The 71,191-nt window shown below is 46.0% G+C and overlaps 4 protein-coding genes across 7 annotated transcripts; 1 reads left to right on the top strand and 3 right to left on the bottom strand.

Annotated features, from left to right (window-relative positions):
* The first annotated feature begins 16,070 nt into the window (after positions 1–16,070).
* Positions 16,071–22,356, top strand: TCTN3 (tectonic family member 3). The gene is made up of 14 exons (XM_075285942.1): positions 16,071–16,179; positions 16,532–16,655; positions 17,922–18,037; positions 18,130–18,260; positions 18,345–18,450; positions 18,878–18,996; positions 19,077–19,112; positions 19,194–19,265; positions 19,819–19,941; positions 20,731–20,823; positions 21,031–21,119; positions 21,200–21,353; positions 21,920–22,054; positions 22,130–22,356. Exons 1-14 carry the CDS (start codon positions 16,092–16,094, stop codon positions 22,328–22,330), a joined length of 1,587 nt encoding a protein of 528 aa, XP_075142043.1. The 5' UTR covers positions 16,071–16,091; the 3' UTR covers positions 22,331–22,356.
* Positions 22,357–24,832: 2,476 nt separating this feature from the next.
* On the bottom strand, positions 24,833–37,567 carry LOC142217321 (serine/threonine-protein phosphatase PP1-gamma catalytic subunit B-like). The gene is made up of 7 exons (XM_075285523.1): positions 37,303–37,567; positions 29,477–29,608; positions 28,457–28,687; positions 28,098–28,202; positions 27,295–27,518; positions 27,082–27,216; positions 24,833–26,941 (listed from the first exon to the last, which is right to left on the bottom strand). The coding sequence occupies exons 1-7, from the start codon at positions 37,355–37,357 to the stop codon at positions 26,837–26,839; spliced, it is 987 nt and encodes a 328-aa protein (XP_075141624.1). The 5' UTR covers positions 37,358–37,567; the 3' UTR covers positions 24,833–26,836.
* Positions 37,568–39,589: 2,022 nt separating this feature from the next.
* MTO1 (mitochondrial tRNA translation optimization 1) lies at positions 39,590–49,135 on the bottom strand. The gene is made up of 13 exons (XM_075285511.1): positions 49,079–49,135; positions 47,177–47,375; positions 46,842–47,041; positions 46,478–46,595; positions 45,856–46,145; positions 44,641–44,753; positions 44,368–44,558; positions 44,136–44,266; positions 43,757–43,961; positions 43,289–43,460; positions 43,027–43,145; positions 42,571–42,728; positions 39,590–40,650 (listed from the first exon to the last, which is right to left on the bottom strand). The coding sequence occupies exons 1-13, from the start codon at positions 49,133–49,135 to the stop codon at positions 40,474–40,476; spliced, it is 2,130 nt and encodes a 709-aa protein (XP_075141612.1). The 3' UTR covers positions 39,590–40,473.
* A 4,604-nt stretch (positions 49,136–53,739) lies between these two features.
* SH2B1 (SH2B adaptor protein 1) lies at positions 53,740–65,449 on the bottom strand. Of its 4 annotated transcripts, XM_075285517.1 has the most exons (10): positions 64,720–65,449; positions 62,307–63,142; positions 61,646–61,747; positions 61,241–61,332; positions 60,157–60,266; positions 59,702–59,890; positions 59,388–59,599; positions 59,133–59,304; positions 57,565–57,664; positions 56,707–56,857 (listed from the first exon to the last, which is right to left on the bottom strand). In XM_075285517.1, the coding sequence occupies exons 2-10, from the start codon at positions 63,117–63,119 to the stop codon at positions 56,839–56,841; spliced, it is 1,809 nt and encodes a 602-aa protein (XP_075141618.1). In that variant the 5' UTR covers positions 63,120–63,142; positions 64,720–65,449; the 3' UTR covers positions 56,707–56,838. The 4 variants fall into 4 exon arrangements, with proteins under 4 accessions (XP_075141616.1, XP_075141619.1, XP_075141618.1 ...); XM_075285515.1 differs by lacking the exon at positions 57,565–57,664 and having other exon boundaries at positions 53,740–56,857; positions 60,157–60,263; XM_075285518.1 differs by lacking the exon at positions 57,565–57,664 and having other exon boundaries at positions 53,740–56,857; positions 64,720–64,873.
* Between the last annotated feature and the right edge of the window lie 5,742 nt (positions 65,450–71,191).

Below are 71,191 nucleotides of genomic sequence, written 5' to 3'. Positions count from 1 at the left end.
GGTACTCTCCATTGTGTTGGAACTACAACCAGTAGGACCAAATTTTATTGAAAACTTTGGTAGAGTTGTGCAGGAAAGATGTGAGGTTCTCCATGCACATGAGCTCACTGGCTTTTAAAATTTAGTGTAAGAAAGTAGGCGACTCCAATCGCTTCCAAAATTGTAGAATATAAGACCAAAGATCAAAGCAAGGAACGCTTGTATGTGCGCACCAGAGATTCACAGTGATGAAGAAGGAACAGAGCAGGTCCCAAATGATGGGAAGTATCAGTAACCTGGAAGATCATTCTCTTCAAGCTATCCCAAAATGTAAAGAGAGCACTGCAAGACCAGAAAACATGCAGCAAAGAACCTTCCCCAACTCCACATCTCCAACACACCGGAGCAACTTGAGAAAACAGAGCATGCAATTTTGTTGGAACATGATAACAACGGGATAGGATTTTTAAGCTTAGCGTCTTGGTAGCGGGAGCTAAGTGAGGTTTTGTTGGTGGGGCGGTATATATGTTCCCTCTGTGCTTATATGAGAGATAAGTTAAGGTCTATCTCGCATTTCAGAATGAATGGCGGGACAGCCACATCATGAGGCTCAATCAGTACTCTGTAGATAGCAGCAAGAGAATGGCGTAGGAGGCCCTCACCAACACTCAACTATTCCAGGAACGTGTAGTCACTTCTGAGATCCGCAGGGGTTGGGGAGGTGTACAAAATGATTTAGCTGCAGTTCACGCCAACACTAGAGAAGGTTCATCCAAGGAACAATCAGTAAAGGCAACGGAGAGAAAATCTGTTCAATGTGAACCCAAGGCTTCAGAGAGCCATATCTACACCAGTCCACTCTCAAAGTCAAACAGGCGGCTTAATAGTACAGTTTTATATCGGGTAGAGCTAGTCCGCCCCTATATTTCGGAGCTCTGCTGACTCTTGGCAGTTTACCTGATCAGATAAATGCTATTTCAATGATAGATAGGGCCCGAAAGAAGGAGGATGGGATGTGAATATGCAGGATCTGTAGAAGGCAGAGGAGACAAGGCAGGATATTCATTTTGAAGATAGTACATCAGCCAAACTACATGAACCTGTCGCTTGTCCAACTGACACAGTCCATACGGATAGACACAAGCATAGGTGGGAAGTTGGTTTGGAAGAGGTCAGAGGTGAGATAAACTCCCAGATATTTCAAGAGATGGCTCACCCAACATAAGGGGAAGGTTGGAAATATATTGCAGTTCTTGAATTTACAGCTGGAACATGATACATAAATGTGTTTCAGGCTGGATTCACACCAGCTTTAGCTCTCCATTCGGGAATTCTGATCCACTCTCCACTTGAAACCCATCTGCAGGCAACCACTTTTTAAAGTTGATTAGGTTTCCATTTGGAGGGGTCCCCAAGCGGACCCCCCCCCCCCCCCCCCCCCGAATGGAAACTCAAACACAGGTGTGAACCTAGCATCACATGGAAAATTAGATAAATTCACGAAAACACGTCAAAGCTTCCTTCCTTTTTATGCAGGTTTTTTTTTTTTACAACTGTAATTTGTATTAGAAATATTTTTGATATGATATAATAACAAGAAACGCATAAACAACACAAAGGAAAGGGGCTGACTACCCCAATCCCAGATAAATCTTAGATCAGCATATACTGTAGTTAAACAACATCCACAAGACAAGGGGAAGAACAAGAAGGAGAGAGGGGGATGGAGAATCAAGAGTAGGCAGGAGGGGTGGGGAGGTTGAATACAGAATCAGAAACCCTGTAGTGGACAGAACATGTCCCAAGAGGTCCAAATAGGCTGAAAAGCGTCTAGAGTATTATTGAGACTGGCAGTCAAAAAATCAAGGCTACATACATCTTTAATTCTAGCCAATAACTCAGGGCCTGTAGGGGGGATTCACATAAATAATAGTCTTTACCGCTGTGCAGAGGTATAGAAAAAAAACTGGACATCTTCTTACCTAGGCGTCTAGGAGGGAGGTTCAAAAGGTATGTAAGGCCTGGGGGCCCGGGATGGGGTGCCGGCTTCTTTATTTGGAAAAGCCCGTTTCCCACCGGGGTCTCCACGCTTTCTGTTTGCGTGGTCTTTGGCAACTCTTTTCTTTGCCGTCTCCCCACCTTCTTGTGTGGAGTTCTTCCCTCCACCCCACTTAGTTGGTCTTGTTTGTCTATTTCTCGTTTATTTTCCTTCTCCTTTTTCTTTTCTCATTTGTTTCCCTTGCTTGTTCTTCGTTTGTCCCTTTGTGGTCTCGTTCTTTTTGTTCCTCTTCTTTTTTTTTCCTTGGCCATGTCCTCTGTTAACTTTTGTACCCTCAATGCTAGGGGTCTCAATGTCCCCCAAAAGCGTAATCAGATTTTGTATCAGTTGCATAAACAGCGCTCACATGTCCTTGTTTTGCAGGAAACCCATTTTAAGAAGGACCACGTCCCGGATATCCGCAGCCGTTACTTCCCTAAGTGGTTCCACAGTGTCAACCCAGTTGCTAAGTCCAAGGGTGTCTCGATTGCTATCCACCGTTCGCTGCAGCATGAGGTTCTGGACACCTGTATCGACCCCGAGGGTAGGTTCCTCTTCCTGAAATTGCGCACCGGTGGTACGATTCTCACCGTGGCGGGTTGCTACCTTCCAAATCAGGGTCAGTTGGCGTATTGTAGGTCCCTTATCCGCAGATTGGCAGACTTTAGTGAGGGGGTCGTGGTCTTGGGTGGTGATTTTAATTTTGTCCTGGACCCTCAGGTTGACTCCTCCCCCCGCGCCCCTCCCACGCTCCCTCGCAATTGCGCCGCTTGTTGTCGGCTCTTCATAACTCCCAATTGGTCGATGTTTGGCGCATTCTAAATCCTCAGGGTCGAGATTATACTTATTTCTCCCCGGCTCATAACTCGCATAGTCGCATTGACTTTTTCCTGACTAGTCATCATGCCCTTTCATGGTCCCCGGTAGTTCGTATTGATTCGGTTCTTTGGTCGGACCATGCTCCGGTCCATTTGTCCCTGGACATTCCTGGCCTGTCACGGCGCCCCTTTAACTGGCGCTTGAATGAGGGCCTCTTGAAAGACATCCCCTGTAAGGAGGCTGTCGGGGAGACCATTCGGAATTTTTGGCTAGACCATGCTCTTGATCCCACTTCTCTCCCTATGCAATGGGAGGCTATGAAGTGCGTGGTGAGGGGGGTTCTTATCCAACACGGCGCTCGTCTTAAGAGAGAGCGAGCCGCTGGGGTTACCGCCCTTTTAGACCGTATTCATGGCCTGGAGCTGTCTCACAAACTGTCTGGCTCCCGTTCAACCTTTACGGAGCTTCTTAATGCGAGGGAGGAACTTCGCGCCCTCTTGGACGGGAAATATCTGCGCTTTAGGGACCGCGTTAAGAAACACTACTATGAGTTTGCTGATAAATGTGGTCGCTCGCTGGCTCGTCGTCTTCATCCGCGAGATTCCCCTGCGTATGTTCCGCGCTTGCGTACTGGGTCGGGTGGTCTTGTTCATAACCCCACTGATATTGCCACGGAGTTCCGCTCGTTTTACTCAAACTTGTATGATATTCACGGTCATTACGCGGATTTGGACCCGTCGGTGCTTAGAGACAAGATCCGACAGTATGTAGCCGACACTGCTCTTCCCTCTCTTTCTAGCTCTGACGCGGAAGCCCTTGAGTCGCCATTTACGTTAGAAGAAGTCGCCGCGGTAATCCAGTCTACACCCGCGGGTAAAGCGCCGGGACCGGACGGGTTCTCTGCTCGCTTTTATAAATGTTTCAGTTCCCTCCTTTCCCCGGATCTGGCGCGGGTGTTTAATAGTGTGGAGGATTCGTCTCCGTTCTCTGTGCAATCCTTGTCTGCCCTGATCACTGTGCTTCCTAAGCCTGGTAAGGACCCTGTATGCCCGGGGAGTTACCGGCCTATTTCCTTAATCAATATTGATGTGAAATTATATGCGAAATTGTTGGCGAATCGCCTCTCTTCCTTCATGCCTGCTTTGGTTCATAGTGATCAGGTCGGCTTTATCCCGGGTCGGGAAGCGCGTGATAACGATTGCAAAACTGTTCTGGCCATCTCTATAGCCCGCTCCTCTAAGGTTCCTCTTTGTTTGCTCTCAATCGATGCCGAGAAGGCGTTTGATCGCATTCATTGGGGTTTTCTTCGGGAGACCCTTGCACAGATCGGGGTTGGCTCCGGTTTCCTGGGCAAGATTTTAGCTCTTTACGGGAATGCGTCGGCGCGTGTCCGGGTGAACGGAGTGATCTCGGATTTTTTTCCGGTCCGCAATGGTACCCGCCAAGGTTGCCCCCTCTCGCCTTTGCTCTTTGCCTTGGTGATGGAGCATCTGGCGGTGGCGTTGCGTCGTTGCCCCGATGTCCACGGTATACAATTGGGTTCCCGTATGGTCAAGGCGGCGCTATATGCGGATGATCTTCTGCTGTATGTCTCTGAACCACGGGTTTCGTTTCCGGCTGTCTTACGTGAATTCTCCCGCTTTGGTGCCCTTAGCAATTTTAAGGTCAATTTATCTAAGAGCGAGGCTCTTAATGTCTCACTTCCCCCTTCTGAGGCTGAGTTCCTGTCTCGGTCTTTTCCGTTTCGGTGGCAACCCTCTTCCTTCAAATACTTGGGGATCCGTATTTCTCCTGATCCTGCTTCCCTGTTCCAACTTAATTATCTCCCGCTTTTGGATACTATTACCTCTGATCTACGTTCCTATGGAGCTCGTCTCCCCTCTTGGTTTAGTCGCATTCATGCCCTTAAGATGGATGTCCTCCCTCGGTTCTTGTACCTATTCCAGGCCTTGCCCATCCCTCTTCCCCGCGCCTTTTTAGCCAGGGTACAGTCGTTGTTCGGGAAGTTTGTGTGGGGTTCCTCTCGGAGCAGACTGGGGTTTAGTACTCTTGTCCGGCGTAAATATAGGGGTGGCGTTGGTCTCCCGGATGTGCGCCTTTACTATCGTGCCTCGGTTTTGCTTCGTCTGTTCGATTGGCAGTTCCGTCGCCATGATAAGCAGTGGGTTTCCATCGAATTTGATCTGATTTCGTCTTCGCTTTCCTCTTGGCCATGGATCCCTCCGCACTTTCGTCCTAAATCCCCTGGCCTCTACGTTCTCCCTTCGCATTTTCTGAAAGTATGGGATCTGGTCTGTTCTTCTGGCCGCTTGGCCCGTGTCCCGGGCCCTTTGACTCCCCTCTTCGACTACCCTATGTTCCCTCCTGGTTGCTCGGTTGACCGGTTCCTCTGCTGGGACCGAGCGGATTCTACTTGTCTTCAGGAGGTGGTGGGTGATTCTCCGCTCCTTCCGTTCGCCCTGCTGTGTAGTTCTCACCCTGACCTGCGCCTCTCGTGGTTGGAGTACGCCCAACTCCAGTCCTTTCTGAAGCAGTTTTCACTCACTCCTCGCCTCTCTTCTCCTCCATTAGCCCTTGAATCCTATGTCGGGCGTCAGACCTCCCCCTCTCGTGCCCTTTCGCTTCTGTATGATGTTCTCCTCTCGGATGTCACTGCGGAACTCCCTCCCTACGTCGCCGCTTGGAACGCCGACCTTCCTGTGGGTTTGTCATCTGCGGATTGGGACCGGTCCTTTTTGCTCTCTCACAAGTTGGCCCTCCCTTGTAGTGCTCAGGAGAGGAATTATAAGATTCTGTCCCGGTGGTATAGGTGTCCAGTGCTTCTCCATAGGATTTTTTCCGCTGTTCCGGACTTGTGTTGGCGCTGTGGCTCCGCTAGGGGTACTATGTTGCACATATGGTGGGAATGTGACGTTCTGCGCCCCTTTTGGGACGCGGTGTTTTCTTTGTATTCCAGGGTCAGTGGGCGCTCGGTGACTGTCTCTCCCCAGCTGGCACTTCTGTCGGTTATCCCTGGTAAGCTGTCGGAGATTAAGAGGGACCTCCTGGGGCACTTTCTCGTGGCCGCCAGGACCGTCATCCCCAGACACTGGCGCAGCCCTACCCCTCCCTCCTTGATTGAGTTCCTTCAGGAGTTCCTTCTTATTCAGCGGATGGAGACCTTGGTGGTGGAAGATTCCCCTGACTATTCCAAGTTTGAACTTCGTTGGCGTCCCTGGGTTATGTTCCAGGAGTCGTCTGCCTTCTCTTCTGCCTTTGCTTGAGTGTGACATGGCCGTCTGTTTTCTTCTCCTTTTCTTCTTTTGCTTCCGTTGTGGTTCTTTTAGTCTTCGTCTTGTGTTTGTTTGTTTGTTTCTTGTCTATTCCTTTTCCCTTTTTCCCTTTCTCGTTGGGCTATATTTGATTTATGCGGAGGGGGGTCTTTTTTGGCCTCCCTGTCCGCGGACTGTGATGTTTTTTCATTATTGCTCGACTTCATGTTTGTTGTTTGTTCTGTATTATTTTGAAAAATCTTTAATAAAACCGTTTAAGTACAAAAGGTATGTAAGTGGGTTCATGAAGACACTCTAAAGGAAGAACTCATCCGTCAACGCCACACTTAATAATATTCCCCAGTGGCCATTAGACTCTTTATAATGCTCCTCAACGACCCCAGACACTTTGTAATGCTCCCCAGTAGCCCCCACTTTCTCCAGAGCCATATAAATAAAAACCAGTAATACTTGCCATCCTCCATTTCCCCGGAGCTCTCTACAAATTCCATACGGATTGTCATCCAATCTGACAATTGTGCCGTAGAATCCACTTTAACTGAGACCACTTCTACTGTATTCATTGAGTGACCTGGGAAAGCAGCTTAGAGGGAGTGTTGGTGAGAGGAAATGGGTGACTCGTGAATTTTAACGTCCTTGTACATTCTTTTCCCACAAAACTAGAGCTGAGTGACCTTGGCTCTGAAGAGAAGGAATGGGTCTTCTGCAACACCTCAAAAAAATGGACCTCGTTGATGTGGTCTAAAGGAGACGAAATGATTGCGATGGTGCACAGAGCGGAGATTTGGCTAGATGTTATGGCGGAGAGGAATGGGTCATCAATCTCCATCACCTCCAAGATTGCAGAAGATCCTGGGAATTATTCTTGCCTCACTGGAGTAGTAACTGTAAAGAAGTTAAATGCAACTTGTGAGTGGATGACTGTGCCCTCTATATCAGGTGAGGTGACAGAAAGGAGAGTAGCGACCTTATAGGCCCTGGAGCCAGGAGAGGGGGGGGTACAGTGATGGAAACTCTGGGGTTACAATGACTTTTACCTTGTTTTTGGCAGACTGGCAACTGTTCATGGAGAAGAGATACTGGATCATCGTGGTTGTGGTGTTGTCCTGTATGCTGCTCTGCTCGCTGCTCCTGGGCTGCTTCGTATGCATAAAAAGACGTGCGTGTTACATTACAGGATTCAGTATTTTATCACTTTCAATAATTTTCTTGCTGTCAGTGAGTTGAAACATTCATTGCTTACATTAAGAGGCTGAAAATCTGCAGAAATTGTGTCTTGATCACCAGGGGCACGGATCGTTCCAGTGTATCAGCTCCAAAGTAATGCTGCTGATCTATTGCTTCATTACTGGTCAGATTTTGCCAGTCAGAACCCAAGGAAAGCTGGGGGGATAATTATTCTATTTCATGTTTTATTACAGGTAGGAGAGTGAGGAGACAGGCCAAGAGCAGGTGAGTATGCATTACCCATACACAAATGATATATGTATCAGTAATCTGCATTTTGTTCCCACTGTATATGTGTATAAATGTAAACATGTCATTGCTATGTGGGGGCAGGGACTGTTACTCTGGGCGCAGATGAGCGGGCATTTATTTTCACCCATGATTCCATACATTGCTAGGAGACAATTTCAAGTTTTACAAATCACCCAGAGATTTAACGCTGTCCCCTGTCCTCCAGGTTCTTCAAGGTGAGCACAGCGACCAGGAATCTCTATACGGACTCAGTCAACCCAGACACAGGTAAGATGATGTGTGAGGTCACTGCTACTTCTTTTCCTTCTTCTCCATCCTTGCCTCCTGTCCCTTTCTGTCCTTCATTCTTCATTTTCTTCACCTTTTTCTGTTGTTTCCGCATATAATTTCCTTCTTCTTCCTCTCCACCTTTCTTGCTACATATATCTTCATTTTCCTTCTCTCATGTTGCCTCCATTTCTTTTTCTTTCTCTTGTTTCTTTTCTCCTACTTCTTTTCTTTTTCTTACTTTCCCTCCTTCTCTTCTTTGTCACCCCATCTTTCATCCTTAATCTTTACTTTGCCCCATTCCCTCTGTTAGTTTTTTCTTTCTTCTTCTTTCTTTACCTTCTCCCTCATTTTTTCTGCTTTTGTTTCTTTGTTTCATTTCCATTCTTCTTCTTCCTTATTTCTTTTTGTTCTCTACTTTTTCCTCCATCTTAATCTCTTTTTTTCTTCTCACCTTTTTCTCCATCCTTTTCTTTTTACTTTCATTCTTTTGTTTCCCTTCTCCACCATTTTCTTTGTTTTCCTTCTTCTTTTTCCTTGTCTTCTTTTATTCCCTCTTTGTCTCTTTTTTTTATCTCTCATTCTTCCTCTTCTATATTTCCTTCTTCTTTTCCTCCTCATACTTGCTTCTTCTCTTTCTTTTCCTTCTTATTACGGTATATCCTTTCCTCTTGCCTCCTTTACTCTATTCACCTTCCACTTCTTTTCCTATCTCCACTTTTTCTATCCTTTCTTTTTCTTTTCCATTACCTTCATGCTCTTCTCTTTCTTTTCCACTTTCTTCTCTTCTTTTATTTTCTCTCATCTTTTTCTTGTTTTTCCATCTTCTTTTCCTTATTTTTATTGTCTTTTGTCTTCTTCTTTCTGTGGATATCATGATAATATTATAATAATTCTAATTATCTTGTTAAATCCAGAGCATAGTGATAGCAATAAGTCGCCAACGTCATAACTTTCCTTCACTTTACTTTGTCTCCTCCGATCAGATGTTGCCAACAAAGATCAGGACTTCACGTATCAGAATGTGAAACCTGTCAGTGATGATCAATACTCAGACAAGAGCTCCTTCCTGTCTATGGGTGAGTATGGCACAATGTCATTATATTCCTACAGAGCAGTGCTGACTCTTCAGGCCTGGTCTTCTCCTCCTGTCCTGCGAAGACTCAATAATATATTGACAACCTAATGTATCCGAGAGAGGATTTGGTAGGATAAATGGTCATGAATGGACCCAGTGGATATAAAGAAAATATAGCCCTGAGCAATGAGTAAACTTGCCCCCTCCCTACGTAATATCACCATACAGAATACCTCTATTTAGTGCCCATATAACATTACCCACACAATACTGTCATCTACACCCAACAAAATGTGTTTTATTGTCCAATTATCACCATCCTACAATGCCTACATAGCAGTGGTGTTCAGTAACGTTCCTGGTGATCTAGAGCAATGAAAGCGTTAATGGCAAAGGTAGGCATTGTATTTTAGCAAGTTCCTGTCTCAGGTTGTTTCCCTGGGTCCAGTTCCCTAGGGTCACCTCAGAAAATTAGGTCTAGGCAATTGACCAGTTCACCATCCTTCAAAACTGGCTCTGGGCAACCATAGTGGCTGGAATGGAATCAAACTGAGCAATTGCCTGTTGTGAAGGACGGTCATCTAGCTGTATGAATAGATGACCAGTGTCAGGAGCACACGAATGGAGGAAGGAATTATAGGGGTCATACAGAGTTAGGAAACATGGCTGGTTTATTTCAGAAAGATGTCCACTTCCTCTTTTTAGACCTGTCACTGTGTGAGAAAAGGAAGTAGGGCTCCTTATGAAGGAAAGCCAACAAGTCTAATTCTGGATAACCCCTTTAAATATGCTGCCTTAAGGTGGCCATACCTCCTCATAGACATTCAGGCTCGCTTCGATTGACTGTGTATTGTGTAACATAGGAAGGAGAGGAGAACAAGCCGCTGCCAAATACCTCTGACCACAGTTTCTACCTGCCCCATCCTTTTTTTGGGGGAGCATCTGCTGGACAAACATTTGTTGAACGTCTAAGGGTCAGTGCACATCAGTTCTTTTCAATCTGTTCTTTTGGTCCTATGATGGAAAAACTAAATAATAAAATGGATCTGTCTAATGAAGGACAACAATGAATCTCCATTGACTATAATAGGGTCCATCGGGGATCCATTATTTTCTTCCTGACATCAGTGATTTCAGATGTGAACGTCGCTCAGATGGGTGATAGCAATGTGAATTGTATGGCCAATCTAGTCTTGTACCCTTGAGAATGTAGAGTGACTTCTTATAGTGCCCCTACCCCGTCTGGGCATATAGAGTATACAGATTAGAGGTCTCTAGTTTCAATTCCCTCCACAAACAATATATTTCACATTATGGATGTGCTGTGTATGGAGTCGGGGTCCTTTTTGAGACCATGGTTTGTCTTTCTGTCCTCCATTCCAGTGTTCGGTCACTTGCACATTTCATGTCTATCACTAAAGTTATTTAAGACCCGCCACTCCCCGACAAGTCAGAACAGAAGAGGAAATGAAATTATTTCTCCCTCCGTCTTGTTTACTGTTGTCATGCTTCCCCAATCTCCCCCCTGACAATTCAGCTTCAAAAACTGTTTAAGGCTCAGTTCACATCTACGTTCAGGTCATTCCGTTCCCCTCGCTGCATGAAAATTGCGGAGACAAAAGTCCTGCAAACACCACTTTTCTCTCTGTATTTTTCGTGCGGAAACCAAATGGACTCCATTATAGTTTATGGGGTCTGCAAATTTCCTAAGGTAACCGCTTTTTTATGCGGAATAGGTTTCCATTCGGGGGTCCCTGAACAGAAACCCATGTGCCGATGTGAACCGGGCCTAACAGTAAGACCGTCCAATCAGAGCCTGTCTTTAATTTCTTAAGTTACTCTGGAAAGATGAAAGCTGGGTTCTGATTGGTTGCTATGGGCAACAGGGACAGTTTTCATAAATCAGGCCTGCAAAGGAAAATATATTGTATACAAGACTAGTTCTGCTGATAGAGCTGAGGTTTTGTATCATGAACTGTGTTACCCTAACATAGCAGCAGCACAGATCTCCCGCATGCTGGGACTGTGAAAGCGGAAAAAAAAAAAAGTAAAAAAACCCCCAAAAAACAGAAAATGCAACATTTATAATCAATGAGGTTTTATTTCATTTAATTTCCACAGTGCAGTGGAATCTTACCAGCAAAAATGCAGCATTTTCTTCATAAACTAATATGGGGGAGACAAAAATGCCAATTCTAGCAGAAAAGCAGTGAAAAACACAAATATTTTTTCCTTTTTTGCTGCAATTCACTATATACGACCTTAGCCTACATAAGTATTGAGGTTGCTGAGGTTGAAATACCTGTCTCTTTGCTACGTCTGAGGTGGAGACTGTGAAATAGCGACGTTCTGCGCAGTCCCCATAACTCCCATAATGGCGAATTGGACTTGCACAAATCATAGAATAGTGCACCCATATATCCGACCACCTTAGGGCACCATAAAAAGACAGGTATTTCAATCCGAGCCATGGAGGGCTGACCTTTTAATTGTATTTTATGTAATATGTTTCTAATTCTAATATGCAGGTGGCGATTCTTACCTGGAACCGATAGCAGAAGGAGGCGATCGCGTGTCAGATGGTAAGAAAAAAAAAAGACAAAATATACCTTATTCATAAACAGCGATGTGGAAAAATGTGGAGCAGCAACCAGTACTATGTTACTATACACACTGGGCTGCTTGCACTATCCCCTGTTCATTGCTACAATCCCTTGCTCTCCTTTCCCTTCTCCCTCATGGAAAATAGAGTGTAATACTGTCTTTCCACCAGCAGGTGACTGCTATGAGAGCCCTACCCCAGATGACCATGAAGACTCTCTAGGTAAGGAGACCTCAGTAATGGTCAGAAGGATGAAGTTCAGGGGCATAACTTGAAGGGGTGCAGTTACACCGGGGCCCAGGAGCCTTAGGAGGGCCCATAAGCACTGGCATCAGTATTGAGATTGCAGCTTCCATCTGTCCCATATGCCAAGGAGACCCACAGATTACCCCTAACCACACTAAGACTGATTAAACTCCTTAGCACCCGTAAACATCACTATTGAGAATTCGCTGTAGGGCTGAGATAGGACAAAAAATTGTCCCCGGGCCCACAAGACTTTAGTTACGCCACTGATGAAGATGTCTGGTGATGTGACAGTAGCATGGCTGACGCTCCTCTCTTCTGTTTTTTAGATGGTGACTGCTACGAAAATACCAATGAAGAAATAAAAGATGGATCTGAGGGTGGGTGCTCAGAAATCTGTATTATAGATGTAGTGGGAAGGACTGTGCTTAGGTATAATAATGATGCCAATACATGTATGCTCTTCCCGTGTTTCAGGGTCCCAGTCATATGAAGACATGAAAGGATCCGTCTGCGTACCAATGATAATGGAGGCATCTCCAGAAGAGGGGATAACACAAGATGAAGGTCAGAACGTTTCGCCGTCATTGACCATTTTACTGTAGTCTCAAAGAGAGCGACTTCTGCTGGTTGTCCTTGGAAACAGACAGCGGTTTAGCTCCACCTGCTGTCAGACATGTGACCTAACAGCTGTAACTGTGTATCTCTTCTCTGAGCTCCCACAATGCTCTACTCCCTCGGAGCATCTGCAGGTTTTTAGCTTCAGAGGCTTTTTATGACAAGCATTTTAGGAGCAAAGTTGGACAAGGGGGGGGGGGGTTGTATAAAACTAGGGCCTGTGCCTCATAAAGAGGGACACAGAGATGAATTAAAGTTGATCTCCACTCTCAGACTGTCATAGCAAATGGGCAGAGTCAGAAAGGAAAGAAAATGGTAGGACAGGGCAAGGACTATGAGTTAGTGAGAAGCCTGGGAGACTTTACGTCTAAGTTCACATATTGAAGATTTGCCTCTGGAAAATCTGACTTGCATTTTATTGGTTATTATCGTGGTCCAGATATTTGCTAATTTTTGACATAATTTTTGCTTTAACCACAATTTGCATGTAAACCAGATCATCCACCCACGGGGGAATTCCCATCTCATTGCAGTATATATCGCCGCTAGTGATGCCGCTTCATGATTGAGGAACTAACTTGTCTCATTTTTACTTACAGACGCAGATTCCTATGAGAACATGCAGACTCCCCTCTACACACAGCTAAACCGTCTCATTAACCCCCCGCACAAGTCCACTGAAGAGGCCGAAGACAGGAAGGCAAGTTTGGTGGACCCCACCCATCAGCACCCCTGGAAAGTGTCCACACTCCAGCAGCAAAGTAGGTTTCGTCCTCTAGCACTAGGATAATTCAGGGCCATATTAGAAGGGGTGGTGAAAGCGGCAAATGTCCTGTGACTACCAACCCCTAGAAACCTGTACCATGCTCTTCTGGACAAATCACAGCAGGGACTCTGTCACTAAGCTTCTGTATTGGATTGTTACGTTGCCACTACATTTGGTATTGTTTGAGCATGGTATGGCTGTTATATGGAAGCATCACATAAGGAATATATGGCGGTATTATTTGGGTTTTAACACGTATTTGAGCATAGTATGGTGCTAATATTGTGCACGCTATGGTGGTAATAGTCTATAGAGATTGAATAACATATTATATGAGCACTATATGGCAGTATTAGACTATATTCATAATATGTTATGTCCTAAACATAAATAACTTTTTCAAACATATCCATAGGGCTCCATTCACCCAGTAGAGTAAAAAAAAAGTGTAAATTTGGCCTCTGTCAGGCCCTTGCATAGGTGTACAATTGTAGCCCATTAGCAGTGTATCCTACTGTATGCCTATACGTTGCAGCCTATTCATGGGAGGTATACACAGTGCTAACCTCCAATTATGGAAGACTCTTAAGTGATGTGAGTCTAATATAGACAATTTGTTGCACTGTAGTACTTTAAGGAGCTGCATTGCGGCATTATACAGGCATGACGCTATTACATGGGCACTGTACAACAGTATCCGTTGTAAACTGGTACTGTCTGTGTGCAGTGTGTGGTGCTAAAACTTGTGCATTATATGGTGACATTACATGGGCACTGTATATGGGTACTGCTGTGCACTATTGACCATTAGTTTTTGAAACCATATTGGTAGTACTTTTTCTTGAAATCATTTTTGTCCAATTTCACTTTTTTTTACTTCCTCTGGTTTGACAGATGGAGATTTTTACCTTTCCTATGAATCCAAGAAACTGTGACAAGATCTGAAGACTGAAGCAGCATCAGCACCAGCCAAGAGTCATCATCAGTGCAGACTATGGGGTGTCAGGACACAGCAGCAGATCTGATCTCTAAGCACAATGGGCTATGCAATTGTGTGCTGAGGTCTTAGCATCTCTATGGCCATGTATGAGGTCCTGGGCTGCAGAGCTTACAACTGATGATGTTACGGTCGAAACTTGCAATATGCTCCCAAGAATCCCCTGCTCAGGCCAGTCAGGAGTGTATACATGACTCATGGTTTGATCGTGTGAATGGGACGCTATCATCATAAAGAGGAGACTATTTTGAAGCAATTGGCCACTAGATGGCAACACAACAGCCACGTAGGATAAGTCTTGTTTTACGACTGCTGTAAAGAACCAAATGCCATCAGCACTAGAAGTGACTGAACCGCGAGACAAGACTCTTCATACATAGAATATGTTTTATATATATATATATATATATATATATATATATATATATATATATATATATGTTCTGGTTTTCAATCCTAGCAGAATGTTTTATAAAGAAAAAAACTAAAAACATAAAAAATGAAATAAAAAAGTCACAAATTCTCCAGATGAAGCTAATAATGACCAGGGAAAAGAAGAGGAGTCTGATGTATCGAGGAAAATCCTTTAATCTGGCATCTGATAGTCCAGTTAGGAGAGCTCGGTCATTTCGGCAGGTTCTCTGCTCTTCAGGTCACTGTTTATGGCATTGGATAATCCGTAACTATCAGGTTTACTGACTGCTGGATAAAAGGAGTATTGCAAAAGGAATGTCATAAAACACAATCCATTATACACAGGCGCGTACTGTATGATGGGACATGGAGGGAATTGTGTCACCACAACGAAGAGGAGGAGGCCCCAAAAATGGGAACAAAATGGAAGAGACTGCAAAGTAATCTGTATTGTGGATAATGAGATAATGGATGGTTGTACAATAAAGGGTTAATCAGATCTCGTCTTGTTTTATGAGGTTTCCTTTGATGAGTGACCAGTGAGGAAATGATAGGAGGCAGATACAGTCTGAAGGGTCTGAGGGGTGGAGCTGCCTAATAAAGGGTCTGAGGGGGGGGGGGGGGAACTATCTAGTGAGGGGTCTGAGGGGTGGCGCTACCTGGTGAGGGGTCTGAGGGATGAAGCTATCTAGTGAGGGGTCTGAGGGGTAGAGGTACCTAGTGAGGGGTCTGAGGGGTGGCGCTACCTGGTGAGGGGTCTGAGGGGTAGCGGTACCTATTAAGGGGTCTGAGGGGTGGCGCTACCTAGTGATAGGGTCTGAGGGGTAGCGGTACCTGGTGAGGGGTCTGAGGGGTGGTGCTACCTAGTGAAAGGGTCTGAAGGGTAGCGGTACCTGGTGAGGGGTCTGAGGGATGAAGCTATCTAGTGAGGGGTAGCTTTACCTAGTGAGGGGTCTGAGGGGTGGCAGTACCTGGTGAGGGGTCTGAGGGATAAAGCTATCTAGTGAGGGGTCTGAGGGGTAGTGGTACTTATTTAGGGGTCTGAGGGGTGGCGCTACCTTGTGAGAGGGGTCTGAGGGGTGGCGCTACCTTGTGAGAGGGGTCTGAGGGGTGGCGCTACCTAGTGGAGTGGTCTTAGGAGGTGGAACTATCTAGTGAAAGGGTCTGAGGGGGGCAGTGAAAATCCACAATTTACCACCTAATTGACATCACACAATTGATAATCCGCAGCACCTCATCTTATTTTGTACTATTTTTCTGCTATACTTGAATAGGTTTTTAGTTTCATCCTCATGTACTGTCTGTGATTTGCGGCACATTTGTAGCGCAGGATCCACAACACGTGAATTCAGCCTTTCAATGCTTTGTATATACAGCGCCCTCTGGTGGTGATTCACACTCAGCACTACAGTTAGAGCGCGCACAGGACGCTTCCTATAGGCCGGTGGTATTCGGGCGCTTGTGAGTGACGTCATGTGACGCGGTTTCCCTGGTAACCGGACGCCTCGGCCTAGTGATGGCGCCGGAGCTGGCAGGTTCCCGGGCTGTATTACTTCTTATAGCCTTATATTGTTGGGGCCGGGCAGTGCATGGAGCGTCCAGCGGTGAGTGCCGGGGGGCGGGCGGCCGAGTCACTGGTGGGATGTGAGAGGGGTTATATTGGGTATGGGTGAGTATAAGGGGAAGTGTGTACATGACGTCATGTTTAAGGTAATAATATGTACGTGACGTCATGTATTAAAGGGACAGTGCCTGCCTGATGTTAGTATAATGTAAATGCTGAGGACAAAGCCTACAGGGAAGCCATCTGTTAAAGGGATAGTGTCTACATAAAGTGACATCTTAAAGGGATAGTGCCTACATGCTGTTATTTCTGAGGCTTGTGTCTGCTATACATGACCCGATGATGACACAGGACAAGTTCAGATACCGCATTAACCCTGTCTTTCCCATCAGGTGTGACGATTTGTACGTGTGACCTTACACCCGGAAGTTGTGACATTAACTGCTGCTGTGACCCCGACTGCTCGTCCGGTGACCCCACAAATGTCTTCTCCTTCTGTTTACCTGGAAGCACCAAGTGAGATGATCCAAGAGCAATAACTATTATCATATATAACATCAGATATAGAGCTTGGGAAGTCTTATCACATTGTATTTGTAGGTCTTAAAGAGCGAGAGGAGCTGTGGTGTCTTATATGGCATAAATATCTCAGAATGATAAAGGGAGCAATAGATTGTATTCACCTCCCCTACAGTCGGCCTCTCCTCTCCTGACATGGCTGATAACAGAGAGTAATAGATTGTATTCACCTGTCCTATAGTCAGCTTCTCCTCTCCTGGCATGGCTGATAACAGGGAGCAATAGATTGTATTCACCTCTCCTACAGTCAGCTTCTCCTCTCCTGGCATGGCTGATAACAGGGATCAATAGATTGTATTCACCTGTCCTACAGTCGTCCTCTCCCCTCCTGACATGGCTGATAACAGGGAGCAATAGATTGTATTCACCTCTCCTACAGTCAACTTCTCCTCTCCTGACATGGCTGATAACAGGGAGCAATAGATTGTATTCACCTGTCCTATAGTCGGCCTCTCCCCTCCTGACATGGCTGATAACAGGGAGCAATAGATTGTATTCACCTGTCCTATAGTCAGCTTCTCCTCTCCTGGCATGGCTGATAACAGGGAACAATAGATTGTATTCACCTCTCCTACAGTCAGCTTCTCCTCTCCTGGCATGGCTGATAACAGGGATCAATAGATTGTATTCACCTGTCCTATAGTCGGCCTCTCCCCTCCTGACATGGCTGATAACAGGGAGCAATAGATTGTATTCACCTGTCCTATAGTCGGCCTCTCCCCTCCTGACATGGCTGATAACAGGGAGCAATAGATTGTATTCACCTCTCCTACAGTCAGCTTCTCCTCTCCTGACATGGCTGATAACAGGGAGCAATAGATTGTATTCACCTGTCCTATAGTCGGCCTCTCCCCTCCTGACATGGCTGATAACAGGGAGCAATAGATTGTATTCACCTCTCCTACAGTCAGCTTCTCCTCTCCTGACATGGCTGATAACAGGGAGCAATAGATTGTATTCACCTGTCCTATAGTCGGCCTCTCCCCTCCTGACATGGCTGATAACAGGGAACAATAGATTGTATTCACCTCTCCTACAGTCAGCTTCTCCTCTCCTGGCATGGCTGATAACAGGGAGTAATAGCTTGTATTCACCTGTCCTACAGTCGTCCTCTCCCCTCCCTCAAGTGGTTGATATCAGAGAGCTGTAATGGATCCTGTATCCATTGCCTTGAGCTTACTTTCATCTGTCATTCCTCCACAGGGCGCAGAGTTGGTCATGTCTCTCCAGCTGGCTCATCTTTCGGAATAACACGCCATACCCCACCACCATCCTGGGGGTGCCCCCTGCACAGCTGTTCTGCGTCTCCTCCACGGACGGTAAGGCATCTTCTCACCCATCGCTGCAGTCACTCCAGTAACAACAGATGCTCCTAATACTAATGCCCGCTCACACGTCTCTCTGCTTGCAGCCTCTTTGAATTATTTTGTGACCCCTCAGAAGGTGGATGCAGTAAACTTTGCCTCAGTCAGTGACCCTTATAGTGGCGCCTCCTTCTCTCCAGTCTCTGCCAGCACGCCTGCATTTTCCAGCTTCTACAAGGTAAGAGTACAACACCACAGCAGTGAGGGTGATATTAACTTCTTTCCTGCATGGTTAGTCACTCTTCCTGTTGTCTCCTCTCAGGCTGGAGATCCCGTTCTTACCATCTTTACATCTGGTGCGCTGGGAGTGTTGAGGCAGCCGGCAGCCATAGGGGATCAGAATCTATGTACAGACCAAAACCCTGCAAGTAAGTGACTGAATTCCATCATTGCCCTCTGTTATCAGTCACATCAGGAGGGGGGAGGGTGACTGTAGGGGAGGTGAATACAATCTATTGCTCCCTGTTATCAAACACAGCAGGCCAGACAGAGACTGGCTGTAGGACAGGTTAATACACTCTGTTGGTCTCTGTTATCAGCCATGACAGGAGGGGAGAATTTAATTGTAGGACAGGTGAATACATTTTTTTTTGTTTCTGTTATCAGCCATTCAGGCCAGGGAATTGCTGACTATAAAGGAATGAGTGAAAGACGTGTAGTGACCTCCCCTCCCCCATGAGGGCTAGTTTATATCACATATCATTTACGTCTTTTGTGACTGACATCAGCCACTGCTCTCATCACTTGTGTGTACTCTGTCCTGTACATGTACAATAACGTGTATTTATTTCCCAGAATTTCTCCAGAATAACCTAACGTCCTGTGTGCGAGTGTTCAGCAACTTGACCGCCAGTTGTGAGACGGATCGCTTTTTGTCAGTGTCATATTATTACCAGGACATGACGGTGCTGAGGGTAAGAATTCAACTGCGCTAACGTACACCTTATAGTGTTTGGTGAAACAGCTGAGTGATTTCTCTTGTCATCCTGTGAAGGTCCCGGCTGATGTGACAGACCAGAATGCCATAAGGGTAAGAGTGGGGACTGATAAGAGGGCGGGGATGTACTTATGACACTCTCTGTGCCTTCACACCACTGTATTCTCTTCTCAGGTCCCTATAATCAGCACTGTGACCGATAAACCCATCCTGCAAGGAGACGTCTGCAATAACGTAGTAACCCAGGTGACTGTATAAGTATACACAGGGCTAAGGGAGCCTTCACACGGAGTAAACGCGCGTGTATTTTTGCAAAATACACGTGTAAAAAATAAGACTCCCATTGACTTCAATTATATTTTTTACACTAGTAAAAATATGCCTGTAAAATGTCATTGAAGTCAATGGGAGTCTTATTTTTACACGTGTATTTTTACACATGTATTTTGCAAAAATACACACGCGTTTACTCCGTGTGAAGGCTCTGTAACAGGCAGAAGAGCATTAACCCTCACGTATTAAATCACTATTGTGCCCTCTACCCCTGAATCCAGAGTTGTCACCCAGCTTTCCCAACCTCTAAGTAGCACACCTGCCAGTTTATGCACTATATAACTATATTTGCCTTTAGGAAAGCTAGCCAAGAACTCTTGCAGGAGCCATGTCATCTAGATTTCCAAAAGACAGAATAAATACAAAATGTAACAAATGGACAGTAGAGGGCACTGCCAGGATTTGTACATTTTGATTTTGAAAAGAGTTGTCTATCTATATCCTGATCCTACTGTTACTGTGACAGGTGATATACACAGTGCTGTACAACTGTACTCAGGGCATCACACGTGTGAGCGTCGACTTCACCCTCAGCAATGTGTCTGCAGCGAGCGCCAGCATCAGCCAGAACTTCTCTGTGCTCTACAAGGTGCGTCTTTGCTCTCCATAGTTGCACTGTGCTGTGTGGTCAGAGTGCAATACCATAGCATGTATACAATTATATATATATATCTACACATATACACACACACAGCGATCAGCCATAATTATATCGCTGATAGGTGCAGTGAATAATATGGATTACCTAGTGACAATGGTAACTCTCATGGGCGAGATATGTGTGGCAGTGAGGGATTAGTCATTTCTTGAGGATGATGTGTCGGAAACAGAAAATGGTTACGTCTAAGGATCTGGCTAGATTATCTGCAAAATGGCAGGTCTTGTGGGGTGTTCTGCCAAAAGTGCTCCAAGGAAGGACAACTAGTGACTGGTGAGAAGGTCATGAAGAGTAACGATAAAGCTGAAACCCTTCCAGCTGCCAGTGAGAGATGTCAGTACACACAGGCATTGTACCTTACTTTGTAATATGGCGGGTAGGGTATGTATGAGCAGAGCGTTTATATTGACCCCATCCTCCACTGAAAGTGGCCACATGCGTATTAAAACTGGACTATGGAGCAATGGAAGAAGGCGTCTGGTCTGTTACATCACGTGGACCCCTGGGTGTGTGTGTGTGCAGCACTAACCACGGGAAGAGATGCTGCCAGGGGGCACTATGGGAGGAAGATGCCACAAGAGGCCGTGCGATACCCAGGACACTGAGCTCTTGTGAACTCCAGGCCTTAAAGGGCCAGAGAAGAGGGATGTTGGGGGGAGGGGGGGGGGTGCTGTCTCATCCTCTATATACTATTATATCCTGTCTCTATCTCATTTCCAGCCCATTACTTTGGCCGCTCAGGGTTCTGTCCAGGCGAGGAGCGGGAACCCTGGATATCTGGTTGGACTTCCTGTGCTGAGTGACATCGGCCGTGTATCCTTGATTAACCCTATCACTGCTATATGCATTGTTGTTTTTTTTTCATAGGACATCTCCACCTATTTACCTGGGAGTAATCCTTGGGGAGGGGGTTTAGGTGGCACAATCTTCTGTAGTAAAAAATAGGTAATAGATTAGTAATGACTGCTCTTTGGCTTCCCCTGCTGTCTGCCATGTGTTATTACACTTGACCACTTGCAGCTCTCCCTGTTGCGCTCTCTGGTAGGAGAGTCTTGCAGTTACAGTGATGTCCAGTTTGGGGTGAACGCTCAGAGCGGCTGTGTTATACGGTGAGTATTTGGGCAGGGGGGGGGGTTGTTTCTTCCTACATTTTGTATATAGTGATAATAATCACCTCTTACCTCTATAGGGGCAGTAACCAGGAAACGTGCAGCGTTCTCCAAGCTCGGGCCTACCAGCTGCTGGTCAAGCAAGCTCCAGCAAGCCTGGCAATGTTTGGTAACGTCACTGCAGGACAGGCCGGGGACCGGACACCCATCATATACCAGAACTGCACCCTCCAGGTGACTCTTACACTCTCTTGGGAGTAACCGTCTATCCTTATATAGGGCAATTACAGGTTGAGGGGAATATTCAATTTTGGTACCACATCTGCTGCTGAATAGACGTACACCCTGGAGTGAATAACTGAAGGCAATATGGAATAAGACAAGTATCAAGACTAATATACAGATTATATTTCCTACAATGCATCTGAAATAGATCTCAGGATGTTCTTAACAGTAAGGGGCCATTCACACGGAGTAAACACGAGCTGATTATGGCAAAATACACATGTAAAAATCAGACTCCCATTGACTTCAATGCCATTTTTTTACACGTGGACTTTGCCATAATCAGCTCGTGTTTACTCCGTGTGAACGGCCCCTAATGCAGATTTAGATGTGACAAGAGTGCGGCATTTAGAGCAGTATCTTTACTGTATACTGATACTATGTCTGTCATATATATATATATATATATATATATATAAATTATATATTACTGATACCATATCATTCTGCATTACTACTGCTGAGCCCCATCTTTATCAGCAGTACATACTGACATTTTATTCCTCTTTCCTCAGGGTGACTGCGCCTCCAGCTGCCTCATACCGACCTCCCTGCACATGCAGATCCTGTGGGCACAGGTTGGCCTCCTGTCTAATCCTCAGTCACAAATAGTTGGGGCTCGGTTTGTCTTCACTTGTCAGTTTGTTCAGGTGAGCATTACTATGACCTTTCAGTTCACACTGTGTCATGAGCCACACCCTGACTGAGCGTCTTATCTCCTGCAGTGTCAGGACACCACCATTCTCCACACCCAGGTGTCCTTCACAGACCTGAGCAGCCGCGGCCCAGCTCCTCGCTCCAGCCCCAGTGTCACTGACCGAGCGCCCCTGGACTTCTTCTTTCCATTCCAGAGCAGCACAGCAGGGATGACAGCCGGGAACCGTCTCCTGTGTGTGATGCTGGCCTTACTGACTTTTCTTCAGTGACAAACTAGGAGCTGGAGAGCTTCTGATGGTTGGATACATGTGATGTATGAGTTTTCTAAATAAAGTTATTTTTGTATTAAAGTTATCTTTTTATGTTTTAGTCTGTTTGACAGCTGCCATTGGGATCACATTTAGACTGCAAATCCATCCCAACTGATCCCTATGAAGCTGCTAGTTCAGATCTACAGCTTCAGTATTTAAGTGTCATGGTTGTATGAAGAAATAGATGATAAAGAGGTCCAAGGCCCCTACATAGCTTGGTAGGGGTGGAGTAGATCAGTGGTTAGCACCAGGGTTTTGCAGCACTGAAGTCCTAGGAGCAAATGCAACCAGAAACATCTGCAAGGAGTTTGTATGTTCCTACTGTGTTTGGATGAGTGCACACGGGGTACTTTGGTCAGGATTCTGAGGATGAATCCGCCTCAAAATCCTGACCAAAAAACTGGCTCACGTAAAAAAGCAACATGCTCAGGCAAATCCACCCAAAGACACTCCTGTCTAGGCCCATTCATTTGGGCCTAATCTGAATCGGAGTGCTGCAACTGGATGCCAATGCACTACACTAGCATCCAGTCGAGGCTATCCGTATTTTGGACTGGAACCTGAGGGACTTCCGCATCAAATTCTGGTCCAAAATACCCCATGTGAACCCAGCTTTTGTCTGCGTTCCCTTCAGGTACCTGGGTTTACTCCCACTTTCCAAAGACATTGTGAGAGGGAATCTATATTGCCAGTGTAAATGCTGCAGAATACTATAAGAGCAAAAGAAGTTGATATAGAAAATAAAAGTGTTAAAAATAAATTGCGTTGACGGTCTAGCACAGACCTGGGCAAAGTCCTCCCCGCGGGCCATATCCGGCCCTCCGACTGATTCAGTACGGCCCGCACAGCTTTGACTAGGGAGGCGTGTCTAGGGGGCGTGTCTTAGTGCCGGCCAAAGATGGAGATGTGGAGCGTGTCATAAAGTACTGAGAGATGTAAGGTGAGCTGCAGGGTGGAGAGAGAGAGTGTGTGTGTCTGTCTATATGCGTGTCTGTCTACATATGTGTGTCTGTCTACCTGTGTGTGTGTAACCTAGGGGCAGAGATGGAGGGGGGGGGGACATGAAATGGGGAAAATAAAGGGGGATATGAAACTGAGGGAGAAATGGAGGGGGGGGGGACGACAACATGAAACTGGGGGTAGATGAAGAGGGCACTTAGACTGGGGGGGACATTAAACCGTGGAGGAAGCTGTAGGGGGACTTGTCTGCCTCTAGTTGCCCCCAGTTTAATGTCACCCTCCAGCTACCCCTACAGTTTAATGTCCCCCTCTAGTTGCCCCCAGTTTCATGTCCCGCTCCAGCTGTCAATTTATTGCCGCCCTCCAACTACTCCCACTGTTTAATGTCCCCCTCCAGCTGCTCCAGTTTCATGTCCCCTCTAGTTTCCACAGTTTAAACTGGGGCACCAGGAGAGGGACTTAATACTGTGGGGCAGTTGGAAGGGAACATTATAATGTGGGGGACATATAATGTACGGGTGACTGTAGGAGGATTATACTGTGTGGGGGCACATGAAAAATGATTGGGAATGGGCGGAGTCAACATAGAAGTGGGTGGAGCTAAATTTGTCGTGGCGTGGCCCTCTAGCATAGTTTCAATTTCTTATACGGCCCCATGGGAAAATTAATTGCCCACCCCTGGTCTAGCAGAATAGGACATGCACTGACACAAAGCCATGGGTGTGGGGCAGTCCGGGTCAGTGACTGCTACAAGAAAGACCTACAAAAGGGATTGTACACAAATTATGTATTAAAATGACATTTAAGCATATTCCCAAAAAATTCACTACATTTTTTGCAGCAGAAAAGAGAAACTGTAGTGTGTTTTTTTTCTGCCTATAATAGACAGCAGTTACAAGAGGATAGCTCTCATTCACGTGCCGCAGAAACTCTTAAGCCCCGTTCTCACGGAGTAACACGCCGCTCATTCTGACATGTAAACACGCGTCAGAGTGAGCGCCATAAAACAGAATCCTATTGACTTCAATGGGTGCCGCCTTATGTGCGCTACGCATTGAAATCAATGGGCACCCACTGAAGTCAATGGGATTCTGTTTTACAGTGCTCACTGACACATGTGTACGTGTCAGAATGAGCGGCGCGTTACTCCGTGGGAATGGAGCCTTAATGGAACATCAGACCTTGTGCTGCTCCTGTTACTTTCTGCATGGAAATTCCAGAGCCCGAGTCCTGTGGGAACCAATAAAGCACCATTGCATCGTTTCTTGTATGTTTGAGTGTGGACAGGGCGTGATGCAGGACTCCCTCCACTAAACCAACAAGGAGTCAGCCATCTGTAAAGTGATGCTTGTGTCAAGATGAAACGGAGAGAAAAAAAAAAAAATAAAAACCCCCACATCCATCCGAAGCCTCCATGTACGCAGCTATTCTACCATAATCCTCATCATGTATAATCTCACCATAAATCCTTCCCAATCCCAAGAAACACAGGAGCCAGGATTATTTCTACATTCATTTCATTTCAGACAAAGATAAAAAGTTCATTAAAAAGCCAAAAATTCAGCTTTTCAACAGGGAAGAGACACACAGGAATGTTCCCCCCCACCCCAGTCATTGTCCGCCGGCCTGCAGATCCCTTCTTATAGGAACAGATATGTAAACTCTGGCTCGCTCTACAGACCGCAGGACTACACTTGCCATCATTTACAGTCAGGACGAGCTGAAGGCAGAGCTACAAGTCACCGGCCTCTGCTGCCGTCCTCCGAGGATCCCGAACCACCAACAAACACTGACTCTTGGTCCCTGAGCAGCAGATAAAGCGAAGGTGAAGGATATAGTCATACAGTCTATATGATCATTATAGTGGTCCTGACTCCAATCACACCTAGAGCTGCATTCATGATTCTGATTGCAACTCCATAACCATCAGATTTGTCCCCAGTCTCCTCTTGATCCCATGATGCTCTGCACTCATACTGTATAAGGGGAAATTCAGCCTTTCCATCAGACCATAAAACATAGTGCCAGAGGCACAACTAAAGAATTTTGACTGCAGCTTGGGTTGTGACTAGAGTAGAACACGTTAAGCGATTCCAGCAGAATAATTGTAGAATTAGACAATTTCTATTGATCTATTTAATGTAACAGGCGTCCAGATCTGAACCTCTATCTCCAATTCATTCAGCTTCCAAAAATTAAAAGGGCAAATTTGCAAAAAGTTCCATCCATGCTCGCGTACATACATGACCCGCACACGCGGCCACTCCACGGAACGGAAAGAGAATAGAAAAGATCAGCAGCAGTTCAGGTAGTCAGGGTCTACATCTCCAGCACTGGGTACCAGTCACATAACAGGGGTGCAGCCCATTATTGGGAGTCACAGAGCGTTGCATCCCAGAGATCACCAGCTGCCACCCTGTATAGGTGACCGATCCCAAACATGAGTTGTCCGGCCACATCCATCCAATGAGACAAAAGCGAGATATTACAGCAGATTCACATAGTGGTTGCTTTACCCTTTGTCCACCACAACATGTCTAATGCCATGTCTTCCTCCTCTAGAATATACAGAACCCAGCCAGGGGTCTTTGCACCATTTATCAGATTATACAGTGCCCGCTGGGTCACCTGAGAGGAACGTGAATCCAGCACGAGTGGTTTTACTTCTATTCCTGGAGATTAGCGCCACCCAGGGATTGAAGAAGGCACCTGCTGGTCCCGAAATAAGTGAGGTCACTTGTGGGGGCAATGCAAGATAGAGGGGACCTTCCAGCAGATTGGACTGGATGTAGTAGACCATAAGCCCTACCATGGGGCACTGCTCTGACCCGTGCACTAAAACAGGGAGAGACCACCAAGAACAGACAATATCTAAAAGAGGTCGGCAACCTGTGGCCTCTACAGCAGCTGCAGAACTACAATTCCCAGCAAGCCAGACCACTTAAAGTTAGGCCTGGCTGTGCCACAGGGTGCCAACCTCAGCAGCAGATGTGTGTGGAGAGCACAGCTAACAAAAAAAAACATTAAAAATATATATATGAAGAAGCAACATAAAATGAATGCAGACACCAGGCTTACAATGCACTGACTGTCCCGTACACATGGGTGGTATACAGGAGGGGGCGGCTGTGACTGTGTACAGGTGGGATTTGCTACTGTGTGCAATAAAAGCCCTGAGATAGCATCTGCCGTAAGTCACCACACTGCAGTAAGGCACCACAAGGAGGAATGGACTCTGCGCATCTCAACCAGCACCTTCCTGCCGGCCGTGTCCATAGGGTTAAGGCAGAGACGGCTCCGATGGCAGGTGTTCTTCATCCCTACACCTGGAGCCCCTTGGTGTCAGTGTGAGGTAACGTGAAGGCTCCCAACCCATCAGAGTCCTTCTCCAAGGAGGAGGGGAGCAATAGATATGGAGTCCTGGAGGGAGGTCAGTGTCAGTGTGTCAGGGGGATTGAGGGGAGGGAGCTGGAAGGGGCCACATGGGGAGGAGGTCGGGGTTCATCATTTCTTTTGCTTATTTTTGGCAGAGTTTCGGGGTGGTGTAACTGGGCGGCTCTGGTTGACACCTCCGTAAGCAAACAGCTTCTTGTCAGCAGGTTTCAATATCTGACGGCAAAAAGAAACTATGTCAGTCTGCAAGATGTGAACTTAACATATGACTATTGGGCAAGTGTCCTTGCTTTATCAGTAGGGGGCACAACAAGTATTAGGAGTCATGCAAGTTAGGAAAAGAAGTCTGGACTGACCTGGAAGGAGCACATGAGCGATTCGTCCACACTCATCATGGACCCCGCATTGTCAAATTCACCACAGTAGTTGGGTGCAGAGAAGAGAGTCACCAGCTGCCGCTTTGCGAAGAATTCATAACCGTCCTCCACAACCTGTAGACAGGAATGAGTACGGTCAGGGGGATGGGAGAGGAATCGCTGTGTAACTTCAGAGAATGACCCACAACTCACCTGATGTGCTCTGCAGATAAGATCCAGGTCATGCTTGTGAAGAAACTTTGCTACAACATCAGCCCCAAATGTGAAGGACACTCCACGGTCATTTTCTCCCCACCCAAGAACATCCTTGTCAGGGTCAGACCATAGGAGGTCACACAGGAGTCCCTGATCGGGCACATCTGTGGGGCGCAGGATCCTTCGCACTTGCTCCATGGACTGCAGATCAGGGGACAGACCTAGAAGAAAAGCCAATGAGGAGGACACATGAGCAGGGGTGCAGATGACAAATCATGTAGTAGTAATGACAGGTTATACATTACAGCTTGTACCCTTAACCATTACATAGCCAGCACTTCATCCGGCTTGTAAAGGGTAAAGAACCAGCCATCTTGGTGCATCCCCAGTTACTCGCACAGATGCTGTTCACAAACTTCGGGGCATTTAATGTTATGAAAAGCAGAACTCAGCAGATGAGCAAGAAATCTCCAGCACACTATATAAACCTGATATTCTGTAATCCATAGTAAATCTAAATATGGCTGAGAATGTAGCTGCCCACACACAGGGGGCACAGACAGCACTAAATCCCTGCACGCCAGCAGACAGCTGGGCACCGCACTAAAATATAACCCGGCTTATGGGGACACTTGTTTGTTTGTGTAGGGCTCCACCAGAGTTTAGTAGGAATACCAGTCCTGTGGCCTCATTCCACCATCTATTGCCCTCCGTTATCAGCCATTTCCCTTTGGCAGGGGGGTGGGGGGTAGGAGAGACTAACATTCAGAAACCTCCCAGAACACGATTCTCCATCTCACCTCCATGGCAGCAGAAGATCTTCTCGTCCACAATTGCAGCGACGGGTAAGCAGTTGAAGCAGTCTGTGAAGGTCTTCCATAGTTTGATATTGTACCGCCTTTTACCTGTAAAGATAGCAGACAGTATAAGCTTTACCATTCAGATAACAAGGGGTTAACTACCAAAAAGTGGACGAGAACCTTAATAGGGTTTATAAAGCTGGACATAAACCCTAGATGTCAGCAGAACATCAGGGACCTTCCTGTGCACATGCACCTTAGACATGTACCCCCCCCCCCCCCACAAACACACACACACCTCCTAGAGGTCAGCAACAGAGGTGCACACTTCCCACAACATGGGCGCTGCCACCACTTACACTCATCATAGAAGCCATAGATGCGGTTGATGCTGGCACACTCATGGTTTCCGCGCAGCAGGAAGAAGTTCTCGGGGTATTTGATCTTATATGCCAGCAGGAGGCAGATGGTTTCCAGCGACTGCTTGCCGCGGTCCACGTAGTCACCCAAGAAGAGGTAGTTGCTTTCTGGAGGAAACCCACCATACTCAAATAGTCTAAGGAGGTCGTAATACTGTCCGTGTACATCTCCTGGTAAGAAAGTAGAGGGTTAATAACTGTACATGGCACTGGATCCTGTAGCATATAAGTACTCTCTATCTGCAGAGTACTGGCAAGCCTGAAATTAAAGCCTCCAGACCCTACCCCCACACTTTCATGCAATCCTGAACATATAGACATACACTTACATTTCTCCTTGAATGGGCTGATATAATAATATAATATATTCTGGGTGACACGCATCAGCAGCTACTTATTGTGTCACTGCAATAAACAGCTGCTGTTACTTTTTACTCACCTGTCCACGCTCTTGTCCTGGCCGTCCTCCGCTGCCGCCTCTAGGTAGCGCTACACTAACGTCACGCCACTGAAGAATGGCAGAATGCTACAAACCGTGTCCCAGCCTTCTTCAGCGTAGGCAACAGCGCACCCTGGAGGCGGCAGCAGAGGGCATCCAGGTCTGGAGCATGGACAGGTGAGTAAAAAGTATCAGCCACTATTCTGTGTGAGGGTGGGGACATAACAGGGAGTCATATAACGTGGGATCATATACAGTGTGTGTGTAGATGTGACATGGCTCCTGAGTTAAGCTAGGTTTTTTAAATTAATTTTGACACATCAAGCTTAAAAGGTTAGCCATCACTGGCCTAGACAATCCCTTTAAAAATGACTATACATCAGATCTCAATGGGTATAAATCATTGGGGGGAAAACAGCGATTTACAAAGTGCACCAGTCAGAAGAACCACACAGAATTCCCTAATAATGGAAAGTTTGCTCCGCACTAAACACAGCAAAGGCCTCAAGACACAAACTCACCGCAGATCTTCAGAGGAGCCTCCAACTCCAGGAGGATGGGCTGGCTGAGGAAGATCTCCCGAGACTTCAGACACAGACCCCGGATCTCATTCTCCGTCAACTGAACGTTCTTCCCCGGACGACATCCCTTCACTGCGGAAAGAAAGGTTCAAGATGTGAACATGTTGTTAACCTACAAGGGGCGCTAGTGAGCTGACTGAAGGGATTGTTTGGTCTCAAAAAGCCTATTTTCATACTGACGGCCCAGCCGCACGACACCTGGACCCAGCAATGCCAGTTTTGGCAGTTCCAGGCACTGGAGATGTGCTGCGATTTCCCAGAACCACCGCTAATACAGTATACAGGGCCGCAGTGTCATACCTATATATTCATTATAGAATAAAATATAAAGTTATTACTCTCATCCACAAGGCTCTCCATAATGCCGCACCTCCATACATTTCCTCCCTCATCTCTGTCTACCGCCCAACCCGTGCTCTCCGTTCACTCAATGACCTAACACTCACATCCTCTATTATCAGAACCTCCCACGCTCGTATACAAGACTTCTCCCGAGCTGCACCACTTCTCTGGAATGCTCTACCCCGGACAATCAGATTAACTCCCAATTTCTACAGCTTCAAACGTAAACTAAAGACGCATCTTATCAGACAGGCCTATCACAATGTCTAACGTAAACCCTTCCGTACTATAATTAGAATCCCCAAAATTAACCCTCCTCTGTCCCCGCTCCCACATTACCCCACATGATATGAGGTCTTTTCAAGCTAACTCTATAGGTTCAAGCACCATCCACATGTTAAAGGACACGACTGGTAACTGCTCAAAGTCTTATGTTTATGTAATGACAGTCACCTCTATTACAAAAAGAGTCTGACCTCTGTATAAGCAATACCGCCCCTGCTACCTCTTGTGTCACCCCCTCTACTCATAGATTGTAAGCTCTTGCGAGCAGGGCCCTCAGTCCCATTGTGAGAAATGACGTTCTTTGTTATGTATCTGTCTGTATTTGAACCCTACTAAATTGTACAGCGCTGCAGAATATGTTGGTGCTAAGTAAAATGTATTATTAATTATTATTATTATTCCTATTCCATGAGCAGCTGTACACACTCCGTCCACTTCTGGCTGATCTGTGCAGGTTTGGGCATCAGACCCTGCATATATTGAAGCTGAACATCCCCTTTAATGACTAAGTAGTGACTGAATGATGGATTATCCCATTTACATCACACCAGGCCCGACATATGCACCTGTGGTCAGTGACTAAGGCAGAATAGGAACAGCACTGTCTAGATACATGGTATTGTGATACATGGTATTGGAGCCGGACAGCTTTTATGTAGTTCACAGACAGTAAGCAGAGATTTTGGAAGCAGTGAGGAATAGAAGAGTCACTCAGACTCCAGGACTTGGCCTGACAGGTGAAGACATAACCTGAACAAGCAGGTAATGTCAGTCCGTGTGCCGTCCTGAGATATGTGACAGGTGCGCCGGCAGCCAGACAACAGTCTCTAGAAAAAATACAGCAAACAAACTGATCTCCGAGCACAGGGACGGCCTCATGTCCAAGGCAACACACAAGAGGAACACCTGGGGGTATACAGCACTGCTGCAGGGTGAAGGACATGGGGTCAGACAATGCACAGCTTGTTTGCAGTATACAGTCACTCCCTATTCACACATGGCAGATCCTTCCACAACTACATCTCATACCTGTACACATCAGCGGTTATTGTTGCAGCAAGTGCATAGATTTCTGTAAAACCTATATAATAAATAAGACAGCTGCAGACGTCACTGCGTCACACTGCGCCATGTGAAGAGCCTGCGGATAGTCTTGCTACAGGGCAGCACAGGCTAGATATCGCAGGGGGTGTTACACTATAGCTTACTATACGGTGTACACTACGCACTGCCGCCATATCCAGTCACCACAGCAGTCAGAGGAGCCCTAGGTCACTGCAATGTACTTGGCACCAAAACACAAACCGATCCCCAACAGCATGACATCAATTCAAGGAAGTTGTGTCAGATATTGTGCAGCACTGACTGATGCAACAAGCGGTAATAAGCGCCCCCTTGGGGCTTCTTCCTGTAATAGCAACAAGCTGTGTCATCAGTCAATAGCTTAGATACTAGTTACTAAGGTTAGCACCAGACAGACAGGCGACAGCGCCGCGCTAGTCAGAGGAAAGTCTGCACAGCCTGAGTCACATACAGGTCCAGGCATCACATACGCGTCAGGTCTGAGCCCCCAGGGAAGTCACATGACTGCGGGAAGGTGCGTATGACCACAAGTAGGGGGCAGAGCAGTCAGGGAAGCACCAAAACCAAAGCACACTATATATACTGGGAGATGACGGCCATGAAAGAAGAGGCCAAAAGTCACCAGAAGTGTAATAATCCAGCACCAATGAAGAGGAACAATGGCAGCAGCCAGGGTCAGAATAACAGTGGCCCCCACCCCCCAAAAAAGCCACGCTACCTGGTCCAAAGGTTGTATGTGAAGCTACGGCTTATCCCAACAGAGCAGTGATAACATGGGAAGGTGTGGTCCTGGGGTTGGAAGAAAGCAGCCATGTTTTTCTGATCAGTCGGCCACAATCACACACAATTAGACATAAGTGACCCATCATGGCTGCTGGGGGTGGAGGACACAATAGGAGTCAGAGCCGGGTCATTATAAGCAGATGACAGCCCTGGCCTTGAAGATGCAGTGAGTAATAGAAGAGGCCGTATATACAGGATATAATACATATATACAGGATATAATACATGAGTACATATATACATGAGTACATATATACAGGATATAATACATGAGTACATATATACAGGATATAATACATATATACAGGATATAATACATATATACAGGATATAATACATGAGTACATATATACATGAGTACATATATACAGGATATAATACATATATACAGGATATAATACATGAGTAGTACATATATACAGGATACATATATACAGGATATAATACATATATACAGGATATAATACATGAGTAGTACATATATACAGGATACATATATACAGGATATAATACCTGACAGCGAGAACCCCACTGCACATTAGGGATCACACTAAGGGGTCAGACGAGAGATCACCCCACAGCTCGTTATAAGGTCCGTGTGGAGAATAAAGGCTTTGGCGCACTCTGTTGCCATGACAACTGCTCTCCTTTCCTCCTGCGCGAGATGTGACGTCAGCAGAGATGTTGTTTGCAGTCTCGCACCAATACAAGTGAGTCTGGAGTCACGGCCACATGACAGAACCCTAGTCCGGGCCTGAGGCTGCGCTCACATGGAGTTTTTTTTGGTCAGGAAACTGACTCAAATTTCTCCTCCTAAAAACGCCTCGCCATAGGACTGTATGGAGAAGGAATATGAGTCAGTTTCCTGACCAAAAAACTGTGTGAACGCGGCCTCACACATAGAAGGTAAGGACTGCACACCATGAGCCGCCATCATATCCTGTATATCACCAGAAAATACCGCCTGAAACTGGGAAGGTAAAGCCGTGACTACACAGTAACTGGCTGCAGGTAGTGTGGGACTCTTAAAGGGGTTTTCCAGGCTTATACTGTTCGGATACATGAGGTCAGAGATGTGATACAAACACTGCCATTATATATTCAGGAGAACAAGCGTGTGCCATGAACAGATCACATGACCCATTTATGTCACATCACATGACCTGTGCGATGTGATCGGAAGCAACAGTCCTACTGAAACAGCTGATCAACAGGGATCCCAAGTACTGGAGCTCGGCTGATCTATAACTAAGGCTGTGTCAGTCTAATATGGAGAGTAGATCTAGAAGGATGAGGTAACCGGGGATCTAAATACGCTCAATATCACCACCAATGTGCGCAGATACGAGGAGGAAGGAGCGGCCACACAACTCATCTAATGTACATGTCTGGATCTACATACATTCTGCCCCAGTGATCGGCTGGTGAGGAACAGGGTCACAGAACCACCACCAGCCAGAGGAGGCTTTAGGTTTGGAGAGTTGAATCTTGTGGATATGTAGTGTAAATGTAGGGGCAATACTGAATGTATACAGCCAATAGAATATCACCAGGAGCGGGAGATCCCTGCATGGCACTACAAGAAGATGTAAAAAGGCAGCAAAACAATCTGCAAAACTAGCAACCCCCGGCCTGCTCTCACCACCCACACCCTCCATGTTCTTAGAGCACTTTGTACACTACAAATGACTGACCTAGCCCAGTACATGGCAAGATGGTGGTTACAGCACCAGAGCCAAGCCATCAGGTACCGGTATATACTAGGCGTATCACCATCTACAAAGCGGTACTCGGAATTGTTTATGGTCAAGAACTATCAGGAGGGGAGGGGGGGCATTTCTCCCCGCTCTCACAGTACAAAGCAATAGGCGCTACTGTGAGGAAGGGCGTCCCTGACTGTCAGAAACACCCTTCTGACCATGAAGAGCTACAGTACGGGCTCCGATAGCTCGGTTTTCTAGCAGTGTATTATACCGCATGTGCCCCAGGAGGTGAAAGGTCCTCTTTAACCCCTTAAGGACCAGGCTATTTTTTGGTTTCGCATTTTCGTTTTTCCCTCCTCACATTTCAAGAGCCATAACTTTTTCATTTTTCAGTCCACAGAGGCGCATGATGTCTTATTGTTTGCGGGACAAATTTTACTTTGTAATGGCGCCATTCAATATGCTGTGCAATGTACTGGGAAGTTGGAAAAAAATTCAGAATGAGGTGCAATTGGAGAAAAAAATGCAATTGCACCATTTTCATATGGGATTAATTTTTACAGCGTTCACTGTTGGGTACAAATGACATGTTACCTGTGTTCTACGTGTCAGTACGAACACGGTGATACCAAATATATATATATATATATATATATATATATATAGTTAGTATTTGTAATGTTTTGATACTTTTTAAAAAGTGAAATCTTTGCAAAACAGAAAAAAAAATGTGTTGTCATGTTCTGACACCTGTAACTTTTTCATACGTACATGTATGGAGCTGGGTGCGGTGTCTTTTCATGCGGAATAAGATGACGTTTCTATTGATACATTTGGGGAAAGATCTAAGGGTTTGATCACTTTTTATTCAATTTTTTATAGAAAGCAAAGTATTGAAAAAGAAAACGTTATTTGGCTATTTTTATTTTTTTTGACGCTACGCTGTTCACAGTATGGGATAAATGTTTTAATATTTTAATAGTTCGGGCATTTTGGAGCGCGGGGACTCCTAATAATGTTCTTTATTTACTTTTATATCTGATCTAGGGAAAGGGGGGCAATTTGAACCTTCATATAATTTTTATATTTTTTAATACTGTTAAAAAGTGGATTTTTTTTCCTTCTTTTACATTTATGATCAGACCCCTTAGGTATCTTGAGGGGGGGGGGGGTCTGATCGCTCATACAATACTACAGTATTGCAGTGAATAGCAAAATCACAGCAGTTCTATTAGGCGCTGCCTCTGGCATCCTGCAATAGAACCAATGCTATGACAAGCCTGGAACCCTTTAATAGGCTTCTGGCTGTCATAGCCACCGATCGCCGCCCTCTGGCGACGTACAGGAGGGCGGCAATCGGCGGAAAGTGGCGGCGCCCGTGCCGCCTGCACAGTTTACACGCTACGGTCGCGTTTGACCGCAGTTTGTAAACGGTTAACAGCAGCAATCGGTGCAGGCACCGACCACTGCTGTTAGTGGCAGGTCTTGGCTGTATTATACAGCCGGCATCTGCCCTGTATGGAGAGAGCTCTCTCCATACATCCCCATGCGACCCATGAAGTAACAGTACGTCATGAGTCGCTAAGGGGTTAAGCTCTTAGGCTGGGGCCAATGGAACAGAAACGCAGTGATTTGCCACGTTTTACAGCAAGTGCAAAGTGGATGGAATTCTAGCGAATCCCATGCCCGCTTTGCGGTAAAAACCGTGGTGCAGACACTGCGATTTCCATAACCAGAGTGGTTTTTGGAAATCACAGCATGCAGTTATACCCATGGAAACACTATATGTATAATTGTAACAAAGTCCACAGAGGAAACCTCCGCAAACTTTCTGTCTAAAGCGGGAAGAACTGCGATGCGTTTCCGCTGTGATTTCTTTCATAGCTTTTTTTTTTTTTTTATTGCAGGACGTTTTTCACCTATTGGGAGTCTGAAGCACCTGCCGGCCACACCTACTCCAATAATCGGGGGAGCGCAGCAGCCCCAGCCACTACACAGCGGTGGTTCTGGGGGTCTGCAGCATCATAATTCTATTAGATGGCTTCACACTACCGTAGGTGTCCGTAGCTAATGTCTGCGCAACATTTTAGCAACAGATACTAGCTGGGTCCGTCTACAATTTCCATTAATTTAAATGGGATATTATGTTGTGTTGATTGTTAAAAAATTTAACAATCAACACAACATAATATCCCATTTAAATTAATGGAAATTGTAGACGGACACAGCTAGTATCTAGCTAGCTAGACACCTACAGTAGCGTGAACCCAGCCTAACAGCCGCAAAAGCAGCTCTGGGTGCCTGTAAGATACCAGAAACTCTGATCCAAGGGTCTCACCCCAACAGATCTGTAGGTAAGCTTAATTTGGGGCGAGAAAACACTTTTATTGCACTTAAGAGTCAGGTAAGCATTTTAGGTTATTATTAGAGGGGTTGTCCAGGCAAAAATAGACACCCAAATTATTGGATGTGGGGAGAACCTGTGGTTAATTCTAAAAAAAAAAAAAATCAGGGGAGGAGAAACAAAGAGTGATCAACACCAAGCACTGGTTAGGCAGGACTGGGTTGTCAGGGGTCAGAAGTTGATATCCGGGATGTCAGGGCAAAAAGTGCAAGGCCAGAATAGCGATGGATAACACTAGAAATATTTTGTCTTCACAGAAATTTGATGTCAGTAAATGCAAAAATTATAAAACGTGCTCCATTTGTTAACATTTTATTCCGTCTATCGGTCCAGCATAAAGCAGTCAGAGCTCTGAGCCGGCGCTGCAATGTCAGGGAAACACAACAAACGCTATTATAGTCAGTGGAGACCATTGAGTGGCGGCCATGGCCATCTCGTCACTGCCATTTTCCAATCCTGTGACGGACTACAAGAAAAGGTTTCTCAGGGCAGATGTAAACAGTGCGAGCAAATATATATCTATATACACATACGTACGTGTCCTGTGCCCTATATGTCCACATACAGCACATCATACATTATAGAGGAATGATGATTTCCAGAGTCTTGCATTACTCACTCCAGGTTACAACAAGGCGCTCGCTCATAGCCGGCCTACAACACTCCCATCATTACCCCACACTTCTGCTGTAAATTAGGCCAGGTTCACATTAGCATTCAGCTCGCCATCGCTCAGGTCCTTATTGGTAGCCAAAAAGAGCTCAGGTACAGGCAGAGCTTCCAACGCAGATGTGAACACAGCCTTACGGTAAAGCTGCACCCTGTACACCCACTCGAAGAAAATGGCAGAGGCAATGCAGATCTCTTATGCCCTGGATGTCACATTGTATACCACACAATACATCAGATACACACTACAATCACAAAATACAACAATAGACCATTACATATTACATACAGGAGCAGGCACCGGACCTACAGAATACCACAAGTATATCATACACTATATATATATATATATATATACACATATATACACACACACACACACACCCCATACGCAGTATACTAGGCGTCCACGCACCCGATGTTACATACACACGCATACACAATACAGTATATAGTCGCTGACACCTCTCCCACCACACGAGGCGCCCCCTCCTCACCCTCCAGCAGGCGCTGTATGATGGAGTCCAGGTTGAGCTTCTCTCCGTCCCCCATGATGCCTGAGCGCTAGGCCGGCGACGAATAACCGCAATAAAGGGGGAAGGATTGTCCCGCGTACAAGGCGATCACGTGCCAGCCGGTCCCGGTCTCCGCCGGCTAATGACGTCACCTCACGTACAAGGCCTCCCCGGAGACGGCTGCGTATTTCTGTGAATGGGAGACCTCGCTTCGCGCATGCGTCAACCAAAGAGGCCCGTGCCGATTGGCCAGGGATGACGGAGGAATTCGAACTTTTCCGTGGACCACGCCTCTTTCCGTTGCGTGGGGAGACTTTAGGGAGAGGACGAAGACACGCCCCGGTTGTGCTGTGATTGGCTGATGGGAAGTCGTCGCTGATTGGTGGAATGTCACGGCGGTAAAAGAGGCAGTGACAGTTAGTGACGTCAGAGCAGGGAAGGGCAAACTCGAAGCGCTATTGGCTGTTGCGGTGTGTGAAGAGATCTCTGGGAATCCGTCTGTGTGCCGAGCCCAGTCATAGGCTGTGGTGATGTGTGAGGCAGAGCTGCACACGCCTTGTCATCCATGACTAATACCTGCTGCCATGGAGGCTGCTACATTACTAATGGGAGCCTTGTGAGGTGACTCATAATAGCTCCTAATATGGAGGAAGGTCACGTCTGCTCATGGCCTCATTCCTAGGCCAGCTATAGATGGCAACTCCTGACAGACCTTGGAATGAAACTCCATGATGTCATGGCGCTAGAGCGGCGCGTGGCGGGATAGTTCACAATGGTCAGAGGGCAGAAAGAAAGAAAAAATGGCCTAATTTATATTTGATAAGCCTCTAACCCCACCATGCTTTACTTGACCCCACCCATGTTCTATTTGACCCCACCCAATCCCTTTATCCCCAATCCCTGCAGAGTTTATACCACCTTAGTGTTCCTATATGTTTAGGATACAAATTTATGGCCCCCATAATGTATAATGCCCCTTACGTATTATAACATCTCCCTTTGGTCCTCCCAGTGTATAACTTCATCCCGTGGCCCTCACACATTATAGTGCCCCTCTCTTGCAGCCACCAGACCATATAAATGTGTCCTTTGTGGCCCCAAACATTATAATGCCCCCTCTTTGTGGCCACCATACAAATATAAATACCCCCCTTGTAGCTCCCACACGTTAGAATAAGGTCCCGATGTATTAACCCCACAGTAGAATGTCCAAAAACAAAAGAATCCCTTGCCCTGTTCCCCCTCTAAGGGTCCACTCTGGTCTCCTGGGGGCTGCATTACGTTTGCCTGGCTCTAAGATACTGGCAGTTGTGATAGTGGGTGATAGCGGACAGACCACCATACTCGACTCTGGCCAGAGGACACGAACAGACCTGAAGTCAGGATATACCGCCAACCGCCCAGGATAACCACTGAAACCTGGGACTGTCCTGCTGGATCGGAACAGTTCAGTTGTTTGCTTGAGTGGCAAATTACTGCTTACGCTAGGTTCACACCTGCGTTCAGGGTCTCCGTTCTGTGGTTTCCGTCTTCTGCATGCCAGAAGACGGAAACCACAGACCGGGTCCGGCCGTGAGCGTTTTATGCTCTCCGCCGCGAAACCGTTTTTTTAAAATCCGGACACAGAGTACTGCATGTCCGACTCTGTGTCTGGATTATAAAACCCGGTTTCGCGGCGGAGAGCATAAAACGCTCACCGCCGCTCACGGCCGGACAGCTTTCTCACCCATTCAAATGAATGGTTGAGAGACTCCTGCAAGTGTCCGTCTCCTGCTCTGTTTTATGCAGGAAACAGAAACCTGCAGTATGGAGAGGAGAACGCAGATGTGAACGAGCCCTAAAACAGGAGGGGGAAGGTGTATTATACAAAACAGTGTGACTGGATAGATTCGGACACATTAATATTAAAACTATTGAAATGTTAAAACTCCAGCCACCTATAAATATATTTGGGGGTTGTGGATGAGGGTCTGATACCATGCAGGGTCATGCTAGACCTTCAATAATATCATACTGAAGGCCGATCCTGTGAAGCAACTAAGATAATCCTTTAATAGTCCCACTATGGTTAAATTTCAATGTGTTACAGCAGCATGGATAATCAGGATACAGGATAATAACCGTAATAAATTACAAAAGGAGACACACATAAACTCAGAATAGCAGATAGGAGAAAAATACTACATGACTCCAGCATGTGACATATGTAACAAAAGTGTTATATTTATTTAGTAAACAATTCTGGAAAAGCTCCACTAGTGTCCTTCCAGGACCTTTCACACACTGATGTCTAAATGAAGCAGCAGATTGGTCCTTGAGGGCGATAGTCACAAAAGACTCACATAGTGAGCGGCAGAGAGAAGAGCAGACGTTGTGGTCACCAAGTCCAGAACACTGAACTCCAGCAAAACCTGCAACATGACAGTTCTTTCCTCCTGAATTCAGCGCTTTCATGTTCTATGCCCCCGGTGAAGAGCTATCGGTGCCGGTACTATAGCTCTTCACCATCAGACGGGCGTTTCTGACAGCCGTCCTCACAGTAGCGTCTATTGTGTGGGGCCGTGGTCTAAAGGAGTTTTCTAGGACTTAAATATTGAAAGCTAATGCTTATACAAATCAGTGCGGGTGCACAGGACCCACGCCAATCAGCTGTATGAAGAGTATACAGTGTGCACGAGCACTGTAGCATCTACCCTGCGGTAATGACATATTAATCAGTCACGTGGTACAGCAACAGCTCATTCAAAGGCTGCAGCTCTCACCTGAACACTGGCCTCTTCAACCAGCTCATTGGTGGCAGTACCTGCCGTCAGACACTATCGATCACATATGGAACTATTCAATATATAAGTCCTGGAAAACTCTGATTTTTTGCAGAAATCAGAATTGCACTTTTATAAAAGAAACATTTATAGCAATAAGTTAAAAATACAGCGCCCTCATCCTCAGAGTAGTATGCACTACAGCAATATATCAGCTTTGATCATTGAGGGACTCTCATTTGAACAACACGGATGACACCCAGCTTTCCAAGAAACTGATATAACTAAGAAAATACATGGTTAGAAACCAAGGTTTGGTACAATCCCTGGACTAAGGTTTCCCCGAGCTTTGTCCATGTAACAGCGAGAAGTGGAGTCTATGAGCCGTATCCTATAGTGTGTGTGACCTCAGTGTCCGGCTATCAGGGTAGGAGCGTTCCTCAGCCCCAGATCTGTATTTGTGCAATCCTTTAGCAGCCTCCGATGACCGCATGCTGGATTTAACATATCTTAATAAATTCAGTATGGCAGCAGGAGTCACTCCAGGGATACGGAAGGCGGCTCCGATCTGTAGAAAGTAGAGGAAATGTAAATGTATTAAAATCCATGGGGATTATCATATGTTTTAGAAAATAGGGAGAAGCTAAAGGGAACCTGTCACCAGAACTGGGGCCCTACACCACCAGCTCGAGATTAAGGCCTCAACCTTGTGTACATAGGAACAGTATTATTATAGTAGTTATATTCTTGTACATAGGAAAAGTATTATAGTAGTTATATTCTTGTACATAGGAGTAGTATTATGGTAGTTGTATTCTTGTACATAGGGGGCAGTATTATAATAGTTATATTCTTGTACATAGGAGTAGTATTATAGTAGTTATATTCTTGTACATAGGAGGTAGTAGTATAGTAGTTATATTCTTGTACATAGGAGTAGTATTATAGTAGTTATATTCTTGTACATAGGGGTCAGTATTATAGTAGTTAAATTCTTGTACATAGGAGCTGTATTATAGTAGTTATATTCTTGTACATAGGAGCAGTATTATAGTAGTTATATTCTTGTACATAGGGGTCAGTATTATAGTAGTTATATTCTTGTACATAGGAGCAGTATTATAGTAGTTATATTCTTGTACATAGGAGCTGTATTATAGTAGTTATATTCTTGTACATAGGAGCAGTATTATAGTAGTTATATTCTTGTACATAGGAGCTGTATTATAGTAGTTATATTATTGCACATAGGAGCAGTATTATAGTAGTTATATTCTTGTACATAGGAGCTGTATTATAGTAGTTATATTCTTGCACATAGGAGCAGTATTATAGTAGTTATATTCTTGTACATAGGAGTAGTATTATAGTAGTTATATTCTTGTACATAGGGGGCAGTATTATAGTAATTATATTCTTGTACATAGGGGGCAGTATTATAGTAGTTATATTCTTGTACATAGGAGCAGTATTATAGTAGTTATATTCTTGTACATAGGAGCAGTATTATAGTAGTTATATTCTTGTACATAGGAGCAGTATTATAGTAGTTATATTCTTGTACATAGGAGCAGTATTATAGTAGTTATATTCTTGCACATAGGAGCAGTATTATAGTAGTTATATTCTTGTACATAGGAGTAGTATTATAGTAGTTATATTCTTGTACATAGGAGGTAGTATTATAGTAGTTATATTCTTGTACATAGGAGCAGTATTATAGTAGTTATATTCTTGTACATAGGGGCAGTATTATAGTAGTTATATTCTTGTACATAGGGGCAGTATTATAGTAGTTATATTCTTGTACATAGGGGCAGTATTATAGTAGTTATATTCTTGTATATAGGAGCAGTATTATAGTAGTTATATTCTTGTACATAGGAGTAGTATTATAGTAGTTATATTCTTGTACATAGGAGTAGTATTATAGTAGTTATATTCTTGTACATAGGAGGTAGTATTATAGTAGTTATATTCTTGTACATAGGAGCAGTATTATAGTAGTTATATTCTTGTACATAGGGGCAGTATTATAGTAGTTATATTCTTGTATATAGGAGGTAGTATTATAGTACTTATATTCTTGTACAGAGGAGTATTATACTTCAGTATGTATAAATCACATCTTCTCTCCCTACACCTGCCCTTCTGTCCTTTCCCCTTCTCTTCTGAGACTGTTGTGTCCATGTGTCTCTGTTTTCCCCATTCTGCAGTCCATTGTTTTACTGTTCTCCCTTCCTTGTTGCTGATGTTGCCTTTGATGTTGGCTCTAAACCCTGCGGCCTTGTTGTGTTTCTCTATGCCGCTATTATACCTTTGATGTCATTGTTTATACAGCTATTCCAGGCACCTGAAGGCGGTCTATATTTGTACCCGCAGTATTGCTTTACTTGTGTTTTTGTGTCTTGTAAGCCCGTGTATTTCATGTTTTTCTCTGTTAAATGGAAAAATTCTTTAATAAACATGGATTAAACATAAATCATACCGTCTCAGGGCGACTCAGTGACAATTTCTCCCGAACTTCAAGTGATAAAGCGACATCGAGGTTCATGTAGTCCAGGTCTTCTGGTAGTATCAAGGATTCATCTCTCTGAACCTCAGCTATCTCCTTCTGCTGGAATGTGACGTATAACTCGTACAAAGCTGCAATATAAAAGCCTCTGTGTCACCGTGTATGTGTGAGGCTGAATACAGAAGTAACGTATACAAGTAGTGAGACTGAAGATAAGGAGCAGGAGAACAGATTAATAAGTAAACAGATAAACATAATAAGATAATTACAATGTTTCTTATATTCATTTAGGAAAAGTTGTCTATAACTGGAGGGACACGTTAAACTTTATTTACAGGACCGCGGTGGACAAAGTAACAGAGCAACAGCATATGTGGCACATGGCAGTCTGTGCACCACATCCCTCCATTTCCCTAAGATTGGATTTACCTTCTATCTTTAAGCGCTGAGCTATATCATTCCTTTCACTAAATCTTCGCAGGGTTTCCGGAAACAGTTTAGAGAGGGTCTGGACCTCCACCCCATCATAGCGTAGCACTTCCACACCACTAGAGGATAAGATCACAATGCGTTAGACACCTTTGTGGTCTTTGGTTTCTTCTCCCGACCATGAATATTGCCTGTTCATACACACAATGTGCGCAGCTACATCCTATACACTACACTTATATGTAGGAGCAGCAGAAAATACCTGATCATATTTGTACGGGTGCTGCTGATGTGCGCGTCAGGGAGCAGCTTCTGCCACTTGATAGATGGAAACTGGATGGAGCGCAGAGCAGACAGTCCATCGTCCAAAGCCTCTCTGGTGGAGCATGCTCGATCGTACCTGTCCTGAGACACACAGCCGGCTTCTTCATACCCTGAAAAACACAGGAGTAGAAGATGACATTAATGAAGCACAGAAAACCCCTTTAATATTGGATCTAGTCTACATAATTCTCTAATACACTTTACCTGCACTGATACACTGTAACAAACTACAAAGAGATTTGTACTACTTGCTCACATGGGATTGTCCAGACAACATAGACTCTATAGCAAACCCTCAGCTGTGAAGTATTTGGTCAGGATATTCCCGTTCACTGGCAAACAAGAATTTTCCACTGTACAGATTAGGGATTCTTTGTAAGAACAGTTTTACCCTCCACTTTCTCACCTCTTAGAGAGAGCCGTGAATCTGCATTGTCTGGTCTTAGAGTCATGCGGTACTCTGCGCGGCTGGTGAACATGCGGTATGGTTCCCGGGTACCTTGCGTTGTCAGGTCGTCAATAAGGACTCCAATGTATCCCTCTGTGCGGCTCACAGTGAAGGCCGGACTACCTCTAGCCCTAAGGGCGGCGTTTATGCCCGCAATTATGCCCTGGAAAGACACAACATGGAGGTATCCTGAGATCAGTGCCACTAAAGGTGCCAGTGGGGGTCTATATATATACTGTGTATGGAAACAAACCCTTCAGGAGGCGACTAAGGCTGGAATACCCCTTTAAGAGTGGGGAACATTACCACCTTATTGTGAGTTCACCCTGGTACATACCTGGGCCGCAGCCTCTTCATACCCAGTCGTGCCATTGATCTGTCCGGCCAAAAAGAGTCTTTGGACCAGAAATGTCTCTAAAGAGGAGCGAAGCTGTCGAGGGTCCATGAAGTCATACTGTACTCCATAACCTGCAGATTCGGGTCAGAAAATAGCAAACTGTATATTGTATTATGGCACCAACATATTCTGCAGTGCTGTACAATCTGAGACTAACACCAGGTCTACTAACCAGGCATCAGCATATGAGCTTTCTGTAATCCAGGAATCTCTCGCAAAAGCCTCTCCTGAGCCTCGGCTGGAAGTGTCACGGATAGGCCCTGGGGGTAGATAACATCCGAGTCCAGGCCTTCAGGTTCAAGCCACACCTGATGTCTCCGACCTGGAAACCGCAAGACTTTCGACTCAATAGAGGGACAGTATCTGAAGGATAAAGGTGAAGGTCAGATGATGAGGACAGGTCTCACCAATGGGTCAGTCAGTGACAGGATCTGTTGGGCATTACCTGGGGCCGGCGCTGGTCTCCTTCACATGACTGCTCAGATGTAGGTTGTCCTGAATGATCTGTTCCACTGCTGGAGTTGTGTGGGTCAGGTGACATGGAAGCTGTTCTTCAGGCTTAACAAAATACAAGAAAATTTCATCTTTCTTCGAAACATTGTTGTTTTTCTCAATATGCAAATGACTTTGTAGCAATGTGGGTGTTGTTTTGCTGCTTACATCTCTGCAGAAAGACATCCTTGTGCCTCCAAAGAGCTGATTTGCATATTGACATCAATAACTTGCCAGTGACAAGAGGAAAACACTGTATGATTCAGGTGACCCTAACCTATCTATCTGTGGGCTGGGGTGTATGTTGGATCTGGTGGCCCTAACCTATCTATCTAAGGGCTGGGGTGTATGTTGGATCTGGTGGCCCTAACCTATCTATCTGAGGGCTGGGGTGTATGTTAATGTTAGATCTGGTGGCCCTAACCTATCTATCTGAGGGCTGGGGTGTATGTTGGATCTGGTGGCCCTAACCTATCTATCTGAGGGCTGGGGTGTATGTTAATGTTAGATCTGGTGGCCCTAACCTATCTATCTGAGGGCTGGGGTGTATGTTGGATCTGGTGGCCCTAACCTATCTATCTGCAGGGCTGGGGTGTATGTTGGATCTGGTGGCCCTAACCTATCTATCTGCAGGGCTGGGGTGTATGCTGGATCTGGTGGCCCTAACCTATCTATCTGAGGGCTGGGGTGTATGTTGGATCTGGTGGCCCTAACCTATCTATCTGCAGGGCTGGGGTGTATGTTGGATCTGGTGGCCCTAACCTATCTATCTGCAGGGCTGGGGTGTATGTTGGATCTGGTGGCCCTAACCTATCTATCTGAGGGCTGGGTGTATGCTGGATATGGTGACACACTCCCTTTAAGGTCTGGTGTCTCTATGAATTTTGGGGTCTGATCTGGGGTCTCAAATTTAGGGGTCTGCTCTGAGGTACGTATGAATTTGTGGGTCTGCTCTGGGGACAGATTGAATTTTCTGGTCTCTTGTCTGTATGAATGTTGTAGTCTCAATAAATAGGGTCTGCATGAATTTTGGGGTCTGGCCTGTTATCTGTATGCATTTGGGTTTATGTTTTGGGGACTGTATGAATTTGGGGGCCTGGTGAGGGTTGTGATGGATTCCCTGCCTCTGATCTCTGCTCCATCTACTGCCACCTTTTGGATTCCGTACCTTGATCCAGACCCGATCACTCATGAAGCTGAAGGGTACGGGTGGATTATCGGCTTCATGTCTTGCCACTGCATTGAAGTCTACAGAATTCTTGGCGATACGAGGCGGGGTTCCAGTCTTCAACCTCCCAACGGAAAATCCTAAACGCTCCAGAGTATGTGCAAGCCCCACAGCCGGTGCTTCACCCCATCGGCCAGCTGGAATGTGCTCTGTACCGACACGCACCATTCCACGCAGAAACGTGCCATTGGTCAGCACCACACTGTTGGATAATATCTTACTGCCATCAGCTGGAGAAAGAATGAGGGATACCATAACCATGTGATGCTGTGCTGAAACACAATGTGCTGCTGGGAGCCTTCTGACAGGCGTGTAAAGAAATGAGTGACAGACTCAGGCACGACAGGACACTTCTGCCCCCTCCATACTTTACCCTGCAGCTCTGCTTACTGTGACTTACTGCGATGTATAGACACAAGCTTAGCACAAAAGTATAAGAATCAAAACCACAAGTAACAATAGCCCAAGGGGGAAGATCTGCCACATATTGGGGAGGGTCAGTGATAGTGGCCCCCAGAGTTGTATAGCATGTCCAGGCCAATCAGATTGGGATAATACATACCCAGAATGACCCCACTGACTTGACATTTGCCGGGGTGATTGGAGTCTGGGGGGTCCAGGATTAGGTCTTCTACAGAGCCTTCAATCACAGTGAGACCCGGCGTGTTCAGGATCTCCTTCTATAGAGAGTAAACAAATATTCATGTCTATGGCCGCCCCATAGTACTCAATATATTACACAACCTGCTCACTGCCCCCTACTGACAAAAGATGAGACACACAGTGTGGCAGGAAGACGGTGTTCTGTCACATGGAATATATGATCTATGTATCATATATACCAGACAGGCACTGCGTATATTTCTGCCCTCTGTGTATACAGAATGCATATTAGCACACAGCCCTCTGCTGGTGAAATCACCTACCTGCAGGTTTTGCTTGTATAACTTCCTGTCAATCTGCGCTCGCAGCCCCCACACCGCTGGGCCCTTGCGTCGATTTAGGACCTTGTAGTGGATCCCTGAGAGATCACAAATCCTCCCACAAACTCCGTCCAGGGCATCCACTTCTCTCATTAGGTGACCCTTGCCGATGCCCCCAAAGGACGGGTTACAAGACATCTGACCTGGAGGAGGCCCAGAAATGACCATTAGATATGGACCATAGACAGCTTAACACCCCCCCCCCATGCCCATAGATGCCAGGCTATCCCTGTCCTGTGTATACAGTATATGGAGGGTATACACTGACTTGCTCTTACCTATTGTCTCCACCTTGTGTGTAATGAGCAGGGTCTTAGCTCCAGCCCGCGCCGCAGCGGCAGCAGCTTCAGTGCCCGCGTGTCCTCCCCCCACCACCACCACATTGTAGTGGGGCCCTTCCTCATGATTTGGGGCTGAGCTGAGCGCACGTCTGGATGTCCGGGAGAGTGAAGAGCGAACTCCATGATAGAGGATCCACTGAAAGAGAAAGACAGTCAGGGCAGGAAAGAGCAGGAACGAACATATGTGCACTGCTGAGCTGTGTATCTAATCCCATCATGTGTGATACTGCCTGCTGAGCTGTGTATCTAATCCCATCATGTGTGATACTGTTTGCAGAGCTGTGTATCTAATCCCATCATGTATGATACTGTTTGCAGAGCTGTGTATCTAATCCCATCATGTATGATACTGTCTGCTGAGCTGTGTATCTAATCCCATCATGTATGATACTGTCTGCTGAGCTGTGTATCTAATCCCATCATGTGTGATACTGTGTGCTGAGCTGTGTATCTAATCCGATCATGTGTGATACTGCCTGCTGAGCTGTGTATCTAATCCCATCATGTGTGATACTGCCTGCTGAGCTGTGTATCTAATCCCATCATGTGTGATACTGCCTGCTGAGCAGTGTATCTAATCCCATCATGTGTGATACTGTTTGCAGAGCTGTGTATCTAATCCCATCATGTGTGATACAGGTTACTGACCTGTGTATCTAATCCTATCATGTGTGATACTAGTTGCTGAGCTGTGTATCTAATCCTATCATGTGTGATACTGTCTGCTGAGCTGTGTATCTAATCCTATCATGTGTGATACTGTCTGCTGAGCTGTGTATCTAATCCTATCATGTGTGATACTGTCTGCTGAGCTGTGTATCTAATCCTATCATGTGCGATACTGCCTGCTGAGCTGTGTATCTAATCCCATCATGTATGATACTGTATACTGAGCTGTGTATCTAATCCCATCATGTGTGATACAGGTTACTGACCTGTGTATCTAATCCTATCATGTGTGATACTAGTTGCTGAGCTGTGTATCTAATCCTATCATGTGTGATACTGTCTGCTGAGCTGTGTATCTAATCCTATCATGTGTGATACTGTCTGCTGAGCTGTGTATCTAATCCTATCATGTGTGATACTGTCTGCTGAGCTGTGTATCTAATCCTCTCATGTGTGATACTGCCTGCTGAGCTGTGTATCTAATCCCATCATGTATGATACTGTATACTGAGCTGTGTATCTAATCCTATCATGTGTGATACTGTCTGCTGAGCTGTGTATCTAATCTTCTCATGTGTGATACAGCCTGCTGAGCTGTGTATCTAATCCCATCATGTATGATACTGTCTTCTGAGCTGTGTATCTAATCCTATCATGTGTGATACTGTCTGCTGAGCTGTGTATCTAATCCCATCATATGTGATACTGTCTGCTGAGCTGTGTATCTAATCCTCTCATGTGTGATACTGTCTGCTGAGCTGTGTATCTAATCCCATCATGTGTGATACTGTGTGCTGAGCTGTGTATCTAATCCTATCATGTGTGATACTGTGTGCTGAGCTGTGTATCTAATCCCATCATGTGTGATACTGTGTGCTGAGCTGTGTATCTAATCCTATCCTGTGTGATACAGGTTGCTGAGCTGCTATCCTGTGTGATCTTCTCCAGCCCGTGTACACTGTAGGACTACAGGTCGCAGCCAGTGTAGACATGTTATAGACCTGCTATGACACAGCTGAGCACACTCTTTGTGGTGATGATGATGGGGGTTGTTGTATGATGACTATGATGGGTATGATGGGGGTATGAGGACTCCCCGGTGCAGCCCCGGTTTCTCCCCTCCTTACACACAGGGATTCGGTCCCGTTATTACCGGTATCTCCCCCTCACCTTTCCTCCGTGCTCCACTACGGACGCCGCCATATTGATGACCTCCCGACCTCCCATAGAGGCGGGCTGCTGTGTCTGACGCTCTGCTCCGGCATAGGACTCTATTGTAACTGTCTACACCCGTGAGACTGCACTACAGATCATAGACCATGGCCGAGGGCCCTGCTGTATCTTCTGTATACTGTACCACCTGGTGCACACATACCTGCCCTGTATACTGTACCACCTGGTGTAGACATACCTGCCCTGTATACTGTACCACCTGGTGCACACATACCTGCCCTGTATACCCTACCACCTGGTGTAGACATACCTGCCCTGTATACTGTACCACCTGGTGCTCACATACCTGCCCTGTATACTGTACCACCTGGTGCAGACATTACCTGTCCTGTATACCCTACCACCTGGTGTAGACATACCTGCCCTGTATACTGTACCACCTGGTGCTCACATATCTGCCCTGTATACTGTACCACCTGGTGCTCACATACCTGCCCTGTATACTGTACCACCTGGTGAAGACATACCTGCCCTGCATACTGTACCACCTGGTGCAGACATACCTGCCCTGTATACTGTACCACCTGGTGCAGACATACCTGCCCTGTATACCGTACCACCTGGTGTAGACATACCTGCCCTGTATACTGTACCACCTGGTGCAGACATACCTGCCCTGTATACCGTACCACCTGGTGCAGACATTACCTGTCCTGTATACCCTACCACCTGGTGCACACATATCTGCCCTGTATACTGTACCACCTGGTGCTCACATATCTGCCCTGTATACTGTACCACCTGGTGCTCACATACCTGCCCTGTATACTGTACCACCTGGTGCAGATATACCTGCCCTGCATACTGTACCACCTGGTGCTCACATATCTGCCCTGTATACTGTACCACCTGGTGCTCACATACCTGCCCTGTATACCCTACCACCTGGTGCTCACATACCTGCCCTGTATACCCTACCACCTGGTGCACACATACCTACCCTGTATACTGTACCACCTGGTGTAGACATACCTGCCCTGTATACTGTACCACCTGATGCACACATACCTGCCCTGTATACTGTACCACCTGGTGCTCACATACCTGCCCTGTATACCCTACCACCTGGTGCACACATACCTGCCCTCTATACTGTACCACCTGGTGCTGACATACCTGCCCTGTATACTGTACCACCTGGTGCACACATATCTGCCCTCTATACTGTACCACCTGGTGCAGACATATCTTCCCTGTATACCCTACCACCTTGTGTAGACATACCTGCCCTGTATACTGTACCACCTGGTGCACACATACCTGCCCTGTATACCCTACCACCTAGTGTAGACATACCTGCCCTGTATACTGTACCACCTGGTGCACACATACCTACCCTGTATACCCTACCACCTGGTGTAGACATACCTGCCTGTATACCCTACCACCTGGTGCACACATACCTTCCCTGTATACTGTACCACCTGGTGTAGACATACCTGCCCTGTATACTGTACCACCTGGTGCACACATACCTTCCCTGTATACTGTACCACCTGGTGTAGACATCCCTGCCATGTATACTGTACCACCTGGTGCACACATACCTGCCCTGTATACTGTACCACCTGGTGCTCACATACCTGCCCTGTATACCCTACCACCTGGTGCACACATACCTTCCCTGTATACTGTACCACCTGGTGTAGACATCCCTCCCCTGTATACTGTACCACCTGGTGCACACATACCTGCCCTGTATACTCTACCACCTGGTGAAGACATACCTGCCCTGTATACTGTACCATCTGGTGCTCACATACCTGCCCTGTATACTGTACCACCTGGTGCAGACACACCTGCCCTGTATACTGTACCACCTGGTGCAGACATACCTGCCCTGTATACTGTACCACCTGGTGCTCACATACCTGCCCTGTATACTGTACCACCTGGTGCACACATACCTGCCCTCTATACTGTACCACCTGGTGCTGACATACCTGCCCTGTATACTGTACCACCTGGTGCACACATATCTGCCCTCTATACTGTACCACCTGGTGCAGACATATCTTCCCTGTATACCCTACCACCTTGTGTAGACATACCTGCCCTGTATACTGTACCACCTGGTGCACACATACCTGCCCTGTATACCCTACCACCTAGTGTAGACATACCTGCCCTGTATACTGTACCACCTGGTGCACACATACCTACCCTGTATACCCTACCACCTGGTGTAGACATACCTGCCTGTATACCCTACCACCTGGTGCACACATACCTGCCCTGTATACCCTACCACCTAATGTAGACATACCTGCCCTGTACACCCTACCACCTGGTGCACACATACCTGTTTTGTATACTGTACCACTTGGGGTAGACATATCCGGCGTGCATACCACAACACCTGGGGTGGACATACCCATCCTGTATATACTGCAATACTTTCTTAAATAAAGCTCTAGAAAAGTCACATTGTAATGTGGGGTATCCTGAATACATCACTCAGGGTATATATATATACACACATATATATTCCCCAAGGCTCCTATACACAACCTGGAGATGGAGACGGGGCGACACAGGCAGACGTACAAAGCCACGGGAGAACAGACTGTGCCAGCACTGTGACCAGGGGGCCCTGGAAGACGAGGCCCATTTCCTTCTACACTGCACCAAATATTCAGCTGTGAGGGCCGTCTACTACCAAAGACTCTCTGCCCACATCCCAGACGTCATATCTGCAGAAGAGAAGAGGAAACTCTACATCCTACTGGGAGAAGAAGAGGCCACTGTGGAGATCGCTGCCCAATACGTGTCCAGCTGTCACCAAACAAGAGGAAGATGAGACTCCACGGACTGTTATACCCCAAATCAACCAACCCACCCCCTCATACAGCTGTCACCAACTAAGAGGAAGATGAAACCCCAGGTACTGTTATACCCCAAATCAACCAACCCACCCCACCCCCATATAGCGGTCACCAACTAAGAGGAAGATGAGACCCCACAGACTGTTAGGGCCCCTTCACACGGAGGATACGCTGGCTGATTCTGAACATGTAAACGTTCCGAATCAGCGGCGTTTAAAACAGATCCCATTGCTTTCTATGGGAGCCGGCATACGTGCGCTCCCCATAGAAATGAATGGGCTGCTTTTTTCCATTCACTTCTATGGGAACGCACGTATGCCGGCTCCCATAGAAAGCAATGGGATCTATTTAAACACCGCTGATTCGGAACGTTTACACATTCAGAATCAGCCAGCGTATCCTCCGTGTGAAGGGGCCCTTATACCCCCAACTCCCACACCAACCCCAACTCTCCCCCCCACACACACTTTACTAGCTTTGGCAATGCCAAATATCTATTCGGACGTGCCAATAAAGCTTGTTTGATTTCCATCCAGTCTCCTGTCTATATACCTGTATAGATAAACTTGCTCTTTTGTTCTATACTGGATTTCTCAGACAGGCAGAATTTAGATAGAACTGAGATTGTCCATGTAGCAATAACAGCAAACAAAAACCTATATTCTTTACCCAGCAGGACATCCCTGCTGTCAGTCAATGCAACTGATTTAGGCTGCATTCACACTGAGGACTGTATGGTGAGGCATTTTTTGGAGGAGGAATTTGAGTCAGTTTCCTGACCAAAAAACTCCATTTGAACGCAGCCTTAGGGCTCATTCACACTACGTAAACGCCAGCTTATTCTGAACGTAAAACACGTTCAGAATCAGCGGCGTATAAAGCAGTTCCATTCATTTCTATGGGAGCCGGCATACGAGTGCTCCCCATAGAAATGAATGGGCTGCTTTTTTCACTATGAGCAGTCCCATTGAAGTGAATGGGAAGTGCCGGCGTATACGGCAAGCTCTGCTCATGACGAGCCGTACACGCGGGCACTTCCCATTCACTTCAAAGGGAGTGCTCGTAGTGAAAAAAGCAGCCCATTCATTTCTATGGGGAGCACTCGTATGCCGGCTCCCATACGGTTTATGACCAAGTGTGCAGGCACAGTATACTGGAAGGCGCTTGGATGTCATCAGAGAACCTTCTGAGCTCCATTCACTACAAAGGGGGAATCAAATTCACAGAGCAGGCTAGGCCTTGTTCTATAATCACAACAGAATAAAGCATTGGATCAGAAAAACCTTAAATTTAGTTGTGTGCATGAGGCCTTACAGTCAACTGGCTGATATTGTATACAGTGGATGTTGTCTTTCCTGACAGTAGATGTCGGGGGAAAGGATAGGACTGATTGATTTCAGCATGTCTGATCCTCAGTTCGCATAGGAGAAAGCCATTACCAGCTATTGCCTGTCTCCCCACTCCCTCTTCAAAGCTCATACATGCGTCACCATAAGTACATTTGTATGTGCCCCATATACGTGCCCCAGGTGTTTGCTCCATAATACCAGATCCTGCAAACAGCCCCCCATATCTCAGCGTACTGAATCCCCCTGAATACGGCAATCTCCATGACAGGAAGCAGCTATTGGAGTTGCCAGCAGTCACCGCAGAATGTTTACCCTGATGAGTGGAATTCCCCTTTAAACTCCGCCCCCACCATAACTCCCCACCATAGTGACCACAGGATACAGGCGGTTTTAGTTAAGTGTTTTTAATCTTGTTAAACAATACATTTTTGTATTTCGAAGAAAGAAGCGTCATCCCCTCCCCCCCATTTTTTTGTTTGTTTTTTCTTGTTTTTTTTTTTTATATCTAAAACCGATCCAACAATTTTGTCTTCTTGGTATAATAAATAATTTAAAGATATACTTTAGGCAAATAGATCTTAAAAGGTAAATACGCTTTTACAAATGCCAAATAAACAAACAGAAAAACCTCAGAGAAAATAAAAATAGCTTGAGAAAAAAAAAAAGTTTCTATTCTTCACTATTACACAGTAGAAAAATAAATTAAAAAAAGGATTAATTAATAATAGGGAGAAATATATATATATATCTATAGTGTTTACCAGGAGTATATATACACTTATTGTATATATATATATTTATATATATGTGTACATAGAGCAGAAGTAAAGCAGACCGCACCCTTGTCAGAATGGAGACCCCACAGCCAATTGAAATGATGGACTGTTGTGGTTACCCATCACGTGCGCACACCGGAGGGGACGCCTTTGTGGGCACATAAACCCCCAACACATAACTGGGGTCGATATATTAATAGCTACATGATGCCGGCGGCCAGCTACGCTGTGAAGAGTTGAATTACAACTCATAAAACCGCCATGTGGTGCATTCTAATCTTATAAGGCTTATGGTCAGAAATCCTAACCTACGGAGGCATCTACTACCTCATGTGAACCGATAGACTCAAGAGTTGGTGCTTGGTAGATGAAGTTGTTAAAGATATGGTCTCCATTCCCTGGTGTGGATCCAGTAGGGGGAGCTACCTCAGCTCTGATGTCCACACCACCTCTTGTTAGTAATAGGCACCACCCCCTGTCCATGTGACTGTATTAGGAACCACCCCCTATGTCCACATCACTTCCTGTGAACGTATTAGGCACCACCCCCTATGTCCACGTCACTTCCTGTGACTGTATTAGGCACCTCCCCCTATGTGGTAGCCATGATGGGCAAGCCGTTAGAGCCAGCAGGTCGTACAGCACCACCTAGTGGACCTCCACCTTCTTCTAGCGGCAATGCATTAGGTATAATGAGTATCAATTCACATGAGGCATCGAGTATAGAATGCCTTGTCTCAGCATCAACCCTAACACTTCTGCCTCCCTGTGGCAGTGATGGGTATTTTTGTTTTTGGCATATTTGCAGCAACTCCTTAAGTAGCGAGTTGGCATTGTCTAAGAACAGGAACGAGCGAGGAGGACCCCACCCACGAATATCACTTTTCATAAAGAATTACTTCCCCTTTAACACTGGCCTAGAAAAATGGAGATGTGTCCCTAATTTTATGTGAGAACCTGCAATCTTAGGGATGACCACTGACCCCCGCAAAATACATGAGAGAGAGAAAATTGGGATTCACGACGTCATGTTGGAGCAGTCAGTGAGCAAAAAAAACCAAAAAAAAACAGCTGAGGAAAAAAAAAAACGCAAAAATGAATGTGGCTTTTCATTTGTTAGGAGCAACACAGGAAGAAGGATAGTGTCTGTGGTTATAAAGTCTCAATATGCACTGTAGTGAGGAGGGGGGTTCAAAGCCCCCCACAAATGTACCGTTTAAGTCACAAGAAACAGGAAAAATGGAAAGTTCTGTCATCAGTTTCTTATGGAAACCGCAAACTCCTCCTCTGAGGATCCTATACTGTATGTATAGCGCCGCAACATCACCTCTGAGGATCCTATACTTTATAATGTCTATATACTGTGTAATAACCTCGTACATGCTTTATGTATCCAGTACCGATTCTGCATTCTGAACTGCAATCACATCCAAAGCTGCATACAACATTTTGCTGGACATTGGGATATCTTCTTTCCCTTTACCTCAGATGAATGTACAGTACAATACAAATTGCCTTAGGCGGCAGTGAGGCCACAAACAAGCAGAATTATAAATGCAGCTCTGGATGTAACTAGAGTATGACAGTACAAAGCAGTTTATGTAGAAAGTTACTCTACAAATCCATCGCCCAGAAAATCTCAATCTGATCTGACACCAAGAAGGCAGATCACTGGTCCCTTCTCCTAATACATTATATACCAGGGCTTCACATTATAGGACTCTGTACATGGGTACTGATATCCATCCTATAACAACAATCAACTTGTGAGACCCCTGAGGCGTTCCGTACCTTGTGCCTCAGTCTCTAGTGATTCTGCAGTTCCGCCATGTTTAGGGCACAAACCCATTAGTGTGAGTGTACCGTTAATTTCCCCTATTAGTACCAGGGTTTGGCTTATTCTCTGTAAATAGTGACCACAGGGTCTGGGGTCTTGTGTACCTGGATGCAGGGGGCAATGTGGCTTTGTTCTGTCCCATCTTTAGGGCTGATGTCCCGCTCTCTGCCCTCTCTAGTGGTCAATGACCTACTTTCCCAATAGCTGGGCATACTAGAAGTGAACCCCCTATTCTCATTTTAAGTTAGACCACAGGCGGGGCAATGTTGTGCACTGAATAGCCACGGCCTGTAGAACCAAGTAGCTCTAGGACATATATATATGGAACTGGGCACAGTAACCTATTGGGACGTTATGTTAGGAGCCATATGGATTTGGACACCTTTTTTAGTACATGCTATTAGCTGGAAGTCCCTTCACCTGTAGTGTCTGGTTATATGAGGCAGTGTGATCATTGTAGTGTCGCCTAACATACAGAGCCGCTGCAGAGTTTCCGTCTTAGTGTGTCCAGTAGCAGAAATATCTATTAAGACAAGCGACAGAAAGCAGGTGACGCCAGAGAAACGTCGCACTCCACATCTGTGTGTTAGTCACTCCAACCTCCACTCATACAAAGGAATACTGGTTGTTTACAGCTCGAGCCCTCGAAGCTGCGTTGGTATCGCTTGTGTCCTCCAGGTTAGTGGTACCCGGCTGGAGCTGCTGCAGGAGGATAGCAGCTTCTTCCAGATCTTCGGCAGATGACAGGCCCTCCTCGTGTTGGGTGACGGGAGGCTCCGGTGGGGGTCTGCTGCTGCTGTTGGCCAGGGGTTCCTCAGGGGGAGAGGTGCTGAGTGGATACCAAGGAGGCTGCAGGGTCCCCTCTCCACTGTGGTGACGGGATAAAGGGTGAGGAGGCAGTGGGGGAGGATTACGGCTGCTGGCCGCCTCTGCAAGAGTAACAACAAGAAACAGCCAATTAGGCACCAAGTCTCAGACTCCGCCCACAAAATAGTAGGGAATGCCCAAGCTTTAAGGGGCTGTAACAGTGAGGACCCCCACCCCTAATCAAACAGCGTGGACTCCATTTAGCTCACTGAGGTCTTTGTAGAGTGGATGTAATTGTAACAAACATCAGCTGTGCTCAATACGAAGGCTGTAAGGACTTTTAATAGTTGGGTTACCCCAGCTTATGATGCTCCTTCTGTAAAGTATCCCTAAAGAGGTTGTCTGGCCCACCGCCCACATCATCGCCATACTATATGCCACATATCCCGTCCCACCTGCAGATCTAATAACATCATAAGGACCTATGCTGCTGGTTATTGGGGTCAATGGATCTTCTGGTCATACTACAGCCTTAAAGGGATGCTTTTAAAATGGCTGTCCAAAACTGCACCAATTCTGTGCAGGTAACAGCGAGGACCTATAATACAACAACCCATGGATAGGTTTACCACTGAAAGATAGCAGCCATGATTTTCCCATCTTACACAACCCCTTTGAGGGATTTGGACAAACTACGAGGAGCCGCCAATTTCTCTACGGCCTAGGCGGATTGCAGAGCGTTCGGTGTTACTCTGCGCACGTCTCTCACCTTCTTAGGATGATGGTGGGGGATACACAAGGGACATGAATGGTTGTAGTCAGCACTTACATACAGTCATTCGCTCCAATGGAGATGGGGTTTGATGGTGAGTCTGGGATGCGGTGGGGAACCTCACACACGGTTGTTCTACTGTCAGCCCTGTCTCGGCCTGCAAAGAACAGACGGGGCCCAATCAGAGAAGAGCATGTGGTGGAGGGATGAGGAGGCAATGGAGGTGAAGGGGGAAGAAAAAAAGAAAAAGTAACATTAAGAAGAGGATCTGACTTTCCAAGTGTCTGCTTCTTTGTCTTATCCACCTGATATCAGAAGCAGAAGCTACAGAGATGGACAAGATGAGATGCAATGAAAGTATATTCTGCCTTATTTGGGGTACAGTGAGAATAAGCACCATATTTGTAGTCAAGTTCTCACTGGAGCGGGTGCGTGGTTATCCAATGACAACCCACCTAACAGAACCTTGGAGTGAATGCAACACAATAAGTAGACGCCCTACTACAAGAAGGTCCCTTGGTTTCCTGGAGATATAATCCGGGACTAGGGGACCTAGAAAGGATCCCAGAGCTATATACCTGCTGCATAGTAAGTGAGGCCCTGCCAGCCAGATTAGGGTATACTTACACATTATGGTGGGAATTATCAGGCCATACACTCCACAATCTTGGTATCACACAGTTGCAAAAAAGAAAAGGATGTTGTGAATTTGTGACCTGACTTGCGTAAAATGTAGTGACTTTTGCACTTTACACTGCTCACTCCAGAATTGATAAGTGGGTGGGAAGGTAAGCACTCTTAGCTTGCCAAGCCGGAGTACACCCAATTTACAAAATGTGACTTTTCTAACTTCACAGAAATTGTCACAGTGTCGCTTCAGCAAAGGAGTACTATCTCAGGACAGAAAAAGGGTTTTTCTGGGGTGCCTGTATTGATCGTGCCCTGTCCTTAGGATAGGTTATCAATATGTGATTGGTGAAGATGCGGCGCCTCCGAACACCCGCTGATTACCTGATTGAAGAGGCTGCAGCTGTATATATCGCAGTGGCTGTGCTTGGTTTGGCAGCTCAGCCTTGCTCACTTGAATGAGACTGAGCTGCTGTTGCTGTTCCAGGTGACCCAAGAACATGACGGACATTGGCACATGAAAGAGGCTGCAGCCCCTTCAAACAGCTCATTTGTGAGGGCCCTGGTTGTTGGACTCCCATATCGACATACTGATGACCTCCCTAAATATAAAATAAAGATGTAAAACAGTCATAAAAAAATTCACACAAAATACAGATATTCACCGTGAAATAGATTTTCTTGTACATTAATAGCAAAACAAAACAACCTACATTAATCTAGTACTGAAATACACATAAATATATATATATATATATATATATATACACACACAGTACATATATACATATACAGTGTATATATATAAAATATACACACACTGTACATGTACTGTATATGTGTGTGTATATATATATATATATATATATATATACACACACACACACGTGTGCGTTACAGCTCGTGGAACAAAAAGGAGACGACTAAAAAAAAAAAAAAAAAAAAAAAGATCCTCTCAATAAAAGGTTAACGTCATCGTCTATTTTCTGTATGCTCACCGTGTAACCTCTGAGACGACACCACGTAGCTGATGAGGGTGACGTCGCTGGAGCCCCCTGACTCGAGCGGGATGGGGTGAACGCGGAAGTGTTCCAGCATGTCAAAGATGGTCTGAAACCACAGGTGCTGGACTCGACACTGGCCCTCCTCGTTCAGGGACAGGCGAAGGTGCTGAGAGTGGAAAGGAAGTGATGAGAAGCCGCAACGTGTAAGAATACATGTCATGGATAACAGGCTCAGAATCCTCAGCTTACCTTGGCCTTGCCCTGGAAGTTGAACGTCAGCACATACTCTCCTCTCCGTGTCTCGCTCTGCCGCACCAAGAAGACACCATGACTGTTGGTGCCTCCAGCTAATACTAGCTGTGCGGCTTTAAGACGTGACAGGGTGCCATGGAACCACTGGTACTCCAACAACGGGCTCTCCTTTTCAGTAGGTTCTGGTTCTCCTTGGAACAGGAATGAAGCTGAAGAAATTCAAGATTGGAGATTGTATCACAAACATAAAGAGACAACATGGTAAACCGAAATGTGTAACCAAGAACCAGCTATTCTAAGGTAGATTCTACCTGCACTGTCAGTTGCATCGGGAAAGGGGGCACTTATAGAATTCTGTGTCCTCTCGCCCTCGTCGATAGGCGCTCTGGGAGGCAATTCTGGTGGAAGGAGCTCCATAGAATCAAAGTGTGAGGGCGTCATAGAAACAGAGCTGGGTGAGATGGAAGCAGTGGGATGATCAGACAGACCGCCATATGCTCCTTTTAAGGGGAAACAGAAGATTAGAGGATTTCAAATCATGTAGAGCATTTTAGGAGAATCTCACTCTTTCAATCAAGTCTTCAATGCAAATTAATGTACTAGACAATCATGGTACAGGGTGCTCCACTTTAGAATGGGCAATTGACACCCAATCGTGATTGGAAGAAAAATATCCTAATAATCCCAAAAATATGAGTCATTGAATGTCTGCCTAAAATAAATAGTGCCCAGGTGCCTGTAACCACCAGCAGTCAGGATAATGTACCTTGGCAGAGCTGTTCACTGCTCTCTGTGGGTATCAGAGGTAGATCCCGACTGGGCATGCTTTCTGAATGGTTTATGTGTGGAAGGTCTGAGGTAACAGCTCCATCCCTGCTGGAAAAGTCAAAATATACAGACTCTGAAAATAATGGAAAGTAACAGGAATAATGTGTTTATACATTACTTATCCTGTACTGTTCCTGAGTTATATCCATCCTGTATTATACTCCAGAGCTGCACTCACTATTCTGCTGGTGCAGTGACTGTGTACATACATTACATTACTGATCCTGTACTGTTCCTGAGTTACATCCTGTATTATACTCCAGAGCTGCACTCACTATTCTGCTGGTACAGTCACTGTGTACATACATTACATTACTTATCCTGTATTATAATCCAGAGCTGCGCTCTGCTGGTGCAGTCACTGTGTACATACATTACATTACTTATCCTGTATTATACTCCAGAGCTGCACTCACTATTCTGCTGGTGCAGTCACTGTGTATATGCATTACATTACTTATCCTGTACTGATCCTGAGTTACATCCTGTATTATACTCCAGAGCTGCGCTCACTATTCTGCTGGTAAATTCTCTGTGTACATACATTACTTATCCTGTGCTGATCCTGAGTTACATCCTGTATTATACTCCAGAGCTGCGCTCACTATTCTGCTGGTAAATTCTCTGTGTACATACATTACATTACTGATCCTGAGTTACATCCTGTATTATACTCCAGAGCTGCGCTCACTATTCTGCTGGTAAATTCTCTGTGTACATACATTACATTACTGATCCTGAGTTACATCCTGTATTATACTCCAGAGCTGCACTCACTATTCTGCTGGTGCAGTCACTGTGTACATACATTACATTACTTATCCTGTATTATACTCCAGCGCTGCGCTCACTATTCTGCTGGTGCAGTCACTGTGTACATACATTACTTATCCTGTGTCACATCCTTCAGAGATGCCAGTATCCCCTGTTTGTTCAGTGCCTAGATAAAGCTTGCTCTGGTGATTTTCAGTTTCATATTCCCCCCTCCCCCCCAACATTATTAGTCTTCACCATCCGCTTACCTGGATAACATGCAGTCATATATGTCTGAAAGCCAAGACTTCATCTGCAGAGGGTCAACTGACTCCAGGATATATTCTGAGGAATTTTCTGTCTGGAGGAAAAAAAAATTTACAAAAATCTGATTAATACCACAGGCTGAAATCTGAATGGTAATAAGATAGGTAGACAGAAACGAATAACATGAGGAGCTAGGAGAGGGAGGCACTTCTGAGTGACCGGGTGACAGAAAAAGTAGTGTCACAAGAGTAGATATGGCTGGCAATTCTACCCAAGAGACGTCTGCGGCCTACTAAGAACAGTGACCGGTGTTCACCAGATGCTTTCAGGGTATAGTGAAATACAAGAAGTCTAGAGGCGACTCAGGACACCCCATGCACATTAGGCAGCAGCCGCTGGGTCCTCACCTTCAACACAAACGTGTTCTCTTTATCTGGCATCTCCAGGGGGGTTGTGGTCCGTACGTCAGCGATAGAGGAGCAGAGGATGCTGACCCGTGGCTTGGCGGCCTGTGAGGAGATGTGAAGACACATGGAAGGTTACAGGTGTCATCTACTACTACTGACAGGTCCTGCACAGGACCCTAATCATATGTCAGATACCGAACCGCTGCCATAATCCACAGCAATATATTAAAAAAAAAGAAAATTCCTTTATAAAAAGTTCTGCAGCTTTTATAAACTCTCTTTCAAATGCAAAATCTCTGCTTGTTGGAAATAAATGGAAATTAGCCTTGACTATATCCAAGATGGAGGTAATAGGAGACCCCTCCGTTCACTGACTTGAACTTGTCAAGGAACCTAAACCAAGATTGCATTAGAAAAGTGCAAGGATTACTTGTCTGACGTTCTGGTCAGCTAGGAAAGTCGAGTGACAACCAATATGGCCATCGTTACAGTTCTTACAGGGGTAGTCACCCAGCTTTCTAAGACTACTGGCTTATTGCTATAAATACATAGGAGCAAGGGGTGCATCACTAGCTAACTAAACAGATTCACCATTCAGGAGCCTAGGAAAGCTGGATGAAAGACTGGTCCTTGTGACAGTTACCAGGAGACCCCATCTTACCTTGGGAGGAATGTAGAACTCCAGCAGGTAGCCTTCTTTCTCAGCCTTCCGCAGGAGCAGCCGACACTTCTGCCACCGGGGTTTGCAACTGCTATTGACCTCCTCAGCCACGGCATAATTGAGGATCCCTTCCCTCTTGACATCCCGCAGGTCAGCTCTAGGGGCCGGTGGCCGGCTAAGCCGCAGCTTCTCAAACCTATGCGTCCATCTATCCCCTCCGGCCCTGCTACCGGCCGAAGAATTACAGTTGCTGTTGGCCCCTGTCTCATCGGTGGGAGATTCGGCTGAACTTTTCCATTGCAGGATCCCCCTAACGCTCCCCCGCACGCTCCGGCTCACGTTGCGTAATGAGAACCTCTTCTTCAGACGTGGCTTGGCGGTGGCTGAAGACGTGGAGAATTCCTCCGAACTATGAGACTGACTGCTGGAGAGGCCAGACGTGATCCCCGATGAGTCCTGTCGGGGCTGAGTCTCTACCGGAGAAGCCAGAGAGGAGTCACTGCAGGTCTCAGACAGATCCCTAGTGGAAGTCTGCGCTCCTGTAAATGGAGCAATGCTGCAACGGGTGGGGGAGGGGCCATCGGTTCCGTGGGTCTTGTTCACCTCTGACTCAAAGTGCTCCACAAAATGCTCAGCAAACCGTCTGGAGAAGCTGCCCTCAGCCCCTGGTGTGGCGTAGTGCGGATTCTCGCTCAGGAAAGCCCGGAGGCGACGGGCGAAGTCAAGGGCAGCAGCATGAGCGTGGATCTCGCAGAACTCCTTCCAGTTTGGTGAAGGAGAGGAGGACCCCTCCAGGGGTAAGCTGCCATTCATGGTGGGGGCTCCAGCTGGATCAGCTGCAGGACCGAAGGACAGACAAGTGGTGAGTACATCAGAATCGACAACATCCATAGCACAGAACCATTATAGGGGTTAGTGGCCCTTTAAATGGACTTTGTTGTGTAGTGTGTACAGGTCTGTAGTGGCAGCGCCCTGGAGTCATCCCTGTGACTCACCAGATAATCTCCTGCCCATTGATGTTAATCCCAGTGTAGAGCGATCCCCGCCAGTACTGAGCCCGCTACAGGAGCCACACAAGGGTCTGGCGATGACAAGTCACCGCTATTCACAGCTAAGTAAAGTCACTTCTGTAACTTAAACACAGTCACAATCTATTCCTGGGAAAGCTGGATCACAAATAATAGCAGTGTCACCTGAAATCTGACTAGTCATACGGAATAATGGTAGTCATAAAAGTGCACTGGAGAAAGCTGAGTGAATAGAGCAGCGGTCACACATGAACGGTCCTGCCCCATTCACGCAGGGTAGGGACCCCACTGATCAGACACTGACCCTGTGCACAGATGATAAAACTTGCTTATGGGGAAAGCGCATGATAAGATAAGATCAACATCCAAAAAGATTAAATAAAATCTGTTTCAGGGAGAGCTGTGTGACAACTAATAGTACGGTCACCCAACTTTCCTCGGATGTCAACTCTGCCTAGAAGGAGCAAATATATAACTACAGAGCTAGAACTTGTAATTCTTAGGCAGGGGGGAGCATCTCCATCCCTTCTATGATGTGCCTTGGTCAGATCAATCTCTAGGAAAGCTGGGTGATAACCAATATGCTGCTCATCAGGAATCATCCACTCCGCCCCTAGAACAGGGGGTTCCAATTGTTGTGAAACGACAACTCCCAGCCACACATATGAGCATGTTGGGAGTTGTAGTTTCACAACAGCTGAAGAACTGAAAGGTTTTTGTTTTTTTTAACCTCTGTTCTGGAGGCCGAGTATGAGACCAGCAAGATGGGGGCCATATTGGTTATTACCCAGCTTTCCCAGAGACTGATATGACACATTGTGACAGAGATGCTCCACCATTTTGGGATAGGTTATAAGTGTTTGGCCGCTGAGATTCCCAATAAAGCACAAAAAATGTGGACCTGTTTGCTTGAATGGAGCTGCTAAAGGGGGCGGGGGTAGAATAGTAGTGCATGTGTGACCGTCACTCCATCCAAATGACACTTTATAACCCAGGAGATAAGGGGTTATTCTGGACATCCCCTTTAACAGCTATGATAGTACTGTATCTATAGTTGGCAGCTGGGGGGGGGGGCGGCGACCTCATGTCACCGCATCTGGGACTATAAAGTCAAGGGAGTGACTCCGGCCTGAAACAGCTGCTACAGCACCCCCAAATATAGTCAGGAACATCTCCACTAGAAACCTCATCTCTAGTCTGGAGTTTTATAAATGCAGCCTGCAGTGTAAAGAATGGTGGATTACTTTCCACTATGACGCCATGGGTCATCCCGTCAATAGACATGTACATCTACCTTTCCCTCCAATCTATAACCAAGTTATATATGACTGTACAGATGACAGGTGTAATACCTGCTGCAGATGACAGAGGGCGCTCATATTTACCTCTTGGAATCCCTTTCGGCTCTCCCCATCCTGTCCCGGGACCTCTATGCACAGGGCCCCCGGGATGTGGCCCCTGGCTGTGTGTGATTCTTCTGGGTTGTGGCCCCAGCCTTTCTGCCGCTCCGCTCAGTAGGTAGGGCTCCGTTTCCCTCTGATCTCACGGGTGATGAGGGGCAAGAGTGACCTCAGGTTATTCACCTAAACATCCAGGGTGTCAGGGAGCAGCAGTATGGACCACCAGGGGGCTCTCTGAGCTGCAGGAGAAGCCCCCTCCCCTGTGACACTACCTGGGGCCCTTAAAGGGTAACTTTATAACTACAATCTGAAAGTTTCTTAGGGTGGCCCCAAGTGTCAGGATCAGGGATTCTCCAATAGTAATGTTGGGTGGGCTTTTCAGGAGCGGCCCCTGTGGCAGAAGTGAGGAAGATTCCAACAGACAGTAAGAGGAGGGGGCACAGGTGGCCCTGATATAACTATAAGGGGTCAGAGGCCCTCTGGGACGGTGCAGAGTGGGCTAAGTCTGAGCTCCCCTGGCGACAGTGCTGGCCTCCTGTCAGTCTGAGCTGCGCCCATAGGCCCCTGTTCAGTTCTCCTCTCACAGGCCCCCAGCCCCGGGGTCAGTCAGCAGCATCTCCTAGATCCCAGCGGCCCCTCCCTGCACGGCTTCCCGGTCACTCTTGTTGACTGATTCGGTCCAGTCGCGTCCCAGGGGCTGCGGCCTCAGGAATACTACGCCTGCGCAATGAGCGTGACGTCACCACAAGTGCCATAGAGTATGCATGTAAACAATGCAAGAGCGCCTTACTCGTACCATCGACACTCGGTGAGATCGGAGGGAGCGTCTCTGACGAGACATACTAGTGATGCCAGCGCCACCTGCTGCAAGCTGACGTGTAGTGCTGGAGTGAGCAGTGAGAGCACACTACAGTCACTGGTGCCATGTGGCCATTGTGTACAGTGCACAGTACTAGAGCCTCCATTGTGTGTGTCCAGCCAGTGCAGTCACGTGCTCTGTGTTTACACTGCTCTTATTAGTGTCACTGTGTGCAGGCTGCAGCACATCTGGTTACTGGGGGTCTGACTGCTGGCACCCACCCTGATCCATCATAAGAATGATCGAGTGATCACGGTGCCATGATCGAGTTGTGTGCACTGCACCAACATTCAGACTCTATGGGACTGACCCCAGTGCTCACCTGCACCCACAGCCCCATAAATGTGAATGGAGTGGAGGTCACTCCTACTCAAAGGACAGAATGTACGGTGTGCGCAGTGCGCTTCACACTTCTACGCCGGATCTATTACATCTATTTCTTTGTGCCCCCACACAGTGTACTGCTCCTACAGTCACCCTAACATTATGTACCCCCAAGTTATAATGTCCCCCTGCAATTGCCCCCACAGTATAAAGTATCATTCCAACTAGAGGGGGAAATTAATATTCCCCTCCACTTGCCCCCAGTTTAATGTCCTCCTCCATCTGCTCCCCAGTTTATTGTCCCTCTTCATATACCGTCCAGTTTAATGTCTCCCTCCGTCTTCCCCCCCCCCCCAATTTAATGTCTCACTTCATCTGCCCCACATTTAATGTCCCCTCATTTGCCCCCAAAATTTGTTGTCACCCTCCATCTGCCTCCCCAGTTTAAGGTCCCTCTTAATCTGCCCCCAGTTTCATGTCCCTCTTCATCTGCCCCCCAGTTTAATGTCCACCTTACAACTGACCCCAAAGTTTAATGGCCCACTCCATCAGCTCATGTGTTATTGTCCCTCTGCCCCCCTCAGTTTAATGCCTCCCTCTATCTACCGCTCCCCAGTTTAATGCCCCCTGTCTGCCCCCAAGTTTATATTTCCCCTTAATCTGCCCCCCAATTTTAATGTCTCTCTTCATCTCCCCCCACCACTTTAATGCCCCTCCCCCTTCTTCTGCCCCAAAGTTTAACATAAAAATAAACACTAATACTCAACTCTCAACTCACTCCCCTGCTGCTCTGAAGAAGTTTCTGCTCTTGGAAGCTTCAGGGAATTGCAGACGCAGTGTGAGTGACATCATCATATTGAGCCTACAGCTCCAGGAGCCGGAGGACACAGGGGCAGAGAGGTGAAGCAGGGGCCATCTGTACAACTAACAAACACCCTATAACACCTGCTACCACTGCACCCCTTATAGCTACACCCCTACTCATACTCACTACCTCTTTCACACAGGGTTCAGTGTTCTTGTCACTGTTGGGACCCCCAGCTATCCAGTATAGACCACTATATATACACAGTAGTACGCATATGCCCTATAAGTAACAATAAAGGGGTTATATCATGATTATTCACAGACTAGGTAATAAATATATGACAGCTGGGATGGGGGGCTCTGAGACCCCAACAATTACTGAGTCCCCTTCTGGAGGAGTATGAATGTAGTGTTGATGACACACCTACACCTCAGCCCCATTCTGTATCCATGGAGTAAACAAAAACAATGCAGTACTTAACTATTTCTGTTCCGTAGGCTTTGAATGGAGCAAGAGCACATAGGTGACCACTGCTTCAATCAATCTCCTCCAAAACAGAGCCTCAGGACACCCTTTTAGTGATCATTGAGGGTCACGTCAGTGGAACCCTCAGCGACGAGACCTTTATCATCTATCCATAGCAGTGTCTAGATATTGGCATCCAGATCCACTTTTCACATATCTTTTTTTTTTTTTTTTTTTTATGTAGATTGTGAGCCCCACATAGAGCTCACAATGTACATTTTTTTCCCTATCAGTATGTCTTTTTGGAATATGGGATGGAAATCCATGCAAACACGGGGAGAACATACAAACTCCTTGCAGATGGTTTAATGCCCTTGGTGGGATTTGAACACCAGGACTCCAGCGCTGCAAGGCTGCAGTGCTAACCACTGAGCCACCGTGTGGCCCCTCACTTTTCACATATCTCACAGGACGCAGCTCATGGGCAGATCCAGCTAGTGTATGGGGTCTTACAGGCAATGCTGCCCTTCTCTATACCAGAAGATATCAACCAAACCAGAAACCCTCAAGACAAGTTTCAAGGCACTGATTCCCCATAATAAAAAAAAAATAAAAAAAAATCTGTATTATCTCTTTATATAACTACACGTTGTGCTGTTAATCTATATTCATAGTTGCACTGGGCTCTCCATCGCTTGGGTCTGCCAGAGGCGCAACAGGTAGGGGGTAGGTGCGTTCAAATTCTATGAAAGAGTGGTCGGGTATCAAAGAAGATGACATTAATCTTTTTGCGAAGAATTACTACAATTACAGTATAAAATCGCTGAACAACATCGGTCAACAAGAGAGGCAGTCCAGAGGCGTAGCGAGGGGTTCAGCACGGGGGGCGAACATGTCCAAGTGGGCTCCTAACTTACTTATACCGATATGATCACTATATGGTAACTGTATAGTGGTAGATAGCGGCTGTACACAGGGTGAATACAGGGCAGTAACATTTTGTGACTTACCAGTGACATCTCTGACTAGTCGGTCACATTTCGATTCCATTTCTCTTACGTCTGGACCGCCATGGCCACTTCTTTCAATCTCTGTAAAGTTTTCAGCACAAACATCATTGGCTCCTCACTTTTCCAGGCACCTGACCCACATTGTCCTCACCTGCACACCCATCCTGCTGCTACCCCCAATTATATAATATATATTACTAGCTGGTACCCGCAACTTCGTCTGCGGTGATTGTAGAAGTGGGTATACACAGGCGTGGGTAAGGTTTTTGTAGTGTGTATAAGGTATGGGATATGAAATGTAAGTAACTTTGTATCTTGTTGTTTCTGTAATTCAGAGAATACATGAGACTTTTGTGTTGCAGTTACTTTGTATTAGAGCTGCTATATATACGGTGTTGTGAGAAACTTTACATAGTGACTTTGGGACAGAGGGATTTGAAGTTAACCCTTTCCCGCTGATGGCATTTTTTGATTTTCGTTTTTGACTCCCCTCCTTCTAAACCCCATAACTTTTTTATTTCTCCGCTCCCAGAGTCATATGAGGTCTTAATTTTTCCTGGGACAAATTTTTCTTCATGATGCCACCATTATTTATTCTATATAATGTACTGGGAAGCAGGGAAAAAATTCAGAATGGGGTGGATTTGTCAAAAAAAATGCATTTCTGCGACTTTCTTAGGGGCTTTGGTTTTACGGCGTTACTGTGCAACCAAAATGACATGTCCCCTGTATTCTGTGTTTCGTTACGATGCCGGGGATACTAAATTTATATGGTTTTATTTACATTTTGACCGCTTAAAAAATCCAAAACTGTGTTAAAAAATTTTTTTTTGATAAGTCGCCATATTCCGACAGCCGTAACTTTTGTATACGTGTGTGTACGGGGATGTATAGGGCATTTTTTTTTTTTTGCGGGACCGGGTGTACTTTGTAGTTCTACCATTTTCGGGAAATGTTATTGCTTTGATCACTTTTTATTCAAATTTGTATCAGAATCAAAACAGTGAAAAAACGGTGGTTTGGCACTTTTGACTATTTTTCCCGCTACGGCGTTTACCGAACAGGAAAAATACTTGTATAGCTTTGTAGAGCGGGCGATTTCGGACGTGGGGATACCTAACATGTATGTGTTTCAGAGTTTTTAACTACTTTTATATGTGTTCTAGGGAAAGGGGGGTGATTTGAATTTTTAATCCTTTTTATATTTTTTTTACTTTTTTTTAAACTTTTTTTTTGCATTTATTAGACCGCCTAGGGGTATTGACATGGGTGGGCGGTGTCGCGGATTGTCAGAGCGGTGGGGGTCGGCAAACATGGCTGCTCCGGAGCGTTAAAGAGAACCTCCTGGAGTATCGTTAAGGTGAGGGGCAAAGTGGTAAAGTATATGTATATGTGATTGTGTGGGGTTAGGGGCGAGGCTGAAATATGAATTTTGTGGCTTGCTATGGTCCAAAGTGTGTGAGATTGCAGAGATGGTGGTGTGAGTTTGGGTTTTGTGGGGGTCCTGGCACAAACGTATGTGCGCTATTGTGACGAAAAGTAGCCTATTGCGCAATCGGGTGTAGTGACTATGTTTGTGGAAAATTTCAGCCAAATCGGTGGAGCGGTTTTTGCGTGATTGAGGAACAAACATCCGAACATCCAAACTCACAAACCCACAAACTTTCACATTTATAATATTACTAGGATACCCCCCCCATAATGAATAATACCCACAAGTGCATCTTTATATTAATAACTTCCCTGTGCACCCCCTTTAAATAATGCCCCTTATTAATATTGTCCCTGGTGATCCCTAATTAAAAGGTAAAAAAAAAAATATATATATCATTGGGGTTCCAATACTCAGGACCCCCAGGATCAGCTACTTGAGTGGACTGTGGTACCTGTGTAAGCACCGTGACCCCTTCTCTGTTTATATAGTATCAAACATCTCATAGCGGCCATGTCATGTAATTACAGTCTGGTCCTATACACGTCTACGTGACAAGACTGGAATTACATCACACGGTCACTATAAACAGGCGCCATAGCCGCTCCATACAGCTGGTCAGTGGGGATTCACTGATCTCTTATTGATAATCTATTCTGAGGATAGATCATCAATAAAAATGAGGTGGAAAACTCCTTAAGGCCGGGCTGCATGTGGCGTAAGTGCTGTGGTGTGGCCTCACTGTAAACGCCACGGAAAAAAAAAACGCAGCCTTCTACAGTTCCTGCAAAGGATTCTAGTGAATGCCATCTAAAAGTATTTCAGGCAGCTCATTTCTCTCCACATGATTTGTGTGGAGACCACGCGGAAAATACATGGACCCCATTATAGTCTATGGGGTCCGTATGCTTTTGTTGCTTACCGCTTTTTAATGCATTCGATATTCCGTTCAGGGGGTCCCCAAGCGAACTCCTCGAATGGAATACTGAACGCAGATGTAAACCGGGCCTTATATAAATAACCTCCCCCCTTGTATACATAATGCCCCCTAATAGCCCTTATATAAATGACACCCCTTATGTTCACATTGCCCCCTTATATAAACAGCCCCCCTATCGTCCTAAGGCCCCTAATGATTCTTCCCTTACAATTTCCTCCTAACCATCTCCTTATAATATTAAAAACCCCACAAATGCGCTAAAAAAAAAAAAAAAAAAAAAGTTATACTCACCTACCTGGATCCTGATGAATGAAGCCTCCGTTGCCTCCTCTTTATGACCCGCGCTCTATGCACAGGGTCCACATATGACGTCAGTGTCTTGACACAAGAGGGTGCGACGCTGATGTCATCGCGCCGCCGGCCTATGAGAGAGCAGTCATCCTGCTCTGAGTGTCTTAAAGTAGCTTGTGGTCTACAAGACTGTTACCTTGCAGGATGGATTTTAAGTAGATCGGTGTCTGCAGTACAGAGTTAATAAACACAATGATGTCACAGTACAGAGATAATACATACAGTCATATCGCAATACATGGATAATAAACTCAATGAGGCCACTGCT

This window comes from Leptodactylus fuscus, chromosome 8, assembly GCF_031893055.1.
Source record: "Leptodactylus fuscus isolate aLepFus1 chromosome 8, aLepFus1.hap2, whole genome shotgun sequence".
Classification (NCBI taxonomy): domain Eukaryota; kingdom Metazoa; phylum Chordata; class Amphibia; order Anura; family Leptodactylidae; genus Leptodactylus; species Leptodactylus fuscus.
The sequence above is the reverse complement of the archived record's forward strand: the minus strand, read 5'-3'. Positions and strand labels throughout refer to the sequence as shown.

Coding starts and splice junctions, on each gene's coding strand:
- MTO1 (XM_075285511.1), bottom strand. CDS start 49,135: ATGGGAGGTCGGGAGGTCATCAATATGGCGGCGTCCGTAGTGGAGCAC. Junction 43,146..43,288: donor ACCCGTACAAATATGATCAG/GTATTTTCTGCT, acceptor CTTATCCTCTAG/TGGTGTGGAAGTGCTACGCT. Junction 42,729..43,026: donor TCAGCGCTTAAAGATAGAAG/GTAAATCCAATC, acceptor TTTATATTGCAG/CTTTGTACGAGTTATACGTC.
- SH2B1 (XM_075285518.1), bottom strand. CDS start 63,119: ATGAATGGCAGCTTACCCCTGGAGGGGTCCTCCTCTCCTTCACCAAAC. Junction 61,748..62,306: donor AGTTCTACATTCCTCCCAAG/GTAAGATGGGGT, acceptor ATCTCCTCACAG/GCCGCCAAGCCACGGGTCAG. Junction 60,267..61,240: donor TATGACTGCATGTTATCCAG/GTAAGCGGATGG, acceptor TGACTTTTCCAG/CAGGGATGGAGCTGTTACCT.
- TCTN3 (XM_075285942.1), top strand. CDS start 16,092: ATGGCGCCGGAGCTGGCAGGTTCCCGGGCTGTATTACTTCTTATAGCC. Junction 18,038..18,129: donor CTGCGTCTCCTCCACGGACG/GTAAGGCATCTT, acceptor CTCTGCTTGCAG/CCTCTTTGAATTATTTTGTG. Junction 19,266..19,818: donor GCAATAACGTAGTAACCCAG/GTGACTGTATAA, acceptor TTACTGTGACAG/GTGATATACACAGTGCTGTA.
- LOC142217321 (XM_075285523.1), bottom strand. CDS start 37,357: ATGGGGGACGGAGAGAAGCTCAACCTGGACTCCATCATACAGCGCCTG. Junction 27,519..28,097: donor GATCTTCTGCTGCCATGGAG/GTGAGATGGAGA, acceptor CTTTTCTTCTAG/GTCTGTCCCCTGATCTGCAG. Junction 26,942..27,081: donor CGCTCATGTGCTCCTTCCAG/GTCAGTCCAGAC, acceptor TTTTGCCGTCAG/ATATTGAAACCTGCTGACAA.